Below are 72089 nucleotides of genomic sequence, written 5' to 3' on the forward strand. Positions count from 1 at the left end.
AGTTTAGGTTTCACTGACTTCCCAATTTTTCCAAGGGATGCCTATGATGATATGGCATACCAACACTCCTCTAGGGTCCTCTTGATCCCAAGGATATTTATTTGGAATAAACTGGTCTAGGTTGCAGGCACTCTAAAGCTATAGAACAGAATAAAGAAAATCAATGTCTCCTACTTGGGAATGTTGGTCATGACCTTGGGCTAGGGCAGTTTTCCAAACAGATGAACCGCACCCTGAGGCAAATGACTGAAACTAACCACGGGTACTTAGCATCATGCACATGGTGAAGGGAAACATTTCTCCATTTCACACCCATGACAAATCCTAAAATTTTTTTCCCCAGGAATGACCTTTGAGGATTTTTACCCAGGATACCTGCCTTTTAAAATCCACAATAAAGGCCTGTCAGATCAGGGCGACACTCTAACATATTACCCCAGCACTGGGATCAATCACAAACCACTGCCTGAGATTCAATACATCTTGTTGAAAGGATGCAAAATTTTCAGAATACATTATAGTGAAGTTTGCAAATCCCACAGACATAAATTAGGAAATCTGCCTGATATACTTGCATGTCACTGAATCTTTGGGCACCTGGCTGGTGCAGAGACTGAACAGGGCTGCTTCTGAGGCCGAAAGAACAGTGGCTCCCCAGACACACAAACCTACCTCCCCTACCCTGTGGGGTTCTGGGGTTTCTAAACCTGCATTTCTCACACCCTGCTAGCCCTGTATAACTTTGAAAATGCTATTTCTTCAGCAAAAGGAAGGATGAATCATGAAAGACAGAAAAGGGAAAAAAAAATTAAGGGATAAACAGACACAAAAGTGTATTAGCTCAGTGAAAGAAGAAAGGAAAGAGGATTTTGATTTTGTTAATATTAAACTAATTTTTAGAGCCATTCTCTTGCTTCTGATTATGTTTGATGACTCAGGAACTGGGTCACTCCTAATTAGCTCAGAGGCTATGGTTTTATAACCTGAGTGACCCCACACTTCTCTCCTTCAGGGTCCATGGCCATCCTGAAACTTTACCCTGCAGACCTGGAAGGACAGTGTTGCAAGGTTGCGCGAACCTTGGCCTTAGTCAAGAGTGACTTTGGGATGAGAGGGTGGGACAAGCAGGAAAGAACACGGAATGACTTTTGAAAAATATTTATTCCCTTAAGAACACTGTGCAGCTCTGTACTTCTCCAACACCCACACCTGTACCTTCTCAAAGGCTGCATTCATCAATTATTTTGTGTTAATGAAGTCAGAGAAATGAAAGTATGAAACCCCGAAGAGAATAAGCCTCTCCATGTGTGATAAACTGGCTGACAAGAATGACCCCACATGACAGCTGCTGGCAAATGAGGACACCTCCTGGTCTTTTGAAAGTTCAAAGTAGAGACATTGTAACCCTTGAAATGAGGTTCTATGCCTAAATGTTTCAACACCCAATTTTCAAGAGCTTCCAGAATAAAGATTATAAAATAAGTAACTATAGTCTTCTAGTTAACTCCAACAGTGACACACAATAGTCTGAAACAGCAAGCCATATATTTGTGGTACCTTACTCCACCATCAACAAGAATAAGTAAGGGGAAAATATAGATAGGACCATGAAGCTGCCATCCTTCTTACAGAGTGAATTATACCTGAGGCCAAGAACAAAACCAAATTCTTCACAAGAAAATGTTATCAGATCACATGTTACATATGCATACTGAAATATCTTTCCAGAATTTAGTCAAGTATTACCAGTTAAGTCTTTAGGAAGCATACACCAAAATATGAACTTCTTGACAAAAATCACAATGTAAAACAGACTCCCGAAATATAGTGGCTTAAGACAAAAAAGTAGTACATGTCCCTCTTAAAGAGAAGTTGTTTAGTCTGGGCCTGGCATGGTGACACCACAGATTTGGAGACTCAGATTCCTTCCATTTTATGGCTCTGTCTTTTCCAGGGTGCTACCTCATCCCTGTGATCCAAGATAGCTCATCACATCCATATTCTGGTCCATAGAAAAGAAGAACAAGGGGATATAGAGGTCATGCCTACTCTCTTTTAAGGGCATGACCTAGCAATTCAACACATGAATTGGGTCGCATCTCATTGGACAAGTCTTAGACAAATGGCTGCACCTAACTACAAGCAAGTCTGGAAATTTTAGTGTTTATTTTGGGCATTGTTCTATCCCAACTAAAATGCAGAGGTTCTAATTCTAAAAAGAAAAAAACAGAGAATAGAAACTGGAAGAAATACAGCCACTGCTGTCATGCATATGGACATCCAGAACCTGCCATAAAGTAATGAGTAAGGGGTATTAGTCCTCCAGTACCCTGAATTCTTCCCCATGCCAACCCCATGACCTCCACACTGCCCTCCAACACTGTGCCTTCAGAGCTACTCCTTAGTTTGTCTTTTAAAACAAACTATACCCCTGGCCCATTTTCTTGTGATTTTCCTTAGCATTGCTACCCTGTGTCATTAAAGAAATGTATTAACAGACACGGTATCATGAATACTCACCTTGAAACTTTTTCAAAAGAGTTACCTCTGGGGCAGTTATGCTCAGGACTTTGCCTCCTCTAATGTTTCAATCACCCCTAAAAATATCTGTCTCTTCTACTGTTTCATGGGAAACTTCAGGTAGATTCTTTAGCTCATAAGGCCTTGGTGGATTCTCTCCAATTTTCCATTTATTTCAATTAATCAACTCCATCATGATGGCCCACGTTTAATCCCACCTCCTCCCTGAAGTTCTCCCAGACCACTTTAGGTCTTGCTGACTATATTTTCACTTGAACTTCTCAGCTCTCCAGGAATTTTATCCCACAATTTATACTTACATGCTCTCTTACACAAGCTGTTCACACCATGTAATGTCATGTGTATTAATACTGCCTTCTAAATATTATGAATTCCTTGAGGACTGTGGCCATTCATCATGCTCACTACAGCTCAAAACTTCAAACCAGATGAATTGACTTTTTAAAGGCATTTAAAAGGTGCTTATTGTATGACTATCACTATGCAATCAAAACTAACATCCATTAAAAAAAAAAGAAAAAAAAAGCCTCTTGGAGGTGATGGATTGTTGATGGCACAGTCTGCAGGGATGCTTATAGAAGTATATTTATGTCCAAGGTGCCTGGGTGACCCAGTTGCCTAATGTTAGATTCTTGATTTTGGCTCAGGTTGTGATCCCATCCCTGTGTTAGGCTCTATGCTTAGTGAGGAGTCTGCTTAGGGCTCCCTCTCCCTCTGCTCCTTCCACCATCAAATAAACAAATAACTCTTTTTAAAAAAAGTGTATTTATGTCCAAAGTCATCAAGCTATATACATTAAATCAGCACAATTTCATGTATGTCAATCATACCTCAAAGTGGTTTTGGAAAAATAATCAAGAACCACAACTTGATTATTTGTAAAAATAATCAAGAACTGTATCCCAAAACACTAAGGCAAAAAGGTGAGCCAGAAGAGGAACAGAACACAAAAGGCAACGTGAAGGCTTCATGTAAGCAGTAAGAACTCAGACTCCCCTTCAGCTTAGTTCTGCAGATGAGTCAACGTTTTGGCAGTAAACAGTGCAGAATGATACAAGAAGAGACCACTGGCAGGGGTGTTATTTGCCTATTCCATAAGTTCTAGGATCCACAGTTTGTTTGTTTCTTTGTTTGCTTGTTTCTTTCTTTCTTTAGATTCTTATTTATTTATTTGAGACAGAGAGAGAGAGAGAGAGAGCAAGCGAACAAGCATGAATTAAGGGCAGAGAGAGAAGCAGTCTCCTCACTGAGCAGGGAGCTCAGTGAGGGGCTCTATCCCAGGACCCCAGGATCATAACCTAAGCTAAAGGCAGATGCTTACCTGACTGAGCTTTCCAGGTGCCCCTAGATTCATTCTTAACTAAAGATACACATACACACATGTATATGCTACCAGTGCAAGTAATTGTAATTGTACTGTATAGTACACATAGTACAATGTACTATATAGTAATGTAATTGTACTATATAGTTATGGTGCTAAGTAGAATTCTTCCTCAAAATGGACCAAGAAATACTGTCATCCACTTCTCAAAACTGATAATCCCTCTCTATTCTCTTTTGTCATGTAATTCTACATTATCATTACTTCTCCTGCTCCCAGATCATTCCATGTCCTATTGTGAGTCACAGGCCTGACCATTTTCTTTTAACAAATCTGAAAACCAGTAACAGGTCTCAGTCTGTCTCCTTTTTCTTCTCTTCTCTGCCTTACCCCACCACCCTTTCCTTTCCTCCTCTTCCTTCTTATTCTGGCAATTGCTTCTTTTATTTGCTGTAGCTATTACATGAACAATATCAGAATTCCTCATTTGGGCAGGAATTAAGTAATTTTCAAGGGAAGTGACACATCATAAAATATCCATTATTCTTCAAAAACCCACTGTTATTTTCTATCTCAAACTATTACACTTGTTTATGCTCACGTGTGGGGGCATAACTCTATACATAGCAAATGATGGTTGTTTTTTCCCATCTATGCAGCTAAAATGATCCACATAATGCATACAAACTTTATCCATTTTGCACATTTTGAAACATGAAGACCTGAATGTAGAAGAAAGTCATTCTTTTTGCCTTCATTTTTTTTTGTTCCACATTTTGCATTCTGACCAACAGTGCAACTGCTCTAATCGCTCCAGCTTTGGAGTGATACAATGCATTAAAGTGGCTTTTATGATTGATTAAATGCTCCAGCTCTGCTACTACATTTAATCAATGGCAGCAACCCAACACAGCTTCATTGGCTACAAGGCATTACAGATTAAGCTTCACACGTTTTAGCTATTTCAGAGCAAATTGTAATTTTTGTGACCACAATATTTTTTGAGCTTCAGAGAGTGGCAATTGTTTCTAGGAAAATAGCATGTTCACATTAATTATTATTAATTACAATGTTCTACATTATGGTAAGATATATCTCGCTGATACCTTGCCTTTGCAAAACCTATAATAATGTTGATTCCATACTTATTTCTACGGTTTGGGGGAGGACCCTTACAGGTAAGTGGTCTTACTTAAAGAATGTCTGAAATTTCAGTCATCAGACACCAAATTTTCAAGAGTTTACAAGGAAAAATTTCCATCTGTTTAAATCTTCTACATTAGGCAAATCTTCCTTGATTCTGCTGACATAGGAGATACCTGCTCTCTCTTATGTGTTTTTCCAGAATTAAGTGAAGAACACACTTCCCCCTTCCAGGACTCATATTTCTTCTCTAAGCAACTGGCCCAGATATATCACATGCTGATTACAATAACAGACTGCAGACTTTTGGCCACAACTGCTAAAACACCTATGGACCACTGCTCACTGTCTTCTCAGTGGTCTCTCTTGAAAGCAGGGACTACGTCATATCATCAAATGTCCTTCACAAGAAGTACAATTCCTTGCTCATACTAAGTATTTAACATGTATGTGAAGAATGTGACCTTTATGGCCTAAAATCCAACAAAATCCTGAAAACTTCAAAAGACCATCGAAGACCAAAAAATAATTAAGACAACATCCCTTTTGCTTATAAAACTAAAAGTATTCCTGGAGCACCTGAGTGGCTCAATCTGCTTGAGATTCTCTCACACTGTTTCTGTCCCTCACTGTTGCTCTATTTCTCTAAAATAATAAATAAATCTTAAAAAAAAAACAAACTAGATGGTACTCCTAAGTGAACTCATGTACTCTGTTGATTGCCAGTCCTGCTTTAAGGGACAATGTGTCCAGGAGAGGCTTCTACCGGAGAAGCCCAAAACACTGAATAATATATTTGTGAATCCACCAAATGTCAAATCTCTTCAGTTTGAAAACCAGAGCTGGAGAGTTGTAACCAATGATCATGAAAAATAACTGATCAGCACTTTCCAAAAATGTCAAGATAGTAAAAGAAAAAGAAGGATGAAGGACCCATTACAGATTAGAAGAAACTAAGGAGCAGTTGTAACTAAATGCAATGTGGGATTCTGAGTAAGATCCCAAAAGAGAAAAATGGATATTAGTTAAGAAAAAAAAAAAAAAAAAGGTGATGGAATTCAAATAAGGTCTGTAGTTTATTAACAGCATTGTATCAAAGTTAATGTCCTGTTTTGACCGTTGGACTACAGTTATGTAAGATGTTAATGTTGGGGAAAAGTAAGTGAGGGGTTTGAGAACTCTACTATTTTTGTTACTCTTCTGTCAATCTAAAAATAATCCAAAATAAAGGTAGAATAACAAGTAAAATTGGGTAGTGAATGCAGTTCCTGGTCACCAATTCCTATAGGATTAAGTTACCAGAATGCTTTTAGATGCAAGCAATTCCAATTTATTATCCTAAAGCGGAGTTTTACTTACTTCCCAGAAGTTCACAGGTAGATGGCCTTATGGCTTGGTCCAATGGGGATATCTGCTTTATTTCTGTTCTTCTTTTCTACTCTCACAATGGATGCTCTTCAGGCTGGTTTTATCCTGATTTTTTTTTTTTTTAAGATCTTATTTATTTATTTGACAGACAGAGATCACAAGTAGGCAGAGAGGCAGGCAGAGAGAGAGGAAGGGAAACAGGTTCCCCACTGAGCAGAGAGCCCGATGCGGAGCTCAATCTGAAGGCAGAGGCTTTAAAGCACTGAGCCACCCAGGCACCCCTTTCATGATGTTTTGATGGATACCAGCAGTCACTGAAGACAACCTTCTTCATTTGTTTTCCGGGAAAGAAGGAGAAACACTCTCTTCCATTCTCATAAGAGTAAGAATCTTTGCAAAGGCCTCCAACTATTTTCTCTGTGAGTCTCACAGGCCAGACTTGAGTCATGCATGCATTCCCACACCAATGACTAGCAAGAAATCAATCACCATGATCAGCTTAATTGGAACTCATCTTTGAAACTGAGGGTAGATTTTGCTTTTCTTGAACAGCACAACCGCATAAAGAAGAGGAAGAACCTTGAGGAAAATTAGATTTTTGTCAGGGAGAAGGAAATGGATGTTTGTTATAATGAAAATAAATGTTCTTGAAATGTGAAAGTGATCACTGTTGAGTATATAAGATGTACTACTACTCTACAAGGTGGAGAGTACATATGCAGAGAATAGTAACCTAACAGTTGGAACAAGGAAATTCTGTAGTTCAAATGTGTTTCCAGCTGAGACCTAGGTAACTTTGGTTCTGTCTACAATTTACAGATCCTGTATTTCGTTTCCTTACAGTTCCTCCACATCTAATAACCAGCCTCCTCTAAAATACCTTACATATGCATCTGCTGGTCCAGGTGTACTTGTCAGGAAGCTATGTTTTATGTTGCTTCCATTGTGTCTTCTGAATCATCAATAATACAAACGTATTCCTTTTTCCTGCGGCAGGTTCTCCAATTTTAGAAAATAACTTCCACATTTCTCCTATCCATCACACTGAATGAGGTTGTTTTTCGGCACCTCATGCCTAGTCACCCCCTGGACCACCAGGTTCTCTCTCACACTGGCACCCACCTCCACGTTTGAGCTCAGTAAAAGCAGCACAGTTGGACTACAGCTTGCAGGAGATCAGAACACTATATTAATTAATGCAGCCTCACATTATGTACTTAATGTGTTAACATTATTTCATATTAAGTTCCTTGGGGGGTGTAGAGGAATGAGTTCCCAGATAATAAACTGCTTAAATGTGCTGAATAATGATACAAATGTCATTTCCATTCTTCCTCCCACCAACTCCTGCTTAGTGGCCTCCTGAGGGTAATAATAATAAAGCAAAGTTAAGGAGAAAGTTGGGGGGAAACTTAGCAGATGTTTAGCCTATTTGAGCCAAGGGAGAAGCTCTCCTATTGAGGCCCCAAACAGCCTTCAAACTGTAATAAAATAAACCTTGTTATTGTAGCTGAAGGAATCGGCCTGAGTTATTGCCCTGCAGGCATTAGCAATTAGAATATGCATCAATCTATTCTGCGGCCTTGAGAGCAGTTCTAACTCAATCTGTGAGAGCAGAGGTGAGAGGGAGAGATGGGAAAATCATTATATCCAGCAAATCCCCATCTCTCACCCCACACACTAAAGCATCCTTCACACAAACATGGCTTCCAGACAGGTCTCCTTCAACCAGAGAATAAAATTCTCGGTCTCACAAAGCAAAACAATCTGTTCGTATGTCGACCAAGAATTCCTCCTCTTTCCCCTGAAACAGAGTTCTAACAATGGTCTGGTCTACGCTACCTGAGTTGACCACACAGCCTGATAGTCTGGGACAGTCCCAGTTGATACCTGCTGTTCTGGTGTCAATATTAACAGAGGTCCCTTTCATCCTCAAAAGTCTGGACTTGGACAATAAACTATATGGTTATTTGACAGCAACATATATCAGTTTTAAATCAAGATACTGGAAGTCCCAAATGAAGGTCTTATCACCCAATAAAGACCCTTATGAAGAACAGGTTGATTGTGACAGACTCTCTGTTAGGCAGATGAAAGAGTGACACCCAATATCCTAAAATTTGGTCAGAGTAGGACCATCTAGAGAAGTCAGGTCCCCTGAGTCTCAACATTTTTTGCCAAGAAGATGTTGTTGGAGGCCATTTGTGCTACCTCTCTCCCTTTCTGAAGCCAAACTGAAGGGAACACAAGGGCAGCTAAGGAGACCTTGTGTTTTCCTCTATACACACTGCTTTTCAGAGTTCTTCCTTCTTTGGGATATGTGAGATTATATGATTTAAAGAAACAGTAAGTATTTTTTTACTTTGACTTATAAGGCATCATTTTTCTTTTTTTAAGTAACACATGTAACTAAAGAACACTTGGCAGGTACAGAAAATGTAGAGGGAAAAATGTTGAGTCTCAGAACAGGCAAGCAGAGAGTCTATGAAGAAGAAAGTCAAAATTGTGTTTGTTTAGAATCATACTTTTACTCTGTGTACTCTTTTCAGAATATCCTTTCTGGTTTTCTACATTAGTTGACACCTTCACATGTTCTTTTTTTTTTTTTTTTTTTTTTTTTTTAAAGACTTTATTTATTTATTTGACAGAGAGAGACCACAAGCAGGCAGAGAGGCAGGCAGAGAGAGAGGAGGAAGCAGGCTCCCCGCAGAGCAGAGAGCCCGATGTGGGGCTCGATCCCAGGACCCCGGGACCATGACCTGAGCCGAAGGCAGAGGCTTTAACCCACTGAGCCACCCAGGCGCCCCAACACCTTCACATGTTCTTAAAGACCCTCTGAGATGTTTCCTAACAGCCCCAGTCCACAGTCACCCCTCTCTCTCTACTGGGTCTCAACCACTTATTTGGTGCATGGTATATACTCCTTTCTAGCTTCCTATTACTTATTGCAAACCTTTCTCTCCAGCTGGACTCACACTTCTCCAAGGAATGTGGTCCTGTCTTATACCTCTCTTGTATCCTTGGGATTTAGGCTACAGGGTCCGTGTTGAAGGGCTATCTTTCTAACTGTAGTCTATGACGATGACCACCAACATGACGAGGCTCTTATCAGATGGGTTTCCATCTGATTGTTGAGTCTTTGCACATACGCTGCCTTCACTGTTTTTTGATTATTAGCCTTGATCACATATCTTAAAGGACTTTTAAATCCTGTAAATAATACCTGTGTCCCCTCAAAGAAAATTACATTCAGGCCTAGAGCTTCTCAGATATAGAAAGATGTTGACAAATTGCTGCAAATTCAGTGGAGAGTTGCTGGATTGATTAAGGAGATGCAGGACTTGATTTATGAGCAAACATTAAAAGAACTAAATATGTATAGCTAAGCTCCACAGTGATTCAGAGTGGGCCTGGGGGATCTGACAACTGTGTGTTAGTAGCCAGAGGATGAAAACAGCATGGCAAGAAGAACCACTTAAATTAGGGAAGAGGGCCTTCGGTGACACTCACCAGGGATTTTAATTACTGGGGAATAAATGTCCTGATGTATGAATTCAGTTCTTCTCAAACTTTCATGTGCACACAAATCACCTAGGGATCTTGTGAAAATGCAGATTCTGATCCAGTGAGTCAGAGACTCTGCATTTCTGGTTATCTTCTGAGTGGTCCAGAGACGAAAGGCACTCAGGCCAGCCTCTTCTCTTTCAGAATTGTACAGTTCTGTTTAACCACAGAGTATAATAATAAGGGATATGGGTTGTTTAGCCTAAATAAACTACCCTGGAACCCATGGAGAGGGAGCTGGGACACAAACTGGACAAGCAGGACAGGGAGAGGGGTCCTTCTCCTCTAGTGTCCCTCTGCCCCTTTTGGCATCCTTACAGGGCCTGCCTACTGTGATTAACTACCCAGGCCCATTGCCTCTTCCTTATGTATCTTTCCACTTGTACCAGATGACAGCAGACTTGACATAGCTACTGACAAGTTATGATTGTAGGTGACCAGAAAGTTCCTTTTTGCTTCCAAAATAACTTCCCCACCTTTTGACTACTGCCTGGAATTCTACAGCTGGTGCTTCATTCCTTTAGCTTAAAACTCCCATCCCCTTTATAATCCATTATTTGTACCATAGGGTGCACCACTTTTAATTCTTTCCTGGCAAATGGTGGTAGAGGACAGTGAGATACCCTAAGGGCAGCGGGTACTGGGGGGAGCAGACAAGGATGAAGAATGTGAGAACCAGCCACCCATTTTACACACAAGAGTGATGTCCAAAGAAGAGAAGCCACTCTGCCAAGGTCACCTACTTCTTTGTTGCTTAAGTCAAGACCATCCAGATTTGCAGGCCAGTATTCCTTTCCAACGTACCAAGTCATCTTCTCTCCTCTCCTAGAAATCTGCACTATTCCAATCTTCATCTGTTTCGGGCTATAAGCATAACCGAGGGGCTTCCCCCAGCCCTTGGAACAAGTCACTCATGGATAGTTTTTCTCACTTGAATTATGCTTAATCAGATAACTTGAAGATAATGTTTCCCTCATCAGATATAACCCCTAAACAGGTGAGCTTCAATTTATTATAACCAAAGCAATTAGGATGGAAATTGGGAAGGTGAGCTCAGCTGCTTCCCATCAAACAGCTCAAGGAGACTTTGAGTAACTTACTAATTACTGAATGACACCATCTCTTCTCTATACATATGATCAGCCCAAAGAGCACAGTAATGACACTGCACCCCCATCTCATCCCACCCTCTCATGCACTCCATGTTTCTTTCCATTTGATCCCCTGGGGACCTGGATGATGACATCCCCCCTTGTCATAAGTTTTCACATATCACTCAACTCTTATGTGCATCTTCCAATTTGATCATAATAATCTTTAAGTATTATTACTTTTTTTTTCATTTTTAAGCTGAAGAAATTAGTTCACAAAAAAATTCGAGCACAAAAATGTTAATGGCATACCCAAAGCTGCAATCTAAAGTTTGGACTCTGACCTTTGGTTCTAAAAGCTTGTTATTTTCTCACCAACATACCACTCCCACAAACTAGTTCTTTCTGTCCTGGGTAAGTTCAGAACTTGCTGCTTTTCCTACTAAAGTAGACTTCACTCAGTCATGATAAAATATGGATTTTTTGTATTCTTGTGTGATTTTATGACTTTCATTTCTGTTTTTCAAGCTGTCTCCCACCTTTAGTACACTGATGAGCAAATGACAATAAATCTCCAATTAAATGGAATTGAAATAATCAGACCTAACAAACAGTAGTTTCTTCATTCCAGTGGGCTAAGAGAAAGAAGCAGAGAGAAAACCAAATGGAGCAATTTTACTTCAAATATTCAGGGCATATCCTAGAGTCATTATGAATTCAGTGTGAACTCTTCATTTTCTGTCTCCATCTTTAGTACAGAACACTGAGAATTCATAGCCATTAAGATGTCACCAAGGCTCTTAAGATCCCTCCATCTACAGAGACAAAGTCAATCATATTCAGTATGCTCTCCTTACTAAGACATAAAACAAATGTGGACATGAAGACAATACCCAACAAGATAGTTTGACAAAAATGTGTTAATCTGGTTCTCCATGAGCTGTAACTGGTGATATCACCACTACCTATAGGTCCTGCTTAACTGAGTCCTTACTGCCATTTCTATTTTCTTTTCCTAACTTGGCTATTAGAACTAAAAATACCAAAGTAGTCCCACCTCCCTTCATTGGGATGAACTTCTGGATCAGTGACACAAAGCCTAACCATCACTTAAGGACCATCTCCTCCTATTCTACTCAGAGTTATAGATAACATCAACTTCTTTCCAGTTATCTCATACTGGCAATGTTTAGGTATTAACATAGAGTAGCATTTTTTTTTTAACTCTTTGTGTTTTTTCTATGTATTTTTTAATAAATGATCTTTTTTAAAGAGTTCTCCCCGCCGAGCAAGGAGCCCTACCCAGGGCTCGATCCCAGGACCCTGAGATCATGACCTGAGCCAAAGGCAGATGCATAACCGACTGAGCTACCCAGGCACCCCATATATGCACTTTTAATTAAAGAAGTGAGAGTGGTTATGTTTATTATACATTTTAGTTGCCCTACCTTATTTTTGTGGCATATCTAAATAACAAAGTTTTTAGTGCCTGGAAAGAGGGTAAAAATAAAACCAGGGTGGTATAAGCAGAACACTGTTCCAAACAAACATATACTGGACTACACTGGAAAAGTGACGTCAAAGAGGGTAACATCAAAGAGATCAAAGTGACATCAAAGAGGTCTAGATATGAAAAGGTGCTGTATCTAATAATGAAAATGACAGAGTCAGAGACTATGTAAAAATCTAAAAGTTACCCCCAATGAGCCATTACATACACAAATGGCTACAATGAAAATGACTGTCACTACCAAATGTCAACAAAGCTAGAAGTAACAAACTCCCACATATTGCCTACAATAGTGTAAAAGGGTATAACTAAGCTGGAAGATTATGTCAGTATCTACTAAACATTAACACACTCTTTGATATAGAATTTCCACTCCTAGTTAAATACCCAAGAGAAATGAATTCATTTGGCCATCCAGAGACATACATAACACTCATAACAGCTATAACCAAAACCAGGAAGTAATCCAAATGTCAAGAAGAAAATGGACATATAAATGGTAGTATCTTCATACAATAGAATTTTATATAGTAAAAAAAGATATATTCAATAACATAGTGACTTTTATACACAGTATGTTGAAAGAGTCTAGACACATGAGATGTATAATACATGGTAGCTTATACGAAAGAAGCCAGGGCAGTGGATCTGGGGTAGGGGTGGGGTGAGATGAAAAGGTTACCCATGGGAAAGGAGCATGCAAGAGTATCCTATAATTCTAGGATGCTAGAGACATGCCTCGACTACTGAGTACCTGGGTGTATATGTGTAAAAATTCATTGAGTTTAACCCATCATGTTGGCGTACTTTATGTACTTCAGAATGCACACCACACACTGTTATGCAACAATTTTCAACAACCCTCTGAAGGTGACAGTAATTCTAAACACAGGAATGGAGTAGAATCCACATTCCCTTCCCATCTTTGCTTTGGGGCTTCCTTTGGAGGTCCAAGTCCCAATTTAGGGAGAGTAATTCCAACACTCTGAAGGACAAAGAAGCTAGTCAAAACACCTGACAACAAATGCCTCAAAACACTCCTCATCTTCAGCTGCCTTCATCAGATGGCACTTGGCTAATGAGCCAGGTTTTTCACAGATTGTAAGTGCATATCAGACAAATGCCTACTGGCCAATGAGTAAGGCTGCAGTAATTGTCTTTCTTATGGGTATTATGCATATGCATAACTTTTATCACCAATGCAAATTTTTCTTTACTCACTGCATCTCCATTTCCCTATTTTAAAACTGTAAAATCTGGTAATTTGCCATGGGAATTCAGGATACTTGTGAAAGTGAATAATGTTCCATTATATTTTAATCACCTTTTATACGGGTTTTTATTTCTCATCTGTGGATTGCTAGTCTATTAAAAATTAGTCTAGAAGAAAATTAAAAATCCTTAGAAAGAGATAGTACCAGAATAAGATTTTTTCTTTAAAAAACGGGGGGGGGGGGGCTTTTTAAATATAGTACAAAGCTCTCCTATCATTTTTAAGGTAAAACTGAACAGACAACAATCATTGGGTGTAATATCTGGGCAAGGTACCAGACTGAACAAGGTAGCAGAATGAACAAATCAGTTTTAAAGGATAAATATAGCCTGATAACTCTTTTATCATGGGAAAAATCACCTGGAGAGATCACAGTGATTTTTGGACACTGCTGTGGCTAGGAATATTATATCATTAATTGAGATTACTAATAGAGTAACAATTATACAAGTAACATTTAATATATGTTAACTAATAATATGCTATATTAATATAATCCTATCAAGACTATAATTGAATATACTATATATTAATGTAATACCATTATATCAATTGCATTATTAACTGTTACTGATTCAAAAACTAGGATTTTTCTAACAATTATTCTGAGAATCTAACATCAACGACAGCCAAAGTAGTATCTGCAACGATGTTTTAAAAAAGATACGTTATTTCCATCATAAACTTCATTTTAGAACCACTGTTTCCTCAAAGATCTGTCACTTAAAATATCAAATCTCTTTCAAGTCCAAAGCCTGCTTAAGCCCAAATTAATGTTGCCTTATTATTCAAAACATGCAACATCACATTTCACTGTATTTATTAATATAAATATTACATTTTGGAGGGCACCTGGGTAGCTCAGTTGGTTAAGCATCCAACTCTTGATTTTGACTCAGGTCATGATCTCAGGGTCATAGGGAATGAGCCCTGCAATGGGCTCTGTGCTCAGCAGGAAGTAGGCTTGGATTCTTTCTCCCTCTAGCCACTTCTCCCCCACATCCTCTCCACCCTGTGTTCTCTAATAAATCTTTCTTAGAAATATTATGTTTATATTTCTACAACTACACATAACTACTATATGATCATTTCAACAATTACAAAAAAATAAAAAGAGACTAAACTCGAGTATTACAACACAAAAGTATTGAAATCAACCCATGTCTCCATGTCAAAAGCATATACTTTATTGACCAAACTTATATCGAACTCTTACTAGGTGCCAGGCCCTGCCCTGGTTTTTAGGGATGCAGTGGTAAGAATGGGAGTTGCAGCAATGAGAAGAGAGACTTCAATCAAAGTACATAGCATACCTAAGTATACCATAGTATACCTAATTTACAATTTTATTAAAAAGGAAAGAAAGGAAAAGAAGGGAAAGGGAAGACAGAGAAAGAAGTTTCTTCTTCATAGATGGACTACCTAATAAATGTAGAAACAATGTTGGAATTAGAAAATTAACATTTTGTAATCACCTTACTAATAATTGTTTCAGGCAAGAATCACCAGTGAAGGCTAGACATTTCACCTACTAGGGTGAAATCTGATGAGTGCCTGGACTTTTTGTAGCCTCAAAGTATCCTCTGACAAGATACTTATTGGTTATAAATTTTAAAATGGTTAACTTTACAGTGGAATCACCTAGAAGACACCATCTTGGGGCACCTGGGTGGCTGAGTCAGTTAAGTGTCTGTTTTGGCTCAGGTTAGGGTCCAGGGTCCTGGGATCCAGCCCTACATCGGGCTCCCTGCCAGGTGGGATGCCTGCTTCTCCCTCTCCTTGTGCCTACTGCTCCCCCTCCTTGTGCCTACTGCTCCCCCTCCTTGTGCTCTCTAATAATAAAATCTTAAAAATATATATTTTCTTTATCAAAAAAAAAAAAAAAGAAGAAGATGCCATCTTGAGTGATTAAAGTTAATATTAGCAGTCATGGGACAGATCCAGATAATGTGTCTCCTGATCTAACGCACTAAGGAAACAAGCTTAATTCTGTGGTATTCTTGCCCAAAATGTATAACCTCAATCTAAGTATAAGGAAACATCAAACCCAAATTGAAGGGCCATCTACTAAATAACTGACCTGTATTTTTTTTTAATTTTTTGTATTATTTTTTCAAAATACAAAATGTTACTTCATGACATTTAAAAGTTAATGTCATGAAATAAAAAGACTGTAGAACTGATTCAAATTAAAGGAGACTAAAGAACAGAAGTGAAATGTGATACATAATCCAGGATTTTGACTATAAAGGACATTATTGGGACAAAAAGTAAATTCTGACTAAGGCTTATAGATAATATTACTATAACAATGTTAGTATCCTGATCTTAATGACTGAACTAGTGATATGTAAGCAAATTCCTTATTTTTACAAAACACACTGTGGTATTTCAGAGTAAAAAGACCACACAGCTACAATGCTGAGAGGAAACAAAAATGATAAAGCGAATATGCCAACATGTTCGCAGTTGGGAAATCTGTGGGAAGGGTATATGGGACTTTTCTTCCCCCCCACCCCCTCCAATTTTTCTTTAAGTCCAAAACAACATGAAAATAAAAAGTTAACAGAAAAAAATAATAACAGAAGGCAGAAAAAAAAAAGTGTGGGTTTGACACTTGGCTTTCCCACATATTAGCGGGATGATCTTGAGTCAGTTACTTACCTGTCAAAGCTTCATTTTTATCATCTATAACATGTGGGCAGTTTCCCTTCCAGGGTTTTTATGAGAATTAAATATTACATGTAAAATGCTCAATCAATTTATTATTAGGGTTGAGGCAATGGAGAGAAAAGTAGATAGACTCAAAATTCATCAAGATGAGAGAAGGAGAGCGTGCATACTGGATTGGGCTAAGTAACCACCCACCGCTGTCATTAGCGCTTAGCAGAGGTAACCCTCGTCCAATGTTTCAAGACTCAAACTAACATGCGCATCCTTACCGTAATCCTTGCCCTCCCCCCACACACGGCTTCTTCAAGTACTCCCTGGTCCTCACCTCCCACCTAGCTGAGATCTGCTAGGTGATGAGGGAGAAGCATCCCAAGCAATAAAACTAAAAAACAAACAAACAAACAAAACAAAACAACAACAACAACAAACCTAAAAGGAACACACCGTAATCAAGAATCAAGAGATAACATTGTAAATGGTAACACGCTGGTTTTGGGCATTTTTAGTACTTAGGAGACACCTACAATTGGGCACAATATTTCAGAGGTGTCCCTAACTGCCTCAGAGCACAGAGGAACTGTTACTTTCCCAGATACGAGCACTATTTCGATTTATGGGACCCACATTGCTGTGGGCAAAGGCTCAGTGTGAATGTCACTGAAATCTACCCCCAGAACTCTAATTCAAACCATTCTCTTATTGCGGAATAACTGTTTTGTCCTTAGTTCAAAAGATGGCTATCCATCCATCAGACCTACAGAAGAAAATTTCCCTGAGCTACTGAAATCATACTATATGGAGGCCCCTACATCTCCCCCATGTGAGAAGCCAAACCTGTTCAATAATGTCCCATTGTACGGGACAGTTCTTTTTTATCGTTCTCTCCCTTGGCCCTTGCAGTAAAGTGTGCCGTCTTATTTATCATGTCACGTTTCAAGGAAGAAATCAGAAATCTATCAGCTTTCAAGGCCTGAGTGATGGGGACAGGAACAAAAAAAAACACTTCAAATTGGGGCTGGATAGGAGCAAAGTTGACAACAGCTCCTGAGAGGCTATCTGTTTTATTTATTTATCACCTGTCAGGGCAGGAAGGAAAAGGGAACCAAATCGCCTATAGGAGTCAGCAAAGCCTCCATAACATAACCTTATTTAGAGAACATTCAGGAGGAATACAAAGAAAATGTGTCTAGGAACAGGGTCTGCTTTCAGTAGGATGACCATGTATATTATCATTTAAATAGAGTAACAGGAGCTCCATTAATAATTATCCTAGCACAGCAGACATCCATCAGGACCACCCCAGGCAAATCAAGGTCTATAGCAACCACAGTGATGAAGAGGCTAGGTAGAACTTTAATTTTGCCAGGAGACTGACGGATTGGTTTCCATGTTCTTTGTGTTAGAATATTACAAAACAGAGCTCTTTGGAGCTCAAATAGCTTAATCTTTCCATTTTGCAAATGAAGCTAAAAAAGGGAAAGAAATTTTATTAGCAGCTGTAGAACTGCAAAATTGCAAAGATCAAAGTCTTTCTGGTATTGTTAGTTCAGCTAAGAGCCTGGGGTCCAAGTTTCCCAGTAAGTTCCCACTGAACTTATCTAAATGAAGACCCACACAGAGAGCCAACAGATCATCTCTGCCATAGGTACTCGTGAAATAACATGTTGACCCTATTTTCCCAAATTTATACAGAACAGACATGACTGGGCTCAAAATCCAGATGTATCCATCTAACAGTAGCCTGTTAGCCAGATATAAATATCAGGACTCACAGACACATGATTGCATGCTTGCCTGTGCATAAAGCAAGACACATAGATGAACCCCCAACTCACAACCTTGAGGGAAGCAAGTATACCAGGACCTACATAGGGGAGACCATAGGCAGGTAAGTGAGAGGTTCTCTGGGGAGGTGCATGTGTTGGGCATAAAGAAGAGCAGTGGAGGGGGCCTGAATATGCCCCTCAAGACCACCACTACAAAGGATTCTGGAAAATCATGGTGCCCCATCTTCTGCCTTCCAACCAGCCAGGATCTTTCTTTCTCTGTGGAAATTTAGACTTATTTCATCTGTGATTTCTTGTTGCCAAATTCTCTTGTGCTCATACCCAATCTATAATAAGTCTCTGCCTGTGCCATTTCCATATCTATGTTTCCATTCTGCTGGAAAGGAATTAGGAAATTAACTTAAAAGACAGGGCGCTAAGAGGGAGTATAGGCCAAAGCGATGCTCTCTGCAAATTCTAGGTCTTCGGTGCTACTTAATCTCTTACCTGCAACCCCTGGTCTGTCCTAAAATTGCCTCTTTCTTACCTCTGGGTTCCAGATTTTCTCTCCCCTTCCTCCTAGGCTGTGGAAAGAGGGAAGGAGTAAGTAGAAGGAAGTAAGAGTCAAGGAGGGGATAAGGACAGATGCAAGCAGGAAAGAGGAAATAACTGGAAAAAGTAGAGATAGGTGTACAAATTTTTAAAAAGGAAAAGTCCAAATTACACATTCCCGAGTTGGACATCCACCCTTAGTAAGTTTCTAGAACAAGTGATTTACAGATGGTTTTGTGAATAAAAAGAAAAAGAGACTCCCAGAAAATCTTCCCAATTGTACTACAGATGCTACCAACATTTTCCATCTGCCATTTCAGCATCTCCATAAAGGTTTTTGTCAACTGTGGTATGGTGGGGTAAGTATCATTCTCTAATACAATCTGAACAGTGATTTCAAGCCAGGCCACTTTGTCACAGGCAAGCACAAAATATACTATAATCTCCTCAGCATCACAAAGCAAGCAATGCATTCCTTTAGCCAGTTTTATTTATGCTACTTTATACAAATCTACTAGCCCTTTTTTGAATTCCTTGGGCCACTTAGGTTTCAAATTCTGATGATTTTAGAAAGACAATCCTGTGCAAACACAACATATTGTTTGATTTGGGGCAAACATACTGATTTTTCAGTCAAACATACTGATTTTTCATCAACAAAATATACAGATGTTCACACTGAATGGTATAAAACTATTGTTTCATTCAAGTTCTGATCAGGTTTGGCTGTCAAATGAAGTTCATCAAATCCAAAATTTACAAAAACTGTTGGCTTTGGGAATTTTTTAGAGCTTGGCATCACAGATAGGAGAGACTGTGAAGCTATATTTATTCTTAATACTCTGAAATGGATAATGAACAAAGGGAGAATACTGTATTACAATTTTTAAGGGAAACTGCCCACTTTTAGGTATCCCTTTCTTTAGTGTTCCTATCACTATTCTTGGTTGATGACAAAAATACATTTAAAATTTCAGTACAATGATTCTTATACTAAGGCTGGTTTATCCTGAGACTGAAGGGCAGAGTGTAAACAGCACGCACTGGGGCTACTTGGGTAAAGCCCTTATCTAGCACATAGTAGACACCATAGAATGGTTAGGCATTGCCATTATTAGCTCAGAATGATCCTCAGACTGACATCAAAATAGTGGCCATTATGATCAGTCTTAATTAATTAGTCTTACATATGATACATATGAATTCCCTGGAATTCCTTTGGAATCCATCTGGATTCATCCATCCACTGGAATCCTTTGGGGGAAACGAAGAAGAGCCTGCCGCTCCCAAGAGCATTTTCATACTGGCTGTTAGAGATTAACAGAGACTCCCCTCCTCCACTTTTCCCTGATGGTCAAAAACAGAGTCCCATTTATGCTCTCACTCATCTATTTTCCTTCCCTAACACCAGTCAGAGTTCAGACAACTTGGGGGATGACTGCTAAGAAAGACGGATAAAATCAACATAAAAAAGAGAGAGTGGATACGACGGGGTGGAGAGAAGCACAGCCTTTCACAGACAACCAACAACCAGTGCAATAAAACAAATATGGCAGGGCCTTCTTATTCATAGGGGGTGCATTCCAAGACCCCCAGTGGATGCCTCAAACTTGGACAGTATAAAACCCTATATATGCTGCATTTTGTTCTTATGCATACATACTTATATTAAAGTTTAATTTATAAATTAGTCATGGCAAGGAATTAACAATAACTAATAAAAGAGAACAATTATAACAATGTATTGTAATAAAAGTTACGTGACTGTGGTCTAAGTGTCTTATGGTGTTACGTTCACCCTTCTTGTGATGATTTGAGATGATAAAAAGCCCACATGAGGAGAGGAAGTGAGGCGAATGATGTAGTCACTGTGACATAGTGTTAGGCTACTACTGATGTTCTGACTATAAGTCAGAAAGAGGATAATCTGCTTCTGGACCACAGCTGATCATAACCAAACCATGGAAAGGGAAAACACCAGACAAGTGGGAACCACTGTAACCCCTGCCATTTGAAGAGGGTACTACTGAGACTCAAAAGGAAGCTGCCAAGAGCCTTTTGACATCTTGTACCTCTAACAAGGTCACTGGCCTTTCAGGGCTCCTTACTTATACAACGGCAACACCCAGATGCATCTTCTTCCTCCCCTTTGCTCTGACTTTGTCAGAAATGTCTGCCCCATTCACAAAACACTCTATAGGATCCAGAATGATGTTGTGACACAGAAAGGAGATTTGGAGCTCAGAGGACCCGCCATTCATGATTGCTAAGCCCTAGTCTGTCAAGGAGACATCCAAGACAGTGACCCCACAATGAAGAAGATGAATGGTCTCCAGGTGGCCACCACTGCCACTGCCCAGTAATCCAAAGGCACAGCAGGGAAAATATCAGGGAGGACAATACTTGGTGGTTGCCAGTTTGGATTCTTAATTAAAACCAGGGGCTAGGATTCAATCTAGCTCTGTGTCATGTACCAGCTTGCTCACGTTCCCCAGGTGCCCTGCCACCAACACACACTCACACACCCATGTGGCCGCCTTATGAACTATAAACAGAATGTCCTGAACAGAAGGGTCCTGTTGATACCACAGAACTGTATCTAATTTACCATTCCCTATCAAATATCCAAATTCAGGGGTTTTTACCCAAAACGGGGCAGGGGAAATAGGAAATTAAGATAATAAGGATTGGTCATTAATTTGAAAATAGTGCCGACAAATCCTTACAAGTTATTATTAACTGGCCAGAGATTCTACAGATATGGCCCTGCCTCTAAAGTTTGACAATTTATGAATACAAGATGCTACTTTTAGACAGGCAGGATAATAAGGACATAATGAATCACTATGAAATGCAAGCAGAATAGTGTAGGAATCAAAAATACAAGCCCCCTAAAGGGAATTTATATACTTTGAGGGACAGCTCAATGGATAGAAAGTGGCAAAAATCGTAACAGAATTCATTCTGCCTCATGAATAAGTGTTATACAGAACTGAATTTTAACACTTTAAGTATCTACCCATCCAATTTCATTGGCAATGTTTCAAAGGCATGTGCTTGCCTACCATGTTTAACAGAACCTACTATACTTACCTTAGCCCTATCTGACCTCTATGGAGTTATAGTCAGGACCACTCTCATGAGTTATGGGGATGGGCAGGCCCCAGCCTCCTCTGTGGGCTAATATTCTTTGCCCAGGTCCCCCCACCTGGGTGTGCTTCTCCCAGAAGTGCTCTTCCTCTTTCATTCTGTGTACAATCTTGTGAAATACAAGGTTGAACAGTGGACCTCACAAATTATTTTTAAGTTACATGAAACTAGGTAACTCCCAAGGCCAAACTCAGGGAGTATATAGGCTTGGGGGAGGGATAAGATCTTTAATAAGGAATATCTGAGAACTTAAAGGTCTCCCTTCCATATTGCCAAAACGTGGTTCTTAGAAACGTGGTTCTAACCCAAACACAAACTCAAGTTGTGTCTGGACAGGTCAGGGCTAGCACACTTAACATCAATGACCTAAACACACACTGACAGAGCCTGGCTCTGGAGACCAAAATGATGAGTCTAGAGGAAGGAAGTGGACCTGGATGATACGCAGAGCCAGTGGTCATCTATATCAATGACCATTCAGAGGAACTGTCCACATCATCCACCATAGACCCCGGTCTCCCCGTCTCTCCCTGAATTTCCCTAACTTCAGGATGTCATCATGATTCAGACTCTAACTTTGCTTCCAGGACTGCTGTGATGAATGACTGCCCCTTACATGCCTGTAACATAAATCTTGCCTGTGGCTGTGACAAGTTCTGACATTTGGCCACCTGTCGAGGTCAGGTTCTTCCAGAAGCTGACCCACAGCCAGGGGTTTAAATGGAAGTGATTTATTAAACAAATGTCCTCAGGAGACAGCAGAAAAGGAGTGGAAGGATCAGGGTAAGGAAGAGGAAGAAGTCAAGCACATCTCAGCTTCAGCCTGATCCCCTGGGTAGCTCTAGAGTATAAATCACACGTCAGAGTTTATCCCACTGTGAGATCAAGGAACTGGGTGTTAGTACTCCCACAGCAGCCAGCCATTGGCTATCATGGTCCAGGTTTCAGGATTGGGGTGATGACATTAATTCCCAGATGTTTCCTGTTCTTCATAGAAGCAAGGTGTTTCCAACACCCAAGGGACTCCCTCAAGGTCACAGGTACCAGCTGCTAGCAGCAACCTAGGAGGTGAAGCTGGGAGGTGGGCTCACAGATCTGCCAAAAGGTAATATACCTGATCTGAGCAGACAGTAAGAGTCCCCTATGTCACTTAAAAGCATCATTTCATGAGCTTTTATTCAGTATATTCATAGAGCTGTACACATAAGAGCCAATTAATGACATATAAATTATGCCTCAGTAAGGGAGAAACAGAGATAGAGGAGAGCAACTGGAAACAGTGTATGGGCTAGTCTTTGGAGAATGTCACAAAAAATGCAAAAAGAAGAAAAATGGATTGTATCTTAAGACGAAGGTGGGGCTTTAGTGAGAGCATTTTCTAGATGGAAGAAACGATGTGATTTTGCATGCTATTTTACATGATACAGTGGAGGGATGCCTGGGTGGCTCAGATTGTTAAGCATCTTCCCTTGGCTCAAGTCATGATCCCAGGGTACTGGGATTCATCCCCACATCAGGCTTTCTGCTCAGCAGGGAGTCTGCTTCTCCCTTCGCCCCTCCCCCTGCCCAATGCTTGCATACTCTCTCTCTCTCTCTGAAATAAATAAAATCTTTTTTAAGATTTAATTTTAATTTATTTAAATAAATAAAATCTTTAAAAAAGATTTTATTTCAGAGAGAGAGAGAGCACGAGAGTGGAATGAAGGGCAGAGGGAGAAGCAGGCTTCCCGCCAAGCAGGGAGCCCAATGCAGGACTTGATTCCAGGACCCTGGGACCACGACCTGACTGAAGGCAGATGTTTAACCAACTGAGCCACCTGGGCACCCTAAATAAAATCTTTTTTAAAAAATAAATGACATAGTGGAAAAGAAAAAATTATGATGCAGGAAGGAAAAGGAAGAATTGCTGAGTAATTATTTTAAAATGGCGAATATTTGCTGAGTCCATACAATATGTCAAATGCTAGACTATATATCACATATCTTTTGATGCATTCCCCAATTGCTTGTTCCCCAGAAGATAGTTTATTGTACATATCCAATTACTAGACAAAAGTAGGATTCAGAGAGGTTACGTACATTACCCAAGGACACACAACAGTAGGTACAAGAGCTAGACTTCCATCTCATCTCTCACTCCAAAGATGTTCTTTGCTTAAGACTCCAGCCCATCTAAATTTGTTGCTGACTTGAATCTTCCATACAGTAGGCATATTGCACCATCTAAGGTAGAACAGTACCTAATAAAACGAGTAACTGTAACTTTCTTCAGGAAACTGAGTCAGTAAGTGATACCCACATTAGTCCATCACTAAAGTGCATTGGATGTGGATATGAAATATTCAGGCTGAAAAACCCTTAGTTGAAGCATCCAGAAAGGATGTTGGAATTTTTCACAAAATTTCATGGCATCCACTATTCTACCCATGAGGCATACCTTTCCACTTTGGGCCCTAATGAAGATGTTAGTTTTTCCTCCAAAGGGGCTGAATTTTAAAAACTCCCACAGAATATAAAAGACAACTAAATGATGCAGCCCTGGGCAGAACTGGAAAGTAGAGTGGAGTCCCACATACAGAGAACACTGTCTCCAGAACCAGTGATAGGCACTATGCTGAGCATGTTGAAACGACCAAGAGATCACTAAGAATATCACTTTGAAAGGACTCCATTATAAATTTTGGCAACCGTAGATTCACAAATTAGAAATTTCTAATTGTGATCTAGAATTAGATACCAAAAGGTAAAATTTCAGCATACCCTGATTGGTCACAATAATGGCTCCCCAAAGATGTCTACATCCTGATCCCCAAGACTTCTGAATATGTCTTCTTACATTACAAAACAGGTTTTTGAGGTTGATTCAATTAAGAGTCTTGCCATAGGAAGTTATTCTGGGTTATGTTGGCATGGTTGATATAATCACAAGGGTCCTTAAAAGAAGGAGACACAAGGGTCAGAGTTCAAGATTGAAAATGCTATGCTGTTAGCTTTGAACATGGAGTCAGGGGCTATCAGTCAAGGAATGACGGTGGCTTGTCTACAATGAAAAAGGCAGGGAATGGATTTTCCCCTAGAGCCTGCATAAAGTAATACAACTCTGCCAACACACTTGTATTTTTAAACTGAGGAAGACCCATTTGAGATTTCTGACCTCCAGAATTATAAGAAAGAAATCTGTGTTGTTTCAAAACACCAAATGTGTGGCAATTTGTTACAACACCAAGGGGAAACCAATATGCTTGGCACAGAACAAAACAGCTGGAGACCTAGAGAAAAATATCAACAGATGTGAAAGGTCAATTTAGATAAAAGACAATTCTGCTGGCCCAAGCTGGAGAGAAATTTAAAATACCAGTGCCTAAATGAAGAGAGTTAATGTCTTCACTTGAAGTCCCTTAAATACAGAGCTCGAGACAAGGACTTGTGTGCTTATGTATGAAGTGATACCAGGGAATAGAAGTGAGAGAGTCCGGAAAAGTGAAAGTAGATAGAAGAGGAAACAAATATCAAGGTCATTGCTGAAGGACAGGGTAGCCACTGGGAACTCTGAAAACCACATAACATGCTGTCTAGAATTAACCAGAATAAGGAGCCTAGAGCGTTGCCCCACTGCTTCCTATCTCTGACTGGGTGAGGATTAACCTCTCCCATCCAAGAAGGCTGTGAGGCTTTGGAGAATTCCCTAAAATAGAAGGTAAAAAGATACAGAGTGCATGCCAGAGACTCTGACCTTGTGGAGAACTACTGTCCACAGCTGTGGCTGAACTCTGAAATCAGAGGTAAGTCAAGGGTATGTGATGCAGGGCATCCGATGAATTTGCTACAGTCAGTGTGCTGTCAACACTGAGTTCTAAGAAATAAGTTAAAATTATAGACCCACCAAAAGACAGAAGGTCCAAGAAATAAACAGACATAATTAGTTTATATTAACAAACTAACAATAGGCACATGAAGAAAAAATGGTAGAGCGTATAAGTAATGGAAAAATGTAAATGAAACAATGAATAACCTCTTGGCTATCAAACTGATATTTCTATACTTGTGAAGAGTGTAAATTTTATCAGCTTCTCTGGGAGTTATTTTTGTCTTACGTATTAAAAGAACTGAAAACATGAATGCTCTTTGAATCATCATTACCAGTTCTAATAATTTAACCTAAGGAAATTAACAACATATTTAATAACTGAAACACCCTAAAATAGAGGATTGCTTAAATAAATCTTGGTGTAAAAATATAATGGGGGTAATAGCCATTATCATGTAATAACTATTTTTAGAAGTGAAAATATACTCACAACTTACAAAATGAAATATCTAAGTTACAAATAGAAGGCACCCATGGAGTGACTCAGTTTTCTCAAAATATTTTATATCTGAAACTATACATATTTTTCAGAAGTAGTTTTCTTTGGAATTTGTTTTATTCGTCAATATTTTCTACACACAGTAGTTATTTCTTTTGTAATACAATTCAAATTAGGATTTCTAAAAGGGAATCCCACATTACAGTATTTGCAGTCTGTTCTAGAAAATGATTCTTAAGGTTACTGGGTAACAAAACCTATAGATAGTAGACACTTGATATTCACAGAGGATAAGCCCTGGGACAACAGAAGATTTGGAAATTTAAAAATAGTCGAGGTATTTAATTTTCCTCTTATAATACTATTGATTATCACACAAAAAATGTAAGTGGCTCCCTTAGGTCCTTGATAACACTATTTGGGTTTTTTATATATATATATAAAGATTTTAAGTATTTACTTGAGAGAGTGAGAGAGAGCCAAGAAGGGAGAGGGTTAGAGGGAGATATTTGGGCTTTAAAATTAGTAAAAGACATTTTGAGCACAAAAACCCATACTGCATTAATGCTCTAGGACTCAAAATAAATGTTTATGATCAAGAAACTCAAGCAGTGACAACTGGAAGCATAGAGTAGGATGAAATTAGACGTCTGGAGCTCTTTTGCACTGCATGGGAAGAAACAGAAAGAAATGTGGATGGGGGGGATGGTCTGCTATGCGTTGTCACTCAACTCAGCGCATAGGACACAACTGTCCTTTCTCTAACTTGATTCAAATCCATGCAGAAAGCCAACTTCTACTGCGACGTTCATTAGGTTCAGTCATTCTCAACAAGTATTTGTGCTGTTGGTATTTCGTCCTAAAATAAAGCATCCACCATGTGTGTATTAATCTTCTTTTCCCTTCTGATGCTATGACATCTGGAGCCCTGATTATTATGGAGACTGCTTCCTCCAGGCCTAGCTAACTCCTACTGTAAACACTTGCTCTAGGAATATTTTTTCATATGCAAACTAAATGACCAGAAGCCCACCCTTCCCGCCCATGGAGCTCTTACACTGTAGAACCAATATTCCCCTGCCCTAAACACTCCAGGACCAGGTATCAGGCAATTAGGAACATGCTCTATGCCCTGTGACCTGCGGAAAATACTTACTCAATCCTAAACCAGTTTACCTTGCCTTGCCCATTCCTTCCCTCGAAGACCAGAAGGAAGGTCCTCGCCCATTCCCCTCTGCCTCCCTCTGTCTCTTGACCCACGCTGGTGCCTCCTCACAAACTGGTAGTCACAGACTGTCTTCTCAGTGGCAGGCCTCTCATCCATGGCCTTACATTTTAAAACAATATAGGGCTGCAGATAGCACCTGCTGATGGGTCTGGAACAGACAAGTTCAAACAAGCAGCAATGCCACCTGTCACATTAACTATTGAATTCCTGTTTGATGTGCTACATATTTCATATGGACTCCTTAACACCTTTTTTCTTTGATGTTGAGATACGTTTATTTGAGAGGTCAGTGGTAATATTTAAGAAGAAAGAAGGTCCCCCAAAACCAATGAGTTAAAGGTTTTAATATGTCTGCTACACTGTCAAGGCTAATTGGTTCTGTCTCACCTTTGGTGCATTTGCCTGTTCAGAATTACTTTTGTGGCTGGTGCTACAGGCTGCTACACAGCACAGGAAGCAAGCAGGGCTCATCCAGCTGTCAAAGCCCTAGTCCTACTTCTGTCCCCAGCTGCAGTGGCACCCCACACTGCCCTGCTCCTGCTCTGCCTGCACCAGCCCCTCACTGTTTCCCACTGGACGATGCCCAGAACGCCCACAAGAATATTTGGTCAAGTTAAATGTACCTCCAAAATACTGACTTCTTACTCTCTGAAGAAAACTTCACTTTCTGTACCATAAGTTCACCCAATTCCAGCCTCAAACAAGAGAGGGAAAGGTGGCTAATTAAATTGTTCTGGTTTTGTGCAGAAATCTGGGTTCAACCACTTGATTCCACTGTAAATGTATGAAAGCTGGTCATACAAGGAGCAGTGGCCTCCTGATAACTGACAGTCTTATTAAGTATTCCTGGGACTCAGGATCCTTTGCAGAGATCCTGCTAATAATCTCTGTATTCCTGGGAAGCTTCTACATGGGATCAGGGCCTTGAACTACAACCTCTTCAAACTGTTTCCTTTGTCTCTCAGTGGTAACCCAGGGTCAGCTGAACTCTATATTTTTGTGTCTGGCACTGTATGTAAAGATGCTCAAGCTCCCCATGCCTCAGTTTCCTCATATGTCAAATGGGGATAATAACAAAAACTTGCCTCAGTTTTTGTTTGTTCGGGGGCAGTTTAAAGGAGGTAATACACTTAAACCATTTGAAAATGTGTCTAGGGGGTACCTGGATGGCACAATAATTAAGCATCTGACATGGTTTCAGCTCAGGTTCTGATCTCCAGGTCATGAGATCGAGCCCCTCATCAGGCTCCGCACTCAGCACAAAATCTGCTTAAGATTCTCTCTCTCTGCACCTCCCACTCATGCTTTTCCTCTCTCTCAAATAAATACAATCTTTAAAAAATAAAAATAAAAAACAAATTTTAAAAAAAAGTGTCTAGCTTTCAAAACATGTGAACTGGTCATTACTATTCTTTAACCCCAACCCATCTTATAAGGCCTAGCTGACTTTGCCTCTACAACCTCAACAGTACTTAAGACTTGAGTACATAGTAAGGGTTCGAAAACTCCATTTAAAAGGCAGATTCCCAGGCTCTTGCCCAGAGAGACAGTGAGTAGGCCTAGGAATCAGCATTCTCAATGCACACTCTAGGTGTTCTTACAAAGGTGGCCCATGCTGCACACGGCAGCTCTGCCCTATCTATGCTGTCTCTAATTACCACTTGCACACAGATCAGCCTTGCTATTCTGAATTCCCAGCTGGTGCGTTGTGTTGACTGCCTTATGTTCCATGTTTAAGTTTTATCATCAAGGAAGATTATAAATTACTGAAAGAGAGGGATTTTATTTTCTTCAGTTTACTATCCTCCAAAGCAGAGAAGAGTGCCTTTCTTACACCAACGTAGGATATAAATTAGTTTTGTGATAGATTGATCATTGAATCTTAAAGCCTCAAGTGCACAAACCCAAATCCTCTAACTGAATTCCATTCAAACAAGCAGCAGCAGACTCGACTTTTCAATATGGTCTTGGGACATTACTTCAGTTGCTCTAAAAATAGAGTTATTTAATATGCTCCAATCGCATTTTGATTTTCTATGAGAAGGTTGTGAGTTAAATCATGATTTCTATTAGGCTGCAAATGTTTTCCAGAGTAGTTTAAGGTCCCTGTGTAGCATTCTCAAAATAATTTAGGTAAGTTTGAATACTGTGACCCAGAAGTAACAACCTAAACATGATCTAGGATAACCAGGTTTTTCCATAACCTAAATGCCATATTCCACGGTAGCATGTTGAATAAATATGAAGTCATGGATTCTTAGCAAAGTTAAGAAAAAAGATCTTCATATCCACCCAAACCTATCTGCAAACAGGAATCAGAGCACTACCTTGAGTGGAGCTCCGTGGTGCTCGCTTTGGCAGCACGTATACATTTAAAATTGGAACGATACAGAGAGGATTAGCAAGGCCCATGCGCAAGGATGAACATAGAGTTCAGTGACTGCACGGCAGAGTCGCCTGGGAAGCTTTAAAGAATACTGATGCCCAGATCATATCCCAGACCAGTGAAATAAAAATCTCTAGAGGTGTGGCTGGAAATATCAGTAGCTGTGAAAGCTTCTCGGGTGACTGTAGCGTGCTACAAGGTGGAGGGCCGCTAGGTCCACTTTATGACAATCTATTGAGCTTGGTAAGCATACATACCCAAAGCCCAGCCACAAAGACAGGCAAAAAGTAGAGATATTTTAAAAGCCCCCGTAGTGATTGGGATTTACAGTTATCAGTTAAAAACCATCCAAGTCCCCCACTTTAGAGATGAGAATTAGGAACAAAGAGATAGTTTTCAATCTCTCCTGAGTATGAATTGGGATACTCTTTTCTGATGATTATTAACACTAAATTTGATATAAATGACCTGTTTTAACCTCTCTTACCAGCAGCCTAGTTTTGGAAAACCAGGGCAAAATTAGTATACTGGAGTATCCCAAGAGGGGAGGAAGAATTTCCAAGGAATGTAATAGGTGAGTAAACCTGACGACATTATAAAAACTCCATAGTTTTATTAAAGTTTCACTGAATAAATATAATTAAAGAAATTAGAACTGTACCTGGCATATAAAAAGGACTATTTAAGTATTTGTTTTATGGAATAATATGGGAGGATGTCTCCCCACCCTCACCCTTGTAATATGCTCTCCTCTAGGGAAAGTGCAAACAAGGCTGTCCTGCTACATAGAGGTAACTAGAACCATAATCCGGGAGCATGAGTCCAACAGACTACTTAACAGGGACCAAATCCAGCACATTGACTCTTTCTATAAACAAAGTTTTATTGGAACACAGTCACACCTACTTATTTGCATATTGTTTGTGGCTGCTTTATTTTTTTTTTAATTCTAGTGTAGTTAACAAAAAGTATATTATTTTAAGGTGTAAAATATAGTGATTTGACAATTCTATACATTACTCAGGGCTCACCATGGTAACTGTGCTCCTTCCCCTTCCTCAATCTCACCCATCCTTCTACCCACCTCCCCAGTGGTAACCATCAGTGTGTTCTCCATAGTTCAAAGTCCACATTTTTTTTTCTTTGTTCATTTGTTTCTTAAATTCCACACAGGAGTGAAATCATATATTCATCTTTTTTTTTTTTTAGATTTTATTTATTTGACAGACAGATTACAAGTAGGCAGAGAGGCAGGCAGAGAGAGAGCTGAGCAGAGAGCCTGAAGCGGGGCTCAATCCCAGGACCCTGAGATCATGACCTGAGCCGAAGGCAGAGGCTTTAGCCCACTGAGCCACCCAGGCACCCCATATATCCATCTTTCTATGACTTGTTTCACTTGACATTATACCCTCTAAATCCAACCATGCTGCTCCAAATGTCAAAATATCATTCTTTTTTATGGTTGAGTAATATTCCATTGTATGCATATACCAAGTCTTCTTTATCATTCACCAGTTAATGGACACTTGGGTTGCTTCCATGTTTTGGCTATTGTAAATAATGCTTCTATAAACACAGGGGGTGTATATATCCTTTTGAATTAGTGCTTTTATATCCTCTGTGTAAATACCCAGTAGTGGAATTACTGGATAAAATAGTAATTCTATTTTTAGTTTTTGAAGAAACTCCATACTGTCTTCTATAGTGACTGCACCAATTGGTATTCCCAACAACAATGTATTAGGGTTCCACTTTCTCCACATTCTCATCAATACTTATTGTTTCTTGTGTTTTGGATTTTAGCCATTCTGACAGGTGTGAGATGATATCTCATTGTGCTTTTGATTTGCATTTCCCTGATGATGAGTAAGGTTAAGCATCTTTTAACGCAGTCTGTTGACCATCTGGATGTCTTCTTTGGAGAAATGGTTGTTCATGTCTTCTGCCCATTTTTAAATTGGGTTGATTTTTGGATGTTAAGTTCTTTATATATATTAGATATTAACCCTTTATCAGACATGTCATTTGCAAATATCTTCTCCTATTCTGTAGATTGCCTTTTAGCTTTCCTGTTTCCTTTGTGGTGCAGAAGATTTTAATTCTGATGTAGTCCTAATCAGTTATTTTTAATTTCATTTCTCTGGCCTCAGAAGACCTACCTAGAAAGAAATTGTTATGGCCAGTGTCAGGGAAATTACTTCCTGGGCTATCTTCTAGGATTTTTATGGTTTCAGGTTTCACATTCAGGTTCTTAATCTATTTTAAATTTCTGTGTTTAAGCAAGTGGTCCAGTTTCATTCTTTTGCTGTCCAGTCTTCCCAACACCATTTGAAAATACTTTTTTCCATTGGATATTTTTGCCTCCTTCGTTGAAGATTGACTATATAATCATGGATTTATCTGGGGGCTATTTTGTTCCATTGATCTCTGTGTCTATTTTTGTGCCAATACCATACTGTTTTGACCACTACAGTTTTGAAGTGTACCTTGAGATCTGGAATTGTGATACCTCCAGTTTTGTTTTTCTTTTTCAAGACTGTTTTGGCTATTTGGGGTCTTTCACTGTTCCATACAAATTTTAGGACCGTTTTCTCTAGTTCTGTAAAAATGCTACTGGTATTTTGACAGGGATTGCATTAAATGTGTAGATTACTTTGGGAAGATGGATATTTTACCCACATTTTTTCTTCCAACACATGAGCATGGAATAACTTTCCAATTCTTTGTGTCATCTTCAATTTCTTTCATCAGTGTTTTATAGAGTATGAATCTTTCACCTTTTTGGTTAAGTTCATCCCTAGGTATTTTAGTATTTTTTACTCAATTGTAAATGGGATTGTTTTCTTTTTTAATTTTTTTATTATGTTCAATTAGCCAATGTACAGTTCATCGTTACTGTATTTGATGTAGTGTTCAATGATTCATTAGTAGTATATAACACCCAGTGCTCATCACCACATGTGCCCTCCTTAATACCCAACATTCGGTTACCACATCACCCACCCTCCTCCCTTCTGTGACCCTAGTTTCGTTCCCAGAGTCCAGAGTCTTTCATGGTTTGTCTCCCTCTCTGGCTTCTTCCCATTCAGTTTTCCTTCCCTTCCCCTGCAGTCCTCCATGCTATTCCTTATGTTCCACATATGAGTGAAACCATATGATAATTGTCTTTCTCTGCTAGAGTTATTTCACTTAGCATAATCCCCTCCAGTTTCATCCATGCCAGTGCAAATGGTGGGTGTGCATCCTTTTTGATGACTGAGTAATATTCCATTGTATCTTTATCCATTCATCTTCTTTATCCATTCATCTGTTGAAGGGTGTCTTGGCTCCTTCAACAGTTTGGGTATTGTAGACATGAACAGATACTTCTCCAAAGAAGACATAAAAATGGCTAAAAGACACATGAAAAAATGTTTAACATCACTAGCCATCAAGGAAATACAAATCAAAACTCAATGAGATACCATCTTACACCAGTTAAAATGGCAAAAATTAACAAGACAGGAAAAAAGTGTTGGTAAGGAATGCAGCCACTTGGGAAAACAGGTGGGAAGTTCCTCAAGATGTTAAAAATAGAGCTACCCTATGACCCAAAAATTGCACTACTGGATATTTACCCCAAATATATAGACGTACTGAAAAGAAGGGCCACATGCACCCCAATGTTCATAGCAACAATGGCTACAATGGGATTGTTTTCTTCATTTCTCTTTCTTCTTCTTCATTAGTATACAGAAATGCAACATACTCTTGTACATTGATTTTTTTAAAGATTTTATTCATTTTAGAGAGTGAAAGAACATGAAGGGGGGTAGAAGAAGAGGGAGAAGCAGACTCCCAGCTGAGCAGGGAGCCCAACAGAGGGCTCAATCCAAGTACCCTGAGATCAGGACCTGAGCCACCCAGTAGCCCCTCTGTATATTGACTTTGTATTCTGTGACCTTATTATTTTTTTTTTAAGATTTTATTTATTTATATGACAGACAGATCACAAGTAGGCAGAGAGGCAGGCAGAGAGAGAGGGGGAAGCAGGCTCCCTGCTGAGCAGAGAGCCCGATGCGGGGCTCGATCCCAGGACCCTGGGATCATGACCTGAGCTGAAGGCAGAGGCTTTTACCCACTGAGCCACCCAGGCGCCCCTTCTGTGACCTTATTAAGTTCATTTGTCAGTTCTAGTATTTTTTGGTGGAGTCTTCAAAGTTTTCCATATAGTATCATGAGTGAAAATTTTACTTCTTTATGAATTTATGTGCTTTTTATTTCTTTTTCTTTTCTGATTGCTGTGTCTAGGAATTCTAGTATTAGGTTGAATAAAACTGGTAAGAGTGGACAACCTTGTCTGGTCCCTGACCTTAGGAGAAAAGCTCTCAGTTTTTATACTAATTATAATATCAGGTGTGGATTCTTACATATGGCCTTTATTATATCTGGGTATGTTCCCTTTAAACATACTTTGTTAAGCATTTTTATCATGAACAGATGTTGGACTCTGCCAAATGCTTTTTCTGCATCTACTGAAATGCTCATATGGGTTATATGCTTTCTTTTGTTGACGTGAGGTGCTTATGGCTGCTTTTACACAGACGTTTTATGACCTGCAAAGCCTAAAATGTTTACTCATTGGCCTTTTACAAAATTTGTGGACCCTGATTTAGGTAATTCTTCTAAACTACAAAGATAAGAGCAAAAGTATTTGTACTGAGCCTTGTTTTTCATGCCTTTCCCAGAATTGTCGACCTTATTCTGAGTTTTGTGCTTTTAAGTCAGATATACCCTAACATAAGAACAAATTAAAGTATGCTAACATTAGAGTAAGTTATATTGGCAGAATCCACCCTGACATTTTTTATGAGACTTACGCAGACATATCCAATGGTTAGGATTCTATGAAGTTGCTAAAAATGATCTCTCTTTAAGGTTAAAATAACATGAGAATATCCTTATGTTTCAATGTTAAATGAGAAAGTCCAATTCAACATTTTATAAAGTATGATCACAACTATGTGAAACAAACAAATTACACATTTTCACAGGAAATCTCTAAGAAAAACACATCAGAATGTGTTGCATTTGAGTGACAGAAACATGACTTTTTTGGTCTATTTTTTATGTAGTAAACTCTCTATAATAAGCAGGCATTATTTTTATAATAAAAATAAACTTGATTTTTAAAATATGGAACATGAATTCTGTTTTTAAGTCTAAGATCAACAATTTCTAGCACTTATGTGTTAGACATGGCACGTGATATTTAAGTGTCTCACAAACAAAAATGGTGCTACTACTAATGTGTCATACATGTACAACTCTGATGTTTACAAAGCTTTTTTTTCCAGATACAATACCTTACTTAGTTCTAACTACTTCAAAATAAATAAATAAATAAAGGACTACAATTGAAAAAAGTAGGATGCCAATTCAGACCTTGTGGTTAATGTAGAGTACTCTTGAAAAATTTCCACATTTATCTTATTCATGCTAACTTTTCCTCTCTCAATAGAACTCACATTAAGATACAGAGAGCCCTTGGACTCTCTCATGTCCTATTTGTTCACATTTCTGTAACAATGCAAGTTGCCTCAAAACCCCACAATATTTTTGCAATGGCTTCCCGACCAGAGTGCAATCTTCTAAAGGCCCCATATCAATAAAAATCACATTTGAGTCAAGGTGGCCTTATAGACCTCCTAGGGTCTGACCATCCTGAAGGATTTCCTACCATCCAGTGGGGCTTAATGGGCCAATCACACTATAGAGAAGCTGACAAGGATGAACACACATGTACATAGATATGCTGAGCAGTTGGTAAGCAATCTTGTGTCTTATAAACGAGAACCACCTCTTTAAAAAAGAGGTTTTTAAGACATAAATTTTATTGCTCAAGTCCTCCAGGTTTTCGTTCCAGGTTCCTCTCTCATCTGCCTGCATTATCCCAGCATCGGTTCCCTGTCACCTTTCCAGTCACAATTAATTGTCCCATCCACCATTCACAAGGGCTTTGCTTTCAGCTATTGTTAACTGATTTCCTGCTAAAACATTAGTTGAAAAGAGCTTCCTGGGGTACCTGGGTGGCTCAGTGGGTTAAAGCCTCTGCCTTCCGCTCAGGTCATGATCCCAGGGTCCTGGGATCAAGCCCCACATTGGGTTCTCTGCTCAGCAGGGAGCCTGCTTCCCCCCGCCCCCGCCTGCCTCTCCGCCTACTTATGCTGTCTATCAAATAAATAAATAAAATTAAAAAAAAAAAAAAGCTTTCTGTTTTATCCAAAGAGGATTTGCCTTTTTCTAGAGTGTTACTGAAGAACATAAAAACAAAAATAATCTCTTCCTATTATAAACTCAAATTCATCCTTCTCTCTATTCAGCTTTATCACTTCTCTTTCCTTGCCGTCTCCTCTATTTCATTTTCATAACCAGAACTAGATTATACCTCTTCAGGCATTTTGTTCCTCAATTAAATCCACCCTTGTGATTCTTCTTTTTCTTTCTAGAGGCATTTTCCTCCTCTTTTAGCTAGAAAATCAACTCATTGTGTCATGATATTCAAGGCTTCCACAAGTTGAACTCAAATCTGTTTAGCAAAACTTCCCTGCTATCCAAACCCCAACCCCCACTTTAATTTCCATTTGCCATTTGCCATTCATTGACGATACCTGATTCTGCCACTTGACGAGGTCATACAAGGGAATTTTCTTCTTTCAAACCTCTCCTCCTTTCTCTGAGAAGTCTTCCAATCTTCCCCAGGCATTGTGAGCTGATTCTTCCCTTAAACTACCACTTAATTCTTCAGGTAAGTCTATTATGCAACTCACTGTATTCTACTATAACTGGAAATTTACATTTCTATGGGTCACATTTAATATGAGCTACTCAATGTCAAGATCTCCATCTTATCCATACTATGTTCCATTTCCACCCTCATACCTCAAAGCTCACTCCTAGTAAAGAGTTGGGCACATACAATGGCCAAAATAATTACTGAATTACTATGAAAGAGCAAAAATTCATGAATGATTAATAACAGCACTTCAGTTATCATAAGAGGCAACATAGCAGGGAACTTTGGGTTAGGCCACTGGACCTTCTGGGAAGCTGCATCAACCAGTTGCCTTGATGTGTAATCACAATGGCTACAAGAGATGTCAACTGAACAATATTCTCTCTCCTTTTTAAATTAAAATCAAACAAGCTTGCACTCTGAATAACCAACTATAAAATTTAAGTTAAGTGCTGTAATTAAGTAAACATTACAACCAAAGTAATTCAGACTACACAGAATACTTATTGGAAAGTAGTTAATCAGGCATTAATACTGCTGGCAGGTCCTATAGAGGAAAACAGGGCTCAGGAATCTAAAAGATTGCTTTTTATCTTTTTTTCTCACACAATCTATGAGAGGGAGTTAAAAATATAGGAAATTTTACATGAAATTATAAAGTGAAAAACCATGTTCCAAGCAAGAAAGAGTTATATTATGGTTATCATTTGACCAAGATAGAAAACTGTGTGACCATTTCTGACATTGTATCTCCATAGCAACTGTAAATGTAATGAAATCCTATCTATTTACCTATGTTTAGAAATTATGATGAGCATAAAGAAATTATATATATGCATGTATGTATGTGTGTATATATATATATATATAAATTATACATATGTATGTATGTGTAATATATAAAAACATATATAACATATGAATTATATAATATTGTAATATTATGTAATTCCTGGCCTTATAAAATTTACCAAGTCCCTACATATAGTAGGGGGAAAAGACACATGTTCTCTGACAATTCCGAAAACTAGTAAAGAAAACAAGTTTTCGGGCTTAGGAGGCTAAGGCCCTGGTCTGTTTTGAAATATTTAATATTCCTGTGTATTGCAGCAGATTTTTTTTTTCTAATTCAGTCTAAGAAACAACAGACACATGCATCATTAGGCTGGACAAGTCGATGATAAACAACATTGTTATGGTTCTGTGGTTGCTACGTTGCTCAAGGCTCTAGAGTGGTAACTCTCATTATTTGACAGAGACAAGTTGCTAAATGAGTGTCAAGGCAATTGTTGATGACTGAAGTGGTCAAAGCCACCTACAGCATACTCCCCATCCCAAGAACTCTGTCATTCCTCTCCTGGAGTACAATCTGTGTCACTGCGCTCACTACCTGCAGTTTCTCCTTATTCGAGCACAACCAGGCTTCTTTCTTTCAGTATCATTTTCATCATACCACTCCTCTGTCAAGCAAGAGCACAAAATGGTTCCCAACTGTGTAAAAATAAAGGTCAAACTCCAAAATATGCCCTTCAAGCAATGATGCAGTCTATTCACAATCATCTTTCCAACATTATAGTCACACATGACAAAATAACCTGGACAAGCTTACCTCTGATCGTAGCACGTGCATTCACTCTTCCACCCTTCATCTGCCTTCATAGTTCCCATTTCTCTTACCATTCATTTTTCCCCCTCATGTCTTTCCCATGACATTTTATTTTTTAGACTCTTCCTACCCTTTGCAATTATGCCATCCTCCTAACAGGATATCATGCATTCTGCAAAAGCCTTAGAATACAGTATATGTTTGTGTTTTTATATTTTGACTTCTGCACTAGAGAATAAGTACTTTTAAGAAAGTAACCTTGTTGTACACACCTTTTAGAAAACCCATGCAATCCCGGGTGCCTGGGTGGCTCAGTCATTAAGCATCTGCCTTTGGCTCATGTCATGATCTCAGGGTCCTGGGATCAAGCCTCGCATCAGGGTCCCTGCTCAGCCAGTATCCTGCTTCTCCCTCTCCTTCTGCCCCTCCCTGGCTTGTGTGCGTGCACTCCCGCACTCTCTAATAAATCATATCTTAGAAAAAAGAAAACCCATGCAATCTATCAATGCATCTTGGCAGTTCCTTATTTTAGCATGTAAGTTGGGTGAAACTTAAAGGACATCTTTCCTCAAAAGATATCTTCTCACTTGCCCTGTCATGCCAGGCACTCCAGCCTCTAGTGGAAGCACTTCAGCATTCTACTGTTGGCACATTTACTTCTTGTACTAAGACAAATTCTGCTTTCCAGTACCTTTCAACTGAAGGACTTAGTTTTGTCTTCTGAAATAACATAAACCAAGTCCAACTCATTTTAGTGGATAATACTACATTTACTTGAAGTTACCATGTCTTTCTGAAAATTCTTTTCCTTCTTGTCGAATATTTCTAATTCTATTATTCTTCATGTAACATGGTTTCTTTTTTTTTTTTTTAAACATCTATTTATTTATTTGACAGAGAGAGAGAGAGATCACAAGTAGGCAGAGAGGCAGGCGGAGAGAGAGGAGGAAGCAGGCTCCCCGCCGAGCAGAGAGCCCAACGCGGGGCTCGATCCCAGGACCCTGAGACCATGACCTGAGCCGAAAGCAGAGGCCTTAACCCACTGAGCCACCCAGGTGCCCCATGTAACATGGTTTATAAATACCCCAGCCATTCTTTTTGCTTCTTAGCTATTTATCCAATTTTTTCCCTATGCGGCCAATCCAATCAAAGCACACTACTCTAAATTTCCTCCCATCAAGGCACAATTCAGTGGAACAGCTAATTTGCTTCATCCTGACACTATATCTTTAGTAACCACACATAAGTTTATGTTATTTAACATCACATCATAACTTTGGATCAATTTTAAAGAAATATCTACAAATATTTTTCATATAAATTACTTTTCACTTCTGTGTTTGCACCTTGAACTCACATGGAGACTTGTTGCTGTTGGTCTCATCTTTTTCTAGTCAGCTTTTGAAGGGGGAGATGATGCTGGATTGGGATTATTTTTTCCAGTTCGAGAAACATTGCTGAAAATGTGGATATGAAAGTAGGGATTTTCTTCTACTAAACTGTAACTTGTCCTTATATTTAGACTATCACTTAGAAAAGAAAGGAAATGTATTCTGTGTATCTCCAGATGAAAAAGTAAGCAATGAGTTGGATTTCAATGAAAAAAATAAATAACAAAAACAAAAAGCAAAATGCTTTAGGGTACCTGGGTGGCTCAGTCAGTTAAGCGCCTGCCTTGGGCTCAGGACATGATCCCAGGGTACTGGGATCTAGCCTTTCATTGGGCTCCCTTTTCAGCAGGGAGTCTGCCTCTCCCTCTGCAACCCCCCTCATGCTCTCATGCGTGCTCTCTCTCAAATAAATATAATCTTAGAAAAAAAGAGAAAGGTTTACTCTAAATGACTTCTAACAATGAAAATCATCCAGCAAAATGTGCTTGTGCACCCACAGCCCACCACCCATCCCAACCAAGAAACTATCTCATCATTGATTATGTTCTAACAGAAGTTGATAGGCATCTCATTACTAAAATTTTCAAACTGGAGTGAAAATTTGTCTGGAGAAGAGGGGCATCAGGGGACAACTATGTGGAGTTTTCAGAACTCAGAAGCATGGACTGCAAGAAGGTTTGAGGGTAACTTGAAAGGATGTTTTCTTCTAGTCCAAAGGCCACTGTGTAAACATTGTTTGATAAGCATTACAAATGCCCCTCAGTAATCCCTTGACCTTGCTGTACTTTGGTTTTCTTGGCTCTAATATAGGAAAGACCCCACCTGGGTAGTTACTACACATCCTTTTGAATACAAGACTAGAGTCTGCCCTTCTATTGTCTTAACTTTTCTAAGTACATTCAAGCCAGCCACTGAAAGAATTTGTTCTGAATGTTGATGGATACTAGTATTGAACAAATTAGTCTAAGATTTCCAACAGCCTTATCTTCCTCCAATGGGAAACTGAAGATTTTGCCTTTTTATTATATTGGTGATCAAATAATTAAGTAGTTTGATCATCAACTTCTATGACAAAGCAAAGTTGATTCTTGAATAAATGAATGCCTGGCAGAACCATGAACATCTGCCTCAGTACATTTCCCTTAGCCATCCTGACATTATCTTTCTGGACCAAACTGGCTCTAGGTCCTACTCACACTAAGCCTGAACTAAGCCTGAACAGAAACATCTTAGAGGGTGTGCGTGTGTGTGTGTGTCAATCACAACATCTAATCATCAGAAACCATAATCTCACACCCCCCACCCCCTTCTCAGTTCAGATTTTGCATTTGTCAAGTGACTGACTAAGTGTTAACAACTAGCAGATGGACTAGAAGGGCAGATGGGGCTCCCAGGGAAGCAGCTAAGAAGTGATTAAAATTACCAAGGATGGTGCTCATTATTTCCCCTTTCAAAGGATGCTCTATTTTTCTTACGGTTAAATCTGATTAAAATAACAAAATAGACAACAGAAGTGAGGCAATCTCTTTCTTTTTTTGAAGATGACAAGATACTTTGGAAATATTTCAGATAGAATTCATATGCTTGTATATTGATATCATGGCCTACTCTAAGATTTTGGGATGCCCCTTAAGATATTTTCTATTTTTATAAAATTTTACATCTGTCAACTCACTTCTACATATATTGTACATTATCTTCTCCATTCAACCATTTGGTGTGTATACATAAGTCAGCCCCTATGCTAAGTGCTACAGTGAATAGCAGTACAATCTCCCTAAACACAGGCATTACCCCCCTTGGAGTGGTAACAGATACATCTACATCAATATACTATTTAGAACATTCAGTCTGGCAAACTGTACATTTATAACAGCATTGCTCTTTCCTACATTTCTGGGTCACCTCCTTATTAAATGCTCTCAGAATCAGATTAGTAGCTCCAAAAGAAAATCTGTCTCATTATTTTGTAGGAAAATCTTATTTTTGGCCCAAAATAGTTTTGCTCAGCTTAATTATCAAACCTGTTGATAAGAGACATTTGACTGGTTAACATGGCATATATTTCTGTTATTGAAGATATTTAAAAGAATATATGATGAGAAATAACATATAAAAGAGGTATACTTTGGCAAAACCTTATGCACCTGTGGTAGGAACAATAATACCCTCCCATAGATATCCATGTTATAATCTTTAGGACTTGTGAATATTCTATCTCACATGAAAAAGGGGACTTTGCAGATGGAATTAAGGATCATGAGATGAGTGGGAATGCAAGGTGGTACAGCCACTTTGGAAAACAGTGTGGAGGTTCCTCAAAAAACTAAAAATAGAGCTATCCTATTGCAATTGCATTATTGGGTATTTACCTCAAAGATACAGAAGTAGTGAAAAGAAGGGCCATATGTACCCCAATGTTCATAGCAGCAATGTCCAGAATAGCCAAACTGTGGAAAGAGCTGAGATGCCCTTCAATCAATGAATGGATAAAGAAGATGTGGTCCATATACACAATGGAATATTACTCAGCCATTAGAAAGGATGAATACCCAACTTTTGCATCAACATAGATGGAACTGGAGGAGATTATGCTGAGTGAAATAAGTAAAGCAGAGAAAGTCAATTATCATATGGCTTGAATTATTTGTGGAACATAAGGAATAGCATGAAGGACATTAGAAGAAGGAAGGGAAAAAATGAAGAGGGGGGAATCAGAGGGGCAGATGAACCATGAGATACTGTGGACTCTGAGAAACAGACAGTAGGTTTTAGAGGGTAAGGGGTTGGGGGGATATGTTAGCCCAGTGATGGGTATTAAGGAGGGCATATGTTACACAGAACACTAGGTGTTATACATAAACAGTGACTCTTGGAACACTGCATCAGAAACTAATGATGTACTATACAGTGACCAATATAACAAAAAATAATTTAAAAAAATTTTTTTTAAAAAGGATCAGGAGATGAGCTGCTTATCCTGGGTTATCTCAGTGGGCCCAGTACAATCATGAGAGTCAAGAGAATAAAGAGGCAGCATCAGAAAAGTAGATGTGATGATAAAAGAATTCAGACTTAGAGATTTGAAAAATGCTATAGTGCATCAAATCAAAAAGATTTGAGAATGTTATACTGCTAGCCTTGAACATGGAGGAAGAGGCACTACCAGGAAGTTTAGGTAGCTTCTAGACACTCAAAGATGAAATGATTCTCCCCTTCAAAAAGAACATAGCCCTGCTGGGACCTTGATTTTAGGACTTGTGACCTCCAGAAATATAAAGTAATATGCCTGTGTTGTTATAAGCCACTACATTTGTGGTGATTTATTACAGCAGCAATAGGAAATTAAAATAGCACTAAAAATACCTAAACGATAATATCAGCTTTCAAATAACATTTTGTCAGCTATGAAACTGGTTTAACAGTGATATTATGACCTACATGCCAGTTTAGATTGAAGAGTAAAAGCTTGTTGGCATGCTTTGTTGATGATTCCTGGAGTCATACCCTGATTTAATGGGACAGCGTGTACTCCTTGATTAGTGAGGTCTTCAATAAAACTAAGGCTGGGAATAGTGGCGTGTATATCTGCCACACGTTTGACATCTCCAGCTATTGGGAAGTGGCAAATCTGATCATTCTCTCACAGGATCATGGATATTAAAGCTGTAAGTTAAAGCTTCTTATATAGTTGAAAGAGGAATTTAAATTCCAGTTCAATAGAAAAGTTACCAAAGTCACTTACAATATCACTTGTGAAGTTACATCCAAAAATAAGGGCATTTTACTTTTATTTGAAATTCTTCCCACTACAACTTAATGAGTTTTAGCATCTGAATGGTTCAGGTACAAATAATACTGATGACAATGACTGTTCCCTCTTCTGAAGACACATATCCCTTCTAACCCAAGGCTTCAATGAGCTCGTGCTACCCTATTTAGGCTCCATCCTCATGCAGTATTGTTCTGTAATACCCAGTATAAAAGCATCCTCATATTTCTCTACTTCCAACCCATAATCACCTTACCTAAAATCCTCGAGTCTCAACTCTCTTAAAAGCAGATAGATGCAATTTACTAATTTAAAAAAAATAATTCAACTTAGTTATCATATAGTGTCATTAGTTGCATATAACACCCAAAGTCCATTACCTTAAATGCCCTCCTTAATGCCCACCACCCAATTACCTCATCCTTTAACCTCCCCTCCAGCAACCCTCAGTTTATTTCCTATAGTTAAGAGTCACTTATGACTTGTTAATTTATACATAGAGTTGGCTTAATGTGTTTCTGACAATATTTTTGAGAATCATTAGCAATTTTTAAATACAGCACAAGAAGGTTTAAATCAAACACTCACATCTTTCATTTCATGCAATAAGAGGTCAGCAGAAGTAGTTAACCCTGGTAACAAATGATAAATATTTGTTAGAAGCCTAACAGGTGATCTGCTAGGCAGTGATAATACTACTTTTAACAAGAAAGAATTTATACCCTTGAACAACTTAGATTTTCGAAGATCCTCACCTCTCAGCTGTTGATTTGCACCTAGATTATTTCTGATCTCTCTGCCAGTTTCTTGTACTGGGGAATAGAGAAGCTCAGACACAGCTTGTGGAAACACAGCAACTCTTCAAGCAGTCAGTGTGAATCCAATACCCTTTCTGAATACTCCAATCCTCTCAGAGAAAAAGAGAACCACTGATTTCTTCGAGGAATGCAATTATTTCCCAGGAAGGTAGAATGGTAAATCAATAGGCATTCATAATCTGAAAACTGATGGCCTGAGTTTGAATGTGAGTTAACAGCTGATAATTTCTCTAATCTAGGGAAAGAAATGGACATCCAGGTTCAAGAAGCACAGAGACTACAAGTAAGATGAACCCAAAAAGGTCCACACCATGACACATAATTAAAATGTCAAAGGTTCAGATAGAATTTTAAAAGCAACAGAGAAGCAAACACTTGCATATAAGGAAAACCCTATAAGGTTATCAGCTCATTTTTCAGCAGAAACTTTACTGGCCAGAAGGGAGTGTCATGATATATTCAAAGTACTGAAAGAAAAACAAAACAAAACAAAACAAACAAACAAACAAACAAAACTGAGAATATGCTACCTGGCAAGGTTATCATTCAAAATTGAAGGAGAGGAAAATGTTTCCAAGACAAAAAAAGTTAATGGAGTTTATCAATACCAAATCAGCTTTATAAGAAATGTTAAAGGGACTACTTTAACTAGAAAGGAAGAGGCCATAGTTAAACATAAGAAATTTCCAAATTAAAATAAAGTAAAATATGACAACATATGCATAAAATGTGATGGACAGAGTAAAAAAAAATATATATTTTAGAATGTGTTTGAACTTCACTGACAACCAACTTAATATAGACTGCTATATAATTAGGATGTTATGTATGAACCTCATGGTAACCACAAGCCCCAATCCTATAATAGATAAGCCAAAAAGAAAAGGAAAAAAAAAAAAAAAAGAGGGGTGGGGGAGAGAGAATGAAAGCCAAACACTAAAGAAATTCATCATCAAGTACAACAAAAGCAAGAGAAAGAACTGAGAAGAACTATGAAAATAAAATAACCAGAAAACACCTAACAAAATGAGAATAAGTAAATACATTAATAATTACTTTGAATGTGATGGAGTAAATGCCAAAAGACATAAGGTGGCAGAAAGGATTAAAAAAAAAAATGCCTCATGTAAAGGCACTTACAGATTAGAAGTGGAAGGTTGTAAAAATATTTGTAATACAAATAAAAGTGGGGGGAAAAAAAGGGTAGAAATACATTTAGCAGAGATTTAGAATAGACTTTAAAACAAAGACTGTAACAAGGGACAAAGACACTACGTAAATCTAACAAAAGGATATAAAAATTGTAAATATCTATGCACCCAACATTAAAGCACCTAAATACATAAAGCAAATATTAACGGACATAAATAAAGGGCAAAACTGGTGGTAATATTGTAATAGTAGAGGACTTTTAATACTTCATTTACCTCAATGGATAAATCTTCCAGGCAGAAAATCAGCAAAGAAACAGTGTCTCTGAATGACCTATTAGATCAAATAGACATAACATATATATAAAACATTCTGTCCTAAAACAACAGAGTACAAATTCTTTTCAAGTGCACATGGAACATTCTCCAGAACAGATCACATATTAGGCCAGAAAAAAAGGTTTTAATAAATTTTAGACTGAAATCATAATATGCATCTTTTCTGACCATGATGGTATAAAACTAGAAATCAATCCCAAGAAAAATCCCAAGAAAGAATACAAACATGTGGAGGTTAAAAACATGCTATTAAATAATTAATGAGTCAAGAAGAAATCAAAGATCAAAACAAACACACAAACAAATATAGAGACAATGAAAATAACACAATGGTCCAAAGTGTTTGGAACAGAGCAGAAGTAGTTCTAATAGGAAATTTATAATGAAACAGACCTACTTCAAGAAACTAGAAAAACTCAAACAACCTAAACTTACATTTAAAGGAACTAAAAAAAATATAAAACAAAAGCCAAGGTGAGTAGAAAGAAGAAAATCATAAAGATCAGAGTAGAAATAAATGAAAAACTATAATAACAATAGAAAAGAACTCAGTAAAACAAAGAGCTTATTCTTTGAAAAGATAAAATTGAGAAATGTTTAGCCAGACTCATCAAAAATAAAAAAGAATCCCCCAAAAATAAAATCAGAAATGAAAGAGAAGTAACAACTGACATCACAGAAATAAAAAGGATTGGAAGAAAAGACTATGAAAAATTATATACCAACAAATTGGACAACCTAGAAGACACAGATAAATTCCTAGAAACATAAAATCTTCCAAAACTGAATTAGGAAAACATAGAATATCTGAACAGAGCAATTACTAGTAACAAAATTGCATCACTAAAAACTACAAAAAAATAAAAATCCAAGATCATATGGATTCACAGTGAATTCCACCCAACATTTAAAGAAGAGTTCTTACCTATTCTCCTCAAACTATTCCAAAAATTAAAAAAGGAAGGAAACTTCCTAACACTGTCTACCAGTCCAACTTTATCCAGACACCAAAGCCAGACAAAGATACTACAAAAACAAAACAAAACTTCAGATCAATACCCTTGATGAAGAGAGATGCAAAAATTCTCAACAAAATATTAGTAAATCACATTCAATACATTAAAAACATCATTCTCCACAATCAAGTGAGATTTATTCCAGGATGCAAGGATGGTTCAATATCCACAAATCAATTAACATCACATACCGCATCAACAAAATGAAGGATAAATAGCATATGATCTTCTCAATAAATGCAGAAAAAGCATTGACAAAATTCAACATCTCTTCATGATTAAAGATTTCAACAAAGTGTGTTTAGGGACATAACAAATAAGCTTAATAAAGGCCATATATGGAAAAACCCACAGTTAACATCATACTCAGTTGTGGAAAACTGAGAGCTTTCCCTCTAAGATCAGCAGCAACACAAGAATGTTCACTCTCCCACTTTCATTCAACGTAGTACTGGCAACCCCAGCAATATCACTCAAACAAGAAAAATAAATAAGCAACATCCATATTGGTAAGAAGGAATTAAACTGTGATCACTTGCAGTTAACGTGATACTATACATAGAAAGCTCTAAAGACTCCACCAAAAAACTATTACACCTAATAAATGAATTCAGTGAAGTTGTCAAAATACCCAGAAATCAGTAGCATTTATATACACTAATAACAAAGTAGCAGAAAGAGAAGACAACAATTCCATTGACAATTGCACCTAAAATAATAAAATAGATAGGAATAAACTTAAACAAGGAGGTGAAATACTTGCACTCTGAAAAGTACAGAACAATGATGAAAGAAATTAAAGACGACACTAAACAAATGGAAAGATATCCCATGCTAATAGATTGGAAGAATATTGTTAAAACGTCCCTATTTCCAAAGCAACCTGCAGAGTCAAGGCAATCTCTATTAAAATACTAACAATATTGTCCACAGAACAAATACTAAAATTTGTATGGAACCATAAAGACCCCAAACAGCCAAAGCAAACTTAAAAAGAACAAAGCTGGAGGTATCACAATTCCAGATTTCGAGATATACTAAAACACTGTAGTAATCAAACAGTATGGTAATGGCACCAAATAGACACGCAGACCAGTAGAATATAGAGCCAAGAAATCAACTCCAACTTATACTCATGTTATGACAAAAGAGACAGGAATATACAGTGGGAAAAATACCTTTAATAAATGGTTCTCAGAAAACTGGACAGCTACACATAAAAAAAGAACAGGATCACTTTGTAACACCATACACAAAATAAACTCAAAATGGACTCAAGGCCTAACTGTGAGAACTGAAACCATCAAAATCTCAGAAAAGAACACAGGCAGTAATTTGACACGGGCCACACCAACACTTTTCTAGACATTTCTCCTAAGGCAAGGGAAACAATAGCAAAAATAAACTTATTGGGACTACATTTAAAAAAAATAAAACTTTTGCACAGTGAAGGAAACCATCAGCAAAACAAAAAGGCAATCTACTGAATGGGAGAAGTCATCTGCAAATGGTATATCTGATAAGGGGTTAGTAACCAAAATTTATAACTTTTACAGCTGAACACCAAAACAAAAACAAAAACAAAAACACACCAATCCGATTAAAAAATATTCAGGACCTGAATAGCTATTTTCCCCAAGATGACATACAGATAGTCAAAAGACAAATGAAAAGATGCTCACCATCACTCATTACCAAAGAAATGCAAACAAAAACCGCAATGAGGTGCTATATCACCTTACACCTGTCAGGACAGCTAAAAGAAAAAAGGTATGAAATAACGAGTGTTGACAAGGATGTGGAGAAAAATGAACCCTCATGCCATGTTGGTAGGAATGTAAATTGGTACAATCACTATGTAAAAGAGTATGAAAGCTTCTCAAAAAATTAAAAACAGACTTATGATATGATCCCATAATTCCACTTCTGGGAATTTCATTTACCCAAAGAAAACAAAAACACTTATTTCTTAAGATACACACACCCCAATGTTTATTACAGCATTATTTGCAACAGCCAAGATATGGAAGCAACCCAAGCATCTATCAATACTTGGATAAAGGAGATGTAATACACACACACACCCAGAATATTACACAGCAATAAAAAGAGAATGAGACTGTGTCTTTTGGATAACATCGGTAGACCTAGAGAGTACTATTCTAAATGAAGTAAGTCAGACTGAGAAAGACACATACTATATGACTTCACTCCTGTGTAGAATCCCTCAAACAAACAAACAAAATCAACAAAAGCAAAATCAGATCTACAAATACAGAGAACAGACTAATGGTTGCCAGAGGGAAGGGACAGGTAATGGGTAACATAGGTGAAGGGCAGTAGGAGATACAGGCTTCCTATTATGGAATAAGTCACGGGAATAAAAGACACAGCATAGGATATAATATTATTGTAATGCATTCTATGATGACAGATGGTAGCTACACTTGTAATGAGCATAGTACAACACATAGAGAAGTTCAATCACCGTGTTGTACACTTGAAACTAATCTAGCATTGTGTGTGAGCTATACTCAAGAAAAATAATACAGATCTAAAAGGAATTCTGTTGAAGATCTCCATGATAAATACAAAGTAAAATGAATGGAGAGCCTTCTCTAACTCCCTTTCCCACCTGCACTGAAAACCATCGTACGAATAGATGATGCTTGCATCAACCATCCTCCATCCATGAACCACGAAGGGAAAGCCAACAGAACTTCTAAGGAAAGAAAGGAGCGATCTGATGGGATTTAGCTGCTGAATCAGCCAGTCAGGGAGCCACCACTTCAAGACTCCTTGTTGTGAGCGCCTGGGTGGCTCAGTTGGTTGCGCAACTGCCTTCAGTTCAGGTCGTGATCCTGGAGTCCCAAGATCAAGTCCCATATAGGGCTCCCTGCTTTGAGGGGAGCCTGCTTCTCCCTCTGACCCTCCCCCACCCATGCTTTCTCTCAAATAAATAAAATCTTAAAAAAAAAAAAAAAGACTCCTCATTGTGAGAGACCTTGTCAGTCAAACTCCATTCTTTCAATTCCTCTTAGATATTAATGTCTTTGAAAAGCTTCACTCTAAATTATTAGCATTGAGCTATATTAATGTAGAAAAAAGTTACTCTCCTGGATCATAATGCCCTAGTTTCTCTGCTCATGAAAAGCCTAAACAAGTACGTTCTCGCTACCATTAATCAACACAATCTCTTTCAGGTGGTTGAAGCCCCCATCATTACAGATTTTTTTTAATAGGTTTTAAATTGTGTGATAGCTCTAATGGATTAGTAGGGAATGACTCCATTGCCTTGGTGAGAAGGACCCACGAGGCGGTCTACAGTCTGAGAGAGAGGACTGGTAAAGTGAGAAGAAGGGAATGAGTTCTATTTTGCCACTGATTCGCCTTTCCTGACCTGGGATAGAAGTCTAAACTCCTGAAGCCATAGTCAGTCATGAAAATCCCCATCCATGAAGTGTGCAATGGCACTCACTGAGAAATCAACAAGACAATTCACCTGACAACAGGTATTTGGTCTTTGCAGTCAGTCTATTCTGGCGAAGTTCCACACAAAAGGTCCATCATTCTAGCATCATGCTACCTCCAAATCTCCAATCTCAAGATTTATCATGCTTCAGACCTAAAATAACTCTGAGTAAGAATATGGTGAAAGACCTAAATTTAAATGCACAAGTTCACCCTATTTCTAGCAGTGCAGCAGTATAAGTCATATCTATAGTAAACCAAAAGACAAAAGCTATTTCTGAATAAAAGGTCCTTGTGCATTGGATACCCGTCAAAATGCCAATTTGTCTTGTTCTATTAATGTTCTGTCTCCCATCTATTTATAATTTATTCATGCTCCAAGATCTAAAAGAATATCACGTCTTGCAAAAACACTTCCACATCTATATCCTTTTAACTTCTGTGCTACTGATGGGCATTTTAGCCTATGGCATTTAATTTTTTTCTATGGAAATACTTAAAGTTACAGATTCAATTTCCTTTTTCTTTTTTAAAGATTACTTATTTGACAGACAGAGATCACAAGCAGGCAGAGAGGCAGGCAGAGAGAGAGGAGGAAGCAGGCTCCCCACAGAGCAGAGAGCCCGATGCGGGGCTCGATCCCAGGACCCCGAGATCATGACCTGAGCTGACTGCAGAGGCTTTAACCCACTGAGCCACCCAGGTACCCCCAGATTCAATTTCTGTAATAGTGATATGAATGTTCATATTTTTACTTCTTCTCACATCCGTTTTGTGAAGTTGTGCTTTAATTTTTTTTCATTTTATTAAGATGTTTAAATGTATTGACTTTAAGTAATTCATAAAAACCCTGTATTATATTTGTAATAAAAACTGTTTCTACACACACACATTGCTATTTCTGTCCCACCCTTTTTCCTTCTTCATCAGTGTCACCCAGGCTTTATCTAGTTTATTGGCCTTTCCAAAGAACCATATTTGGCCCTACTGACCCTCATAATTTCATGGTTTTTTTTTCCCCTCTTTCACTGATTACGTTATCTTAATTATTTGTTTCATTCTTTGTTTGCCTTTGCTTTGTTTTACCCAATCTTCAGCCCCTCTCAGGGGAAGAGCTGTCCCAAATAGGAGGTTTTGCATTTTAGATAATTCTTTACTGTCTGGCTAGCTCTTCAACACCCCCAAGCAGATGTTTTCAAATTTTGAAAGTCTTCAGCTGGTCTGTCCTCTGAAACAGTACTGGTAATAGTTATCTAATCCACTACTGCCAAAAGTGAGGCTCATTTCTTTTAATTTTGGGGGGGTAATATGTCATCTCATACTTTTTTCTTTTTTTTTCTGAAAACTTTCCCAGAAGCTCTTGGATAGAATTAAGTGATTCACTTACAACTTTATTAATTAACAAAATAAAACCTTCTAGAGGCACCGTAAAGTAGGGGCAGGGGACAAGTGCCTTAAACAGCCTGTTAACTTCTTTATTGGTTTGCATTTGTTCCTACTATGCTCACTCACCACTACAGCTCAGGACTGCATCCAAAGTACATCAGTAAACAAGTGCTAAGTATGATGGTAGACACATATGTTGGGGGGATTAACACTTCTAAGTGGTTCTCCATGGCTCCCATATCCCTCTTTTAGTGTTTCTGAAAGTCCTCTTTTATACAACAGACCAAACTCTAAGACATGAATTACCTACTATAAACTATAAACAAGAGTTAGAAATACCTGCACTATAAAAAGCTTCTGGCCTTCGTGTGAGAGGGAAAGCTTCAGATGCATATTTGCAGGATCAAAAAGACACCAAGACTGAAATGAGGACAGAGGAACATGGTTACGAGGCTAGCAGAGGACTGGTAGGGAGAAATCTCTTGGCTGGGGCTGTTCTGACAACATACCATAGGCTGCTTGGATTAAACAACAGACACAAGTTTCACACAAGTTTCTAAAGGCCGGGAATTCCAAGATCAAGGTGCCACTGAATTCAGTTACCGGTGAGGACTTTTTTTCTTGGATGTAGAAGGGCACCTTCCTTCTGTGTCTTCACATGGTAGAAAGGGGCAGAGAGCTCCCAGTGCCTATTTTTCTAAGGGAACTAAACCCCTCATGGGAATTTCACCTTCACGACTGCATCTAAACCTAATTACTTCCCAAAGAACCTACGCCCCAAACACTGTCACAATGGGGTTTAACTCTTCAAAATGTGAATTTTGAGGGACATAAACATTTAAATCCATCACAGAAATGGAGATATGCTGGACCAAAAGCCACCAGGGCTAGGGAGCTTCACAGAAACTCGGTCAACATGGGTCATCTCTTGCATTCCCATGTGGTCAGACTGCCTGGTTGCCACGGATTAGCATGTTGTTTGTGCCCCTTGAAATATTCTTACCTGCACTGCATGATTCTGCCTTACCCTAGGGCAGTGCATGTGATGTGAACACCTCCCATTCTTTAGTATGGGCCTTTATAAGACCCAAAGACCCAACCCCTCCCCCACAAGAGACTAGAGGTCTTCATCCTTTGAAGGTTTTTGCAGGAGTTAAGGTAAAACCTGACCCTTGACCAAACTGTACCACCAAAACTAATTCATAGAAATTCACAGTGGTAGTAGCCAACCATATGACTGCCATTTCATGTTAAAATGCATACTTAATATTTATATATACACATTCATGTATTCATAATTCATGGTTTTTGCCCTTGTAGAATTTATGGTATAGTTCACACTATAACACACACACACACACACACACAATGGCAGAGAAAAGTCATTGCGTAAACTGTCCATCAACAGTTCAGAAGTTCAAAGCAAATAGGCATGGGCTGGAGTTTTAAAGAATTGTTTTTCCAAGACATGATATTCTCTAAGTCCTGGAGTACGTGTAGGTTACAAACAGAGGATAGATTAGTAGCTCAAAAGAAGAATGGCATCTTAACACATACCATATGAATGATGACCTTTTATTTAGAAAGGGCTTATGTCTTTTGGTGTAGTATAGATAGGATTTTGGCTGCTTCACAAACAGGGTGAACTTGTGCATCTTAGTTTAGATCTTTCTTTACAAGCAAGATACCTTTTATCAACAAATTCTCCCCAACATTTAAGGAAGGAAAAATGCCAATAAAACATAAAATTTTCAAGAGAAAAGTAAAAGAATGTTTTCCAATCACTTAAGGAAATCAGCATAACCTTCATAAGAAATTTTGATAAGTAAATCAAGAGAAAGAATACCAGCCAATCTCATATAGTAATATAAATGCAAAACTCCTAAACTAAATATTAGCAAAATGAACTCTGTAATACATAATAACCAAAACAAACAAGGTAGGTTTATTCCAGGAATGTGAGGTTAGTTAAGCATTTAAAAATTAATCAGTCTAAGTCACCACATTAACAAAATAAATGAGAAAAATCATACCATCGTCTCATTATATGCAGAAAAATGTTTGATATAATTAAAGATCCATTTTTTTATTTTAAAAACAAATAAATTAATGAATAGAAGAGAATTTCCTTAATTTGATAAAAGGCTCTTATATATAGCAAACATCCTAGGGAATAATAAAACAGTGGAAGACTTCTCTTTGAGATCAAGAACCATGCAAGGATGACCACTATCACTTCTTTTCAATCTGGCTAGAACTCAGCACACTAAGAGAAGAGAAAGAAAGAAATTCTACGGAGAACAGAAAATGTAGTGAGTGCTGTGGTTGAGGATCCCTCAACTACAGATGCACAGGACTTTAAAAAAAAAAAAAAGTACTTTACTTTGCTTACCCTTGGATATGATAACTCTAAGACAAGTTTTCTAAATGATTCATGCATCCCGCAAGTATAATTATGCCTTCAAGGTGACTTGCTTGATATGGAATTCTTTATCAATGGTCTTCTTCCACTTAATTATTCCCGTAACCATTGTTTCATGGGATCAACTGTCAGATAAAACGCTTGCAATGAATCCTTATCTCAGTGTCTGCTTATAGGGAGATCTAAACTTTGATGTATAAGGTAAATAAATCTGTCATTATTTTAGTTGATGACTGTGGATACAAAAATCCAAAAGATATACAGATAAATGATTGCAAATAATTGAGTTTAACAAGGTTATGGCTACAAGATCAATACAAAAAAATGTTTGTGTTTCTATGTGAAATTTTAGAACAGACAGAACAGCAAACACATATAGGAATAAATATATTCATGTGTGCAAGTCCATGTAAGTATGGAATAATTAGGGACACCTGGGTGGCTCAGTCCGGTAAGCATCTGCCTTTGGCTCAGGTTATGATCTCAGGGTCCTGGGATCCAGCCTGATACCAGGCTCCCAGCTGGGCAGGGAGCCTGCTTCTCCCTCTGCTTGCTCTGCCTGCCACTCCCCCTGCTTATGCTCTGCGCCCCCCCTCCACCCCCCCACCACTGACAAATAAATAAATAAATATTTAAGGAAATAACTCAGTAAAACAAATGAAAACCTGAATAAATGGAGATATATTCTATAACCATAATTTTGAAAAGGTTTTTATGTAAAACTTATCAAGTTAATTCTAAAATTTACATAGCAACATGAAGGATTAAGAACAGCCAACACACCTCTGAAGAACAAGGGCAGAAGGACTTTGCCAGTTAGCAAGAGTTACCATAAAACTACAGTAGTTGAGATAGTGTGATTATGTGCACAAATACAGAAAATTAATGGGTACAACAGAAAGTGCAGAAAGAGACCCACACTTAAACAACTGATTTATGACAAAGGTACCACTTTAGACCAGTGGTAAAGAACATCCCTTTCAATAAATGTTTCTGAGTAAATTAAATATATAAAGAAAAAAATAAATAAAACTTGATCCTAATCTCACATCATACAAAACATATCTGTATGTGAAATACAAAACAATGTTGCTTCCATAAGATTATCAAGAGAATATCTTCATGATCTCAGGCTGGCAAACAGTGTCTTGACAAGGGAAAATCATCTATTAACTATAAAAGGAAAGTACCAATACAAAGTACTACATTAAAAAACATCCAGCAGGGAGAGGGGGGGTGGGGTTATGGACATTGGGTAGGGTATGTGCTCTGGTGAGTGCTGTGAAGTGTGTAAACCTGGAGATTCACAGACTTGTACCCCTGGGGGAAAAAAAAATATATATGTTTATAAAAAATAAAAAAAAATAAAAAAAAAAAAACCTAGGAAGAGAAAAAAACAAAAAAAAACAAAAACATCCAGCATAAGAAATACAGTCAATAATGTTGTAATACACTTGCTCTGGTGAGCATTTCATAATACATATGGTTGTATTATGAAGATACACCTAAATTATGAAAATATGCCTAAAATAAACTTACTATTGTATGTCAACTATACTTTAATTAAAATTTTTTTAAATTAAGAACTTATCTTTGGGGCACCTAGGTGGCTCAGTGGGTCCTGGGATCAAGCCCCGCATCGGGCTCTCTGCTCGGGTGGGAGCCTGTTTCCTCCTCCTCTCTCTCTGCCTGCCTCTCTGCCTACTTGTGATCTCTGTCTGTCAAATAAATAAATAAAATCGTTAAAAAAAAAAAAACAACAAAACTTATCTTCACCAGAAAGTACCTTTAAATGAGTGAAAAAGTATCCACACAATGGGAGAATACATTTGAAACACATATCTGAAGAGTTACATCCAGAATATAAAAATCACTGCCATAAATTAGTAAGAAAAAACAGAAATCAACAGAAAAATAGACAGTAAACTTGAATAGATGAAGCTTCTACCTCAATGGCCAATAAATAGATGAGGAAAAGATGTTCAACCTCCTCCATAACAGAGAAATGCCACTGGGGATGGTCACATACATACATATGAATGTGCCTGTAAGACTAGCAGGTTTAAGAAGCACCAGCTGCAAACTCCATTTTGGGCTCCCTGATCCAAAATATCCCATGCACACATTCCTGGTCAAAAGAGAAAGTCTGTCCAGTAAGGCCCTGTATTGTAAGACAACTGCAGCCTCCACCTAACCTCTCTGGACAACTTACTGGGAGCTAGCCTTTGGTTGTGATCCACAGCCTTACTTTGATACTGTATCCTTTTCTCTGTGTATTTCCAAATATTGCTATTTTGGGTCCCAGATGGTTTTGTTTTTGTTTTTTGTTTTTGTTTTTGTTTTTGTTTTTTAGTAATTGAGCTCTAACTGCTTCCATTAATGCATGAGTCCACAGGAGGTAAGAAGAGAAACAGAGTAAATGTTCAGAAACTTCATCTGACCAAGTAATTTTGGGTCTTTTGAAGAGGGTCAAAAGGTACAAACTTCCAGAGTCATGGGATGTAATATACAGCATGGGGACTATAACTGATATTCTATTACCTATCTGAAAGTTGCTAAGAGTAGATCTTAAAAGTTCTCATCACACGCACAAAAATTTTTTTGGAACTAGGCACGGTAACAGCTGTTAACCAGACTTACATGGTAATCATTTCATAATATACGTGCATTTTGAATCAGATGTTGCATGCCCAAAACTAATGTAATATGTCAATTATACCTCAATTTAAAAAAAATGCTCAGTTCCTTGGTATCTATCAATCTAACTTAAAAACTAACATAGCAATATAAAGGGTTTTATCTGTTTTGTTTTTCTTTCATTTTTCTGGTAATTCATTTTCACTGGTTTTCTAAAAATGAAATTTGAAATATATATATGTATATATTTACGTATATATGTGCATATATACGTATACATATATATAGAGAGAGTATTTCATTTCAAATGATTTTTTAAACTGGTAGGTTAGGGGGGAAAAAAGTCTCTCAGCCCAGATAGTTCACTGCTTTACGTGAATGTTCAATTTGTAATAAACCATTATACAGTATATCTTTATTGTACACAACTTGAAGTATGTTGTATTACACGATAAACTTTTCTAATAAGAAGTAAAAAGTTCCTCGAGTCTTGTTTTGCTCTTCTGTGAATCTCTTTCCAAATCCCCACCCCATTTACTTGCTGTGTATTCTCTAACATTCTAGATTCCACCACCCTGGGCTGTGGTGACTTCTTAACCTTGGTGTCATTAAAATGGACTCTGAGTTCCCAGTGTCATGAGTGGATTTCAGCGTATAGCCCAGTGCCTGACACATAATATGTTCTCAGTAAATATCTGCTGAATCAACAAATGTTTTTTGGCTAGTGTATGTTACAAACTCTCTATCATCTACGTGGCAGTCCTGCTTTTTCATTACACCTGTCTTAACTAGTCAGCAAATTCAATGAACATCTAGTATCTACCATGGGCAGAGATATGATGCAGTATCATGACAAGCAGTTGGCTGGCTTCAGAAAGCAGATTTATACCCAGTTCCAAATACAAAACTTGTTTCATGTCTCTCGTCAGCTAAGATGACTTCAACTAGAATGTGGACCTAAAATGACTCCCCTACCAATATAAGAAACTAGATAGGAAGGTAGATGCACAAATTTGAGGTATCATCCAAGTCAAGCACACTTGTGAAATGATGGTGTGGTATAAGTTAGGAATCTAGGAGTCAACGCAACTATAACATGACTTGACTTTGAGTTATATCTAACCCATAATTATTAGCACCTTTAATGTGCAGGCTCTTTGCCAGATGATAGGAATCTGATTAACACTGAGGTCAACAGTGAGGTTGACCAGATCTCTGTGAAACTCTTCCTTCTCTCTCCAAAACCTCTGAAACCCTTTTGCTCAAACACAAAATCCATGGAGTTTTGCTATAATTCTCCATTTATATTATACCTTTTCTGCCATTCTAATTCAACGGCAGGCATTATCCACCGCCCCCCACCCCCATACGCACACATACAAAATCTTATGTATTTGAAAAATTGTTCAGTTTAGACTGCTTAGACTTCCAGCTCACATTCTGGGCCCTCCATCTCCGCCAGGGCCCTCCTTGTTATGCACATTGGGTACTGGGACATTATCGACAGTGCTATATTGGTGTTAAATGTGATGCAGACTTGCTTCCTGATGGATTGAGGCCAAGAGAGAAAATACCAAAAGTCTGAAGCTCACCTCATAAATCAGAAACTACTTCATGTTGTGACCATGATAAATAGATCTGAAAATATCTACCAGGAAAAGTTTACAAGAGTCTTGGGGCACTATGTTATACCTGAATTAAAAGGCAGCTTTGCTAAAAATGAACTTTTCTCCAGGCCAGTATGTTTGCTGTTTTAGGTCTATAAATGAAATGTAGCAAAAGCTCTATAAGGCATCAAAGAGATTTTGCAGTTCAACTCCAGCACGCATTTTGCTAAGGGGTGGTCATCCTATTAGGCTGACAAGACAGAGAGGTTATTTTTCATAGAGCTAATAGATGGTTTAAAGGCCCTGAGTGTTAGCCAATTTCTTGCTTTCATAGACTGTACAAATTATCTTTCATCTTCTCATTTTGACTGATATCCCTCTGGTCAGATTCTGATAATAACCCATTAAAGGTTATTACTCAGTATTGTTCAAAACTGAGAATTTAAATATTATTTGAAGTTATTATTTGAAAAGTGCCATACACTACCTCTGGAATGTGTTTTTAAGGCCTAAACTTATAGTAAGCAAATGAGTTAACTGAAATGACAGGACGTCTGGATTTTACTTCTCTTGAACTCATTTCATGTTTTGGTAACTTTTTAGGATAAGCTGAATTCATTTTGTTAACCTAATTACTAATTTTGAATTCATGGATGAACCTGGTGAGTTGGGATAGGTCATAACCTAAAACAACAAAATGGCCCCCTTCTGTTACGATAATGTAGAACAAGAGTGCTATATGAGAAAACCCACATCGTGGACTGGAAATGTTCCCTTACCAAATTTAAGGAGTATTTTTTGCTTCCTTATTTATTAATAGCAGCACGATGTTATCAAAACAACCAAGACAGGCATTCAGAAAATGGAGCTATCTCCTTAATTACCATGCAACACTGACCCAGCTTCCTGTGTCCCAAATGCTATCTTGAACCAATTGAATATTAGTAACCGAATACAAACCTACTAACCTACAAACCAAACAACACAAACCAAATACAATACCTACTTCACAGCAGTAGAGCAAAACAGCCCATCTGTTTTGGCCCAGCTCTGGAGTCAGGACAGGGTGCCCATGGGCAACTTACCTCAACTTATTAAACCTCAGTTTTCTCTTCTGGATAATAAAGATACACACAGTACCTATCCCATGTAGTTTTAAAAATTAAGTAACGTATATAAAAAGCCCATGAAATTTTTTGTACATAATAAGGGCTCAGAAAATGGCCAGTTATAATAACAGTGTGAATGCAATCTGGTAGATGTGACACCACACGGATAAACAAGTAGAAGCCCTCCACTGGGATAGTCAAGGTGAGTATTCAATAGGGCGTGATGGAAGGCCATCACCCATCCCCTCCAGTGCTAGCTGCAGATACTGAAGCCATCAAGAAGAGGGTGTCATTCTAGGGTTGAGAATACACCTAAGCAAAATCCAGAAGCCAGCCTGGAGGTAGATGCCAAGAGGGGGAAGCCTCCTTCCTGCCTCTTAGACATTATCTGCATTGGAGCCAAAGAAAGTAATAAAAAGTTGCCCTGAGAAACATTGAATAAAATGAAACTTTACCCAAGTGATGTAAACAGTGCTTAAATAATTTATAGCCTTTCCATGGTTAGCCATAGCTTTACTGAGGGGTAATAGAGCATCAAGGAAAGGAGAGGTACAAATTTCTGAGGATCACTTTGAATAATAGAAGTACTACTACAGAGGGAAAACTGTTTGACTGGGTCAATTACAAAGCAAACAAAGCCTGCGCCAAAGAGGGCCCATGCCAATTCAGGTAATGTGAAGTAATTATCTAAATGCACTTGAAAAGGCATTAGAAAATTCACTTTTTTTTTTTTTTTTTGAGACATGAACACTTCAATGTTGTTTAATTTTGTTAATTATTTAATCTGTACTTGGAGAAACTACCCTATCTCTCCCAGGTACCATCACTACCACTACCTCCCCACTGTCACGGTCCTACTGGATTTTGAAAGGCAAAGCCTCAAAAAGTCCTGTGCTGCTAATGATGTGACTGGGTTTTGTTGGCTATTAATCTTCTGTGAAAAGCCATGTGAAAACAACTGTGAAGAAAGGAAGAGAACATTTTGAGGATTGAAAGGAGAATGTTAACTTGGCCACAGGGTGGAGTAGGTACTAGTCTTAGAAAAGCCCAGAAGTGTAGAAAACAATCCAAGAAAGTTTTCCTGGAAGGGAGTTTGGGAAATGCCCAAACAAGTAGATGGGGTAGAGAGCATATATGAAGGATATATTTTTAAGACTTTATTTGATACAGAGAGAAAGATGATCACAAGTAGGCAGAGGGGCAGGCAGAAAGAGAGGGGGAAGCAGGCTCCCTGTTGAGCAGAGAGTCCTATGTGGGGCTGGATCGCAGGACCCTGAGATATGACCTGAGCTGAAGGCAGAGGTTTAACCCTCTGAACCACCCAGGCACCCCTGAAGGCCAATTTTTAAACATCCAGGGAAGTAAGTGACTGACTGAAGAGAACTCCTTACCCTATACTGTCATTTTCACTTAGCTCCTACTCAGCCAAGAATCATTGTGATCGGAATAAGAAGACCAGCTCTGACCTGAATGATTTCTTGCCACCTCATTTGATCATCTACTGAGGCTGTTTCCCCATAAAGTCCCAAAGTTACATATTAAGCTATTGTGTAAATATCATCAAAAACAAAATCTGGGCACTTGGGTGACTCAGTTAGTTAACCATGTGACTCTTGATCTCAGCTTAGGTCTTGACCTCAGGGTCATGAGATCAAGTGTTGTGCTGGGCTCCACACTGGGCATGGAGCCTACTGAAGAAAAAAAAAATCTTCTCCCTACTCCAGAAGCCTTTCCAGAATGGCAGTAGAAAAATATGATTATTGAATAAATATTAAAGCCACATGTGATGCACATCACAGACAATCCCCAAGAAATTATAAAGACAGAACAGGATCTTACCCTTTTATATAGCCAGGCAGATACAACCTACCACTTGTGTGTTCTCTAGGTAAATAAGAACTAGGACTCAAGTAAGAAGATCTGGCAGCACCCTTTATTAGAGTTCCTAAATTTACCTGGTAACTAGGGTGACCCAACCATGTTAGTTAACTAGCTTTATGCAAAGAAAAAAATAAACTTTCCACACCTTTTTGCTAGGAGGTAGTTTTGCAACCCAGAGACCAGGCACCCCCTAAAGTGACATTTCTACCACCCACATCAAGTGGGAAATAGGGGTACTATTTTTTTTTTTTATTTTTACATTTCAAAGAAACGGCTCCCAGGTCCTTAAGATAGACATTCCTGGGTTGTGAAGCTGACAACATTCTTAGTTTCTAAAAAGATTTACATACATTTCAAAGAGCCAGAGAAAGACTTAACAAGTTTCTTAAAGTAAATCCTCTAAGAAAAAGGATGGGGAGAAGTCTCTTTTATTTAAAAGAGAGAATTAAGCCTCTTTAAAAAAAAATGTATTTATATGGGGACCCCTGGACTTCCACGCCATGGTGGAGAGAAGTTCCCATGCTGGCTCTCACAGGTAGACTGAGCATTAGCTCTCCCACTGAGAGAGCAACATGGGTGACCACTCCAGTGAAGAAGAAAATAGCACCAATAATATCTGTTCATGAAAGTGCTGAAAAAGGTAAAGAAAACCAAAAATGCAGCTTAACTAAAAATGCACACAGATACTGTATTTTAATGCCTTGTTCTGGGTCATTAAGAAAAGGAGAATGATGTCATTATTTCTCTCTTGCTGGCCAGTATGCCTTTTTTTGTTTGTTTGTTTTTTTGTTTTTTTGTTTTTAAGAAAATATAAATATTTATTTAATTTTTTTAAAAAAAGTTTTGATTTTAGGTGCAAAGGGGAAAACTTCTTAGTGCTGGCCAATATATTAAAATTCTAGTCCATGTCACATATATTAACAATAATATATTCCCTGTGAAGGGATTACTAGTTTTAAGTAAACATGAATAAGCTTCAAATACATGCATAAATGTCACTTTATATTAATACTGTGTTTAACTTTCCCAGTTCTTTGAGAGAGAACTTCCTGACTGAGAAAAGAATACACCTAAGCTGTCCACTGTATTTATTGTGGCCATAAGCCAGATGGAACAAGTAATCACCATCAGTATTTTCATATCTGGCACATGGAATCCTACCCATCCCAGTGATACATTTCCTCGATATGCAGCTGTAAAATGTACCCCTTAATTCAAGTTTCTGATTTTCCAGTATGCCTTTTTATCACCTGATGAATCCTCAAACAATTCTTTCCTGCCTGCCCTAGATTCAGATTTTTTTTTTCTCTTTCTTCCATCAGTGCATAGGAATGCTAACTCTCTCACAGCCTCTCACCTTAGTTATGAAAACCAAATGAGGCCAAAGATGGGAAAAGGATTCTAAAGTACTACTATTCCTAGAAACAAAAAGGCTTGTGATAACTCAAAGAATAGGCATTCCAGAAGATGTATTAGGCTTTCAAATACGTTACAAGACATATGTTTAAGCCAAGCCTCAGAATGGGTGCTCTTCCCTGAGAATGTTGATTACATGGGCTTGTAAGAGGTCAGCTGGGAGAAAGCTAGAGAAGCATCTCCTATTATAATGTGTCTCTCTATCTCATGGATAATGCATCAAACAGCAACATTTGTTTACAATTTGGTGTCTGTCCTTGGAAAACTTTGTGCTCATTACCTTTCAAAAGCACTTGTGACTATCAAAGAAGACAGCCCCTCCCATTTTGTTCTGGGGGCTCTGGTCATGGACTGAATCACCTGTATTTTAAAATGAAGCTTAGTTTTTCTCCTGCCATTTTCAATTCAAATATCTGATTTTGTTCTTGCCAAATTTAGCTTTTACAATCAAGTCCCAAGTCTGATTTGAGGAATTCACTGAGTTGGGGGGGGGGATACTTTCAGCTTATGTCCTAAAATAAGGAAACACAAACCAATATCCACATCTCCCCTGTTCCCATCTAAGATTATGGGTAATTAAATTTATGTTCAGAATGATGATCCTAAAGCTTGGGGAGGTCTTCAGATTGTTCAACATGTTGTCAAAGATATTCAACAGAATTTTAGGGGACTGATTTCACTGCACCTCATTTCTTTGGCAATTGGTAATCTAAACACAAAATGGAAAATTTGGGTTAAGCAGAAGATTCACTTGATTGGAATATTCTTTTTCCTAAACATATTTCTGGAAACATGGAAATTTTTACCATTCATAATATTTTTATTATATCAACAAAATAGATCGTGTTGTTGGCTAGGCTTTTTGTCAAGCTCAATGCCTGCACATCGTATGGATGGATCCAAAAGGTCCTAGAACCCACACGCCACACACAACTGCTGAAATGCTGTGATGTGTAGAAGAACAGTAAATCAGTGTGGCTGTTGTTTACAAATTATAAAGATACCTATACATCAGCCACCCAGCACAACTTAAATATTTTTCCTCTTGATTCATCTATGCCAAATGTTGACCAAGGAGAATGCCATATTGTCACCCAATATGTTTGTTTTAATGAAAATAACCAGGACAAGATGTATCTACATTATTCCTAAAACATGTGCCGGTGATAAAGAGTGTGTAAGGTAGTTTGTAAACACACCAGCAGTGATCCAGCTTCTAACAGATGGTGAATACTGGGCTGTGCTTAGCTCAATTTTAATAATAAGCTCTTTGAGAACAGCAAGGCTGGGCTTCATAAAAGAGCAGTCGGCAATTGGCAAGGATTAAAGGACTGTGTATGTGTTCAAGGTTGGTCTAAATGGGTCTTCCAGAGCATTTCTGCATGAAGGACTCTGTGGATTCCCACTGGACCTTATCTCCCAAACTATAAGGTTTCACATAGTCCATCACATTCCGAAAATGAATGCATACACAGCGCTCTGGGAATGAAATTCCTCTTGGGACAATGGCCTTTTTCAACTTGAGGTTCGAACAGGAAGGGGAAAAGAATTAAATGCATTCCACTCAATATTGCATTCATTCCTACATTACCACATTTATGTTCAGAAAATCAAGGGGTCGTTCTTTGTTCGGGAAGGGTTCCTTCAAAGATGGAATGGAATTCACGCTTATGAGGTCTGTCTTCCAATAAATTAGTTGGATACAAGTTACTGGGTTAATTCCATGTTTACTCTCGGTGCTCAGTCTCATTATGAATGGGAGCAGACTTGCTGGCCAACTCAAACGCCAGTGCAATGATTGCAGAGAAATCCCTGTAATGTTCAGGGTGGAACCTGGGAATGCAAGGGTCCTAGATGTCAGCAGCCAACTCAGGACCAGGGGTGGACAACAGAACAGATAGCACTCAGCACCAATTCTTCAGCATGCTTTTTTCTCTAGAGAAAACAATGTCCTAACAGGAACGTGCAGGACACTCTTTAAAGAGTGAACGAATGCCGGGATAGAAGACATAGGAAGAATTTCTAGTTACTCTCGGGGAGCTTAAGGTCCACTGCTGGCAAAATTCTAGAGCTGATTATGAAACGTGCAGATTTTAAAGGTAGTCCTTGGAAGAAATGAATTAAGAGAATCAGGTAAAGCTCATCACAGCGGAGACTCACCCTGGTAGAGAACAGCAGTGTGCTCTGGACACTGAGAGCCTTTTGTGTTCCTGAGAGCTGTGTGTGAACTTTACCTCAGTCACTCACTGGATGGCTGACCCGGCGCAAGTTATTGGCATCCCTGAGACTCCATTTTTTCATATGTAAGATTGCTCTAGTAAAGGTAATTATGTTCAGGATTAATATTTGAGGTCATGATCATAAAGGATTGACATACTATGTATATCCCACTCACTATATAAGAGTCATTACTGGTAATATGAAAATACTTTTAAAAAGGAGAGTCTAGATTTATGAATAATTATGAAGGAACCTAAAGGAACCTTGAACTACTGGGTGCCTTATTAACATTTATACAAAGTCATTCCTAGTCACTGAAAGGGATGGGGACTATGCCATTCTTCCTCCCTCACATAAGGGCTATTTAGACACAAGCATTCTCTTGGCCCAGCTACTGCACAAGGTGGGGCTAATATCTGCCTGTGTCTGCTTCCAAATTATAACCATTATATAATATCTTGATCTGTACTATGAACCCATTATTTAAAATGCCAATTAAATGTCATTACTGAATAAACTTTCTAGCTCTCGAACCCGAGGAATCTGAAAGAAAGAAGAAACAATCAGAAAAGATTGACAAATATTAAACCAAGAATGGAGAGTTGAAGTTTTTTAGTGGTATAGTCCCCTATAACAATAGCTATTTTACTAGGATTATTCTATAAGGTCTGCTTTTCAAAAAAATATCAGAGTAAAAAAAAAAAAATCTATAAAAGTATATGGCTGTATTTATTCCTCTTGTTATTTGTAGAAAAATGCTCCATTCAGAAAATTCTGAGCTTTTAGTGGCTTGCTATTAAATCCGCCTTTATCCACGGATGATTGTTTCTTCTGCTTTAAAATAAAAGTGCTTTGGTGATCCTGGTTCCCCAATATAAATATTGAGGTCACATGTTGTCCCCTGCTGTCATTCACGAGTTCATTTGGTCACAGCTCACCTATTTGTAATACCTGATTGCCTCAATGATCAGCAAACAGTGATTCCCTGAGCACGGATGTTCTTCCATTAACTTCTGAAGGAAGCAGCTTGCTAAGAACCCTCACCCAATCTATCAATCATAGTGAGCTGGATCTATTTTCAAAGGTATTCTTGCAGTAAGAACTCATTCCAGGGTCAAAGCACACTTCTAATTGCTAAGTTCATTTTTAGCCTCATAGACTTGAAAGTCTAAGGATTAAATTTGGTTCCCTAGATCATACAGTAATGTTCAGGTCCAGAATGCTTCATAAATTTTATAGAAATCCCTTGATAACCCATTAGGAGACCCTCAAGAAAATTTGAAAAAAATTACTGAGATGTTCTCAAGATTGGGGATCATAGTGCTGATTACAGGGAAAGGGCTGATGTTAGCAGAACCTCCCTGTCCCCCAGAAGTGGTGAGGAATATCTGTATCCTCAGAGTAAAAGAATTCAGGAGGTAAATGTCCAAGCACAGAAAAGTTCAAGTCCCACAAAGGCTGCAGGTTTAGGTATGGCTTATCCCTAAGGGTTTCTCATCTCATTGAGGAGAAAACGCATAGTAAAGATCACCAAAGTCACACCCACTGTGGGAAGAAAGTCCTCCAGTCTAGAGAGACGCCCGGGGACCAGAAAAGAAGTGACTCCAAACAAGGCCAACCCCCAGGTCAGGGGCAAGAAGTAAACTATGCTTATTCCCCTCAACTCTGTCCCTCACCAAGGTCTGTGCACCCAAACCTGGCCGTTACTCAGGTCTGCAGTCATAGCAAAGCATTAGCACCCACCATCAAGAACAAGACCCTCCGTATGAAGGGGAGGGGATTTAGGACACGCTACCCTAAAATAGGACAACTTGACAGACTAAGTAGTTCAAGCTGAAGGAATTTGAGAAACAGCATGTGCAGGAAGAACTTTCTGACCTTTGGCTGAAACAGTTTCTAAAACCCTCACGTGAGAGGTATTGTTGTTCCCTGTACCAGCAGGGAAGGAACATCCTTATTTCCCCAAAGAGACACAGAGAGCAATCTGAATGAACAGGCCTTAGCTAGGTTCTCCCCTCCCCTAGCCCGCTTATTACATTTAGCTCATACTCTTCGTGCTAGTTTGTATTTCCAGAAGTTTCTACTTTTCATCAAACCTAACTCAAACCTACTCAGGTTTAATCCCCTCTTTTGGTATTCATTTCCTTAGAAAGACTATCAGGTCACATACACCTTATTTTAAATCAACTTGCATGCTTGTCTTCTGTTTAATCTGTCTTTGTCAGTTTGTCAGACCCACTCAGAAGCCCTGAGAGGATCAGGGAAAACTTTTCCCTCTTCTACCCTGTCATCTTCCCTGTCAACTCATGGGACTGCTCCCTGCCTTCTGTGTGAACCCTCAGTGCTGCCTATAGTGCCTAGCGGACCATGTCTCTCACACCTCCATGTTGAGTCACCCTGGTCTCCCCATCTCTGCCACCTTGGCCTACCTCTGCCATGCCACTCTTCTTTCCTTGGCAAATGTCTATTTTTTAGGCCTCCATTTAGACTTTCCTGACATCTTATCACTCCTGCATAGTGGGAGGAGCTAGACTTGTGTGCATACTTAACCACTCCACATAGTTGTGTCTCTCTTTGAGGGAAGAAACTGTGCATCACAGTTTTGTAATTCCAGTTTCTGGCATGTGAAAAGGTGCTAACTTTAAACGATTTGTTACCTATAGCACCTTGAGTGGCACTGGGCTGATGGTCGGGGAAGAATTTCTCTCACATGCAAGTAAGATCTGAACTGTTTTGATAATCACAGTAGTCTCCAAAGGTGCATTTCCTTGGAAGTCCACTGCTGTAGACGTCAATCAAGGAGCATCTAAGAAAAACAGATGACTTTCCCCAAAAAGAATGAAGTCTGTGCAGATGGAACCAAGGAAATCAAACTGCCCCCACAGCAGAGCTATAAAATATGTAAAGAAATTTTAGTGAAATGGTTCTAAATTAGAATATAAGCCCTCATCATTAGATGAATATAAGCCCACATCAAGGTGTGAAGAAAAGCCTTCACACCTTGAGAGCCAGAATGGGGAAGACCAGTGAAATCTCATTTGCTGAGACCAGCAAAATGAAAGCACAAATTGACAAGTCCACAGAGACATTAAGTTGAAGTCAAGGTCAACCAAGGATCCTTTTGGGTAGAATCAAACAATGTAATCAGTCAACATCATACTCTTCTTTGCTATAAACCCAAATAGACTGGACCATGGCCTCCAGGAGGAAACACATACATGCACTCACACATACCTGCATACACTTCAGGGAAAAGGGAACTGAAAAATATAACCACCCCCCCATCCTTATAAAGAGATGGAGTTAACCAATATATTAGCTAATATAAACCAACAGGAACGACGAATGTTACCAGCAGCAGTATCATTTTTAAGTCAGAAACCTGAATTTAAAAATCACTAAAGACACACTAACCTGGGCTCAGTAACTAACTTTGTCAAAAAGAGTATCATCTATCTGTCACCTCCTTCCTCAAGTTGCCCCTTGCTACATGTCTCAAGAACTCACAGAACAGAGCTTGTGCTTTTGCTGCCATGAGGATGGGTGTAGGAGTTTTGAGCTGCCTCTGTGGGAAGAAGGACTAGTAAGACTACACATTCAGAGTGAAGGTGTTAAAAAGTTCCAGGGAGCCAGAACATGACAAATATCACATGCACCTACTACTCATACCCAATATATCCACTCGTCAAAGCCAGCCAGTGCAGAAGGTATTACCCTCCAAAATTTCCAGATGAAAAAATTAAGGCCCCGTGGGACAGTGACCTGCCCAGGGTTATAGAGCTGATAAGTGGCCAGTAAAAGAACCCAATTCTTTTTACTGCAGAACTCACAGTTCTCTATGTGGTGTGTGCTGTCTCCCAGGGTAGCCCAGTGGCTACACTGTAAAGTGATCAGAAAGGGGAAATCAAAGAGAGTGCCAGAAAGACAGTGCCTTATCTCACCTAAACCATTTGTAGGACAGCCAAGAAGCCAAGCCTCTGCCTACCTTAAATAGAGTCATTATAGCATCAGGTAACACCTCCATTCATTACCTAGCAACTGTGCGGGTGCCTGGACAGTGGGCATTGACACGAGCCTTCCTCCCACTACCACACACATCTCTTCATTTTCCATACACATTTTGGGATAAACATTTTAAAATACAGAAGGAAGAAAAGTTACCTTCTCTTCAATGGTAGAGGATTAATGGATTTTAATTAATGATTTGAATGGATTAAAATCATGCTTTTTTTTTTTTTCCCCAAAAATGTAAAGCTTTCCTCACCTTTCCTGTTTGAGATTCCAAAATCACCTGTTATGGGCTCAATGTTTGCACCCTCCACCCAGTTTCAGTGTTGAAACCCTACATACATACACACACACACACACACACACACACACACACACACACACACACCCTATGTGACAGTATTAAGAGATTAGGCCCACAGGAGGTCATTAGGATTAGATGAGGTCATGAGGGGTATATCTCCATGAACCACCCAAGAGCTGGTTTCCTCTGTGCTTCATCATGTGAGGACACAATGAGAACACAGCCATCCACAGGGCAGGAAGTGGGTCCTCACCTGTGCTTGCACAGGATCTGTCAGTGCCTTGATCTTGGACTTCCCCAGCCTCCAGAACTGAGAATTAAACATTTGTTATTTAAGCCCCTCAGTCTGTAGCATTTTTTTTTTAAAGATTTATTTATTTTAGAGAAAGAGAGCTCAGGTATGTGAGCAAGGGAAGGCACAGAGAAGAGGGAGAAAATCTCACACAGATTCCCTGGGGAATGCAGGGCCCAATGCAGGGCTCGATTGCACAACCCTGAGACCATGACCTGAGCCAAAATCAAGAGTCAGACACTTAAGCGAATGAGTCACCCTGGTGCCCCATACAGTATTTTTGAACCAAGACAGCTCCTTTCTCCCTACCCAATATACCACTAATCAACATATTTACATACATATGTTACTTTTCTGCTTGCCTACTATCGGTTTCCAGTGGTAACAGCCTGGTCCGAGCTGGGAGATCTGATATCAGTTTGTGGGATTCTGGACAGGTTGCTTCCCTTCTCTGTGTCAATAAGAAGAGGGAAGAGGGGTGAGGAGGAGTGAAAAGGAAGATGATCTCTATACACACCTTTATCTTCCACCTTCTACCAATTCTTTCCGGCCTGGCTAATTCACAGAGCCACTGGGAGAAACACATTTGAGAGCACAGTGACGAATGTCAGCATTTGAGTCACGTAGTCTTATTTCAGCATGAATTTTTTTTTTTTTTTTTTTAAAGTTTCCAGACCACTGTGGGCCCAGCCAAGCATGCTCCTGCCCCAGGAACCATGTTAGATGTTGATGGGAAATTTCTGAGAGAAGAAAACTCAAGGTACATAGAGAAGGCACGTTTGGAAAAGCCCTGTTACACAAACCCTTCTCTTCAAGTTCTCTCAAATGATAACTGGGCTTCTGGCTCCAGCGGCGGCAATCCCTGGCCTTGTCAGATGGACAGGGACACACCCATGCTAGGAGAAAATCACATTTGTGTCTGTATTCCCCCACACCCCGTTCTGGGTCGAATCCCCATCCTGGTATGTTCGGAGGAGGATAGGAGCAGGCAGGTAAGTCATTTCACCCATGGTGGCAGTGCCGGCCCTCATTTTAATGTAACCATCAGGGGTGACAGGATTTTTCCCGGTAACAGATTCTCAGGCCCTTTTGCCTGTGGTTTTACACTAGATTGAGCCCCATCATCCTTCATGCCGCATTACATCTGCTCCTTCACAGAGAGGAAACCCAATTTGTTTTGGATCATTTGCACACCTTGGGTTGCAAGTAGCGAGTTATTTTTCTGAGACAGAGTCTCAGTAAACATTCGGGGAGCGATTCTGTCATGTGCCGATTATGGATTCGATTTGAGCAAGGCTGACATTTCTGTAACATGGAGAAACTACTAAAGCTTTTCTAAGAAAATTTTTAAATAAATATTCCTGTAATAAAGTGTTCACAACCTCCAGATACACATAAGCATTTTTTTTTTCTTGTTCATTCTAATATAAGGGCAAAGCAGACCATGGGGCTTTTTTAGTAATTTTTATGCATAGCAACAGTTTTGGACAAATTTGTGAATTAAGAGAAACTGTTTTAAGCAGGAGTGATTTTTTTCCTTTGCCTTTCTGGATCCCCCTAATCCCATCACTCCCTTCCAGTGCTGTGTAGGAAACAAGCCCCACGCCAGGGGCAGAGCCATCTGTATCATGGATAGAAGAGTCTCAAACTCATGAACATACTTTAAAAAGAGATCCTCATGGGGTGCCTGGGTGGCTCAGTTGCTTCAATGACTGCCTTTGGCTCAGGTCATGATCCTGGAGTCCTGGGATCGAGTCCCACATTGGGCTCCCTGCTTGGCAGGGAGTCTGCTTCTCCCTCTGACACTCCCCCTTCTCATGCTCTCTCTCTCTCTCATTCTCTCTCTCAAATAAATACATAAAATCTTTAAAAATTAAAAAAAAAAAAAAAAGATCCTCAAGGTGCCTGAGTGGCTCAGTGAGTTGGGCCTCTGCCTTCGGCTCAGGTCATGATCTCAGGGTCCTGGGATCGAGTCCGACATTGGACTCCCTGCTCAGCAGGGGAGCCTGCTTCCCCCTCTCTCTCTATGCCTGCTGCTCTACATTGTGATCAATGAATAAATAAAATCTTTTAAATAAAAATGAAAAAAATAAAAAGAGATCCTCAAAAAGATGTAAGTGCTTAGGTCAAAGGAATCAATGAGTACAGTGTATTTCCAGGAGTCAAGTGGAAAACACTTTTTTTAAAGTATGGGGAATTTCCTGGTGCTCTTCACACTACTCTTGATGTGAAATTGTTCCTCGTTCATCATCATCCTATGTCATCTCCAAAGGTAACAAGAATTGGACAGACTTCCTGGCACTCCTTTCCTTGGGGAACCTGGATCTAACTAGAGACGCAGTAACAGTGAGGTCTTTGGGATGAGGCCACAATTAATCTCTTAGAATAAGTCACCTGTCCAAGGTTGTATATATAATAGTAAAAAAAAGGTTTAAGTCCAGATTTTGACACCAATTTCCATGTTTCCTTCACCTGCATGCTAGGGAAACATTCTGTCAGTGCTCCATGATTTATGATTAATTGTCCTTTAATTGCTTCATGAATGATAGACTTCCCTCACAAGAAGCTTGGGAACTCCTGGAGAGAAGGATG

General features: G+C 38.7%; 1 non-coding gene across 1 annotated transcript; it reads left to right on the forward strand.

Annotated features, from left to right (window-relative positions):
• The first annotated feature begins 29835 nt into the window (after nt 1–29835).
• Nucleotides 29836–29944, forward strand: LOC116869012. Its single transcript, XR_004382945.1, has one exon. It is a non-coding gene; the product is annotated as a U6 spliceosomal RNA (small nuclear RNA).
• The last annotated feature ends 42145 nt before the right edge of the window (nt 29945–72089 follow it).

The sequence above is a fragment of the Lontra canadensis genome, unplaced genomic scaffold, assembly GCF_010015895.1.
Source record: "Lontra canadensis isolate GAN:19392208 unplaced genomic scaffold, GSC_riverotter_1.0 scaffold17, whole genome shotgun sequence".
Classification (NCBI taxonomy): Eukaryota; Metazoa; Chordata; class Mammalia; order Carnivora; family Mustelidae; genus Lontra; species Lontra canadensis.